This window comes from Salvia hispanica, chromosome 3, assembly GCF_023119035.1.
Source record: "Salvia hispanica cultivar TCC Black 2014 chromosome 3, UniMelb_Shisp_WGS_1.0, whole genome shotgun sequence".
In the NCBI taxonomy this organism is placed as follows: domain Eukaryota; kingdom Viridiplantae; phylum Streptophyta; class Magnoliopsida; order Lamiales; family Lamiaceae; genus Salvia; species Salvia hispanica.
In genome coordinates, this window is record NC_062967.1 from 18228426 (window position 1) to 18297698 (window position 69273).

The 69273-nt window shown below is 34.5% G+C and overlaps 8 protein-coding genes, 1 long non-coding RNA gene and 3 other non-coding genes across 21 annotated transcripts; 4 read left to right on the top strand and 8 right to left on the bottom strand.

Annotated features, from left to right (window-relative positions):
• Positions 1-343: 343 nt before the first annotated feature.
• On the bottom strand, positions 344-429 carry LOC125217178. Its single transcript, XR_007175597.1, has one exon. It is a non-coding gene; the product is annotated as a small nucleolar RNA Z196/R39/R59 family (small nucleolar RNA).
• A 92-nt stretch (positions 430-521) lies between these two features.
• On the bottom strand, positions 522-606 carry LOC125217177. The gene has a single exon (XR_007175596.1). It is a non-coding gene; the product is annotated as a small nucleolar RNA Z195/SNORD33/SNORD32 family (small nucleolar RNA).
• Positions 607-726: 120 nt separating this feature from the next.
• Positions 727-815, bottom strand: LOC125217253. The gene has a single exon (XR_007175670.1). It is a non-coding gene; the product is annotated as a small nucleolar RNA U31b (small nucleolar RNA).
• Positions 816-1958: 1143 nt separating this feature from the next.
• Positions 1959-2699, top strand: LOC125209436. Its single transcript, XR_007174327.1, has 2 exons — positions 1959-2141; positions 2214-2699. It is a non-coding gene; the product is annotated as an uncharacterized LOC125209436 (long non-coding RNA).
• A 5282-nt stretch (positions 2700-7981) lies between these two features.
• Positions 7982-12007, bottom strand: LOC125215344 (phytochrome E-like). Of its 3 annotated transcripts, none has more exons than XM_048116733.1 (5): positions 9914-12007; positions 9288-9769; positions 8965-9218; positions 8560-8853; positions 7982-8376 (listed from the first exon to the last, which is right to left on the bottom strand). In XM_048116733.1, exons 1-5 carry the CDS (start codon positions 11904-11906, stop codon positions 8172-8174), a joined length of 3228 nt encoding a protein of 1075 aa, XP_047972690.1. In that variant the 5' UTR covers positions 11907-12007; the 3' UTR covers positions 7982-8171. The 3 variants fall into 3 exon arrangements, with proteins under 3 accessions (XP_047972690.1, XP_047972691.1, XP_047972689.1); XM_048116734.1 differs by having other exon boundaries at positions 8965-9769; positions 9914-11666; positions 11777-11911; XM_048116732.1 differs by having other exon boundaries at positions 8965-9769; positions 9914-12005.
• A 1710-nt stretch (positions 12008-13717) lies between these two features.
• LOC125214492 (pre-mRNA-processing factor 39-2-like) lies at positions 13718-20636 on the bottom strand. Of its 2 annotated transcripts, XM_048115540.1 has the most exons (12): positions 20475-20636; positions 19988-20088; positions 19251-19480; positions 18393-18560; positions 17897-18254; positions 17683-17826; positions 17155-17307; positions 16962-17078; positions 16526-16606; positions 16092-16241; positions 13975-15738; positions 13718-13901 (listed from the first exon to the last, which is right to left on the bottom strand). In XM_048115540.1, exons 1-12 carry the CDS (start codon positions 20506-20508, stop codon positions 13824-13826), a joined length of 3378 nt encoding a protein of 1125 aa, XP_047971497.1. In that variant the 5' UTR covers positions 20509-20636; the 3' UTR covers positions 13718-13823. The 2 variants fall into 2 exon arrangements, with proteins under 2 accessions (XP_047971497.1, XP_047971498.1); XM_048115541.1 differs by lacking the exon at positions 19988-20088 and having other exon boundaries at positions 20475-20623.
• A 5536-nt stretch (positions 20637-26172) lies between these two features.
• On the top strand, positions 26173-29068 carry LOC125209502 (GDSL esterase/lipase At1g29670-like). Its single transcript, XM_048109102.1, has 5 exons — positions 26173-26326; positions 26392-26516; positions 27858-28103; positions 28516-28766; positions 28858-29068. The coding sequence occupies exons 1-5, from the start codon at positions 26173-26175 to the stop codon at positions 29066-29068; spliced, it is 987 nt and encodes a 328-aa protein (XP_047965059.1).
• Positions 29069-29208: 140 nt separating this feature from the next.
• Positions 29209-33678, bottom strand: LOC125215491 (floral homeotic protein AGAMOUS-like). 3 transcript variants are annotated; one of them, XM_048116917.1, is made up of 9 exons: positions 33536-33678; positions 33092-33327; positions 30593-30674; positions 30340-30401; positions 30154-30253; positions 30027-30068; positions 29759-29800; positions 29534-29682; positions 29209-29433 (listed from the first exon to the last, which is right to left on the bottom strand). In XM_048116917.1, the coding sequence occupies exons 2-9, from the start codon at positions 33319-33321 to the stop codon at positions 29430-29432; spliced, it is 711 nt and encodes a 236-aa protein (XP_047972874.1). In that variant the 5' UTR covers positions 33322-33327; positions 33536-33678; the 3' UTR covers positions 29209-29429. The 3 variants fall into 3 exon arrangements, with proteins under 3 accessions (XP_047972874.1, XP_047972873.1, XP_047972875.1); XM_048116916.1 differs by having other exon boundaries at positions 29759-29803; XM_048116918.1 differs by lacking the exon at positions 29209-29433 and having other exon boundaries at positions 29530-29682.
• A 15220-nt stretch (positions 33679-48898) lies between these two features.
• LOC125215315 (integrin-linked protein kinase 1-like) lies at positions 48899-52240 on the bottom strand. Of its 4 annotated transcripts, none has more exons than XM_048116699.1 (14): positions 52183-52240; positions 52049-52083; positions 51532-51880; positions 50961-51035; positions 50757-50852; positions 50592-50674; positions 50397-50517; positions 50234-50313; positions 50077-50139; positions 49864-49982; positions 49694-49779; positions 49486-49607; positions 49286-49397; positions 48899-49200 (listed from the first exon to the last, which is right to left on the bottom strand). In XM_048116699.1, exons 3-14 carry the CDS (start codon positions 51859-51861, stop codon positions 49117-49119), a joined length of 1371 nt encoding a protein of 456 aa, XP_047972656.1. In that variant the 5' UTR covers positions 51862-51880; positions 52049-52083; positions 52183-52240; the 3' UTR covers positions 48899-49116. The 4 variants fall into 4 exon arrangements, with proteins under 4 accessions (XP_047972656.1, XP_047972657.1, XP_047972655.1 ...); XM_048116700.1 differs by having other exon boundaries at positions 52172-52206; XM_048116698.1 differs by having other exon boundaries at positions 52049-52230.
• A 1904-nt stretch (positions 52241-54144) lies between these two features.
• Positions 54145-55785, bottom strand: LOC125210659 (oil body-associated protein 2C). The gene is made up of 4 exons (XM_048110213.1): positions 55508-55785; positions 55180-55262; positions 54660-54774; positions 54145-54583 (listed from the first exon to the last, which is right to left on the bottom strand). The coding sequence occupies exons 1-4, from the start codon at positions 55758-55760 to the stop codon at positions 54327-54329; spliced, it is 708 nt and encodes a 235-aa protein (XP_047966170.1). The 5' UTR covers positions 55761-55785; the 3' UTR covers positions 54145-54326.
• A 7535-nt stretch (positions 55786-63320) lies between these two features.
• LOC125210846 (seipin-2-like) lies at positions 63321-66158 on the top strand. Of its 2 annotated transcripts, XM_048110452.1 has the most exons (3): positions 63321-63948; positions 64123-64514; positions 65438-66158. In XM_048110452.1, the coding sequence occupies exons 1-3, from the start codon at positions 63459-63461 to the stop codon at positions 65924-65926; spliced, it is 1371 nt and encodes a 456-aa protein (XP_047966409.1). In that variant the 5' UTR covers positions 63321-63458; the 3' UTR covers positions 65927-66158. The 2 variants fall into 2 exon arrangements, with proteins under 2 accessions (XP_047966409.1, XP_047966408.1); XM_048110451.1 differs by having other exon boundaries at positions 63321-64514.
• Positions 66159-67455: 1297 nt separating this feature from the next.
• LOC125216381 (CTD small phosphatase-like protein) lies at positions 67456-68486 on the top strand. Its single transcript, XM_048118073.1, has one exon. The coding sequence runs from the start codon at positions 67540-67542 to the stop codon at positions 68398-68400; it is 861 nt and encodes a 286-aa protein (XP_047974030.1). The 5' UTR covers positions 67456-67539; the 3' UTR covers positions 68401-68486.
• Positions 68487-69273: the final 787 nt, after the last annotated feature.

The following is a 69273-nucleotide window of genomic DNA, read 5'->3' on the forward strand; positions in this document are numbered from 1 at the left end:
TTGAAATATGGAATTGAATTTATGAAATTGAAATTGGTGAAATTATAATTCAATTCCGATTCTAGTATTTGGAACAAGAAATTTCATAATTTCAGTTAAGAAAAGTAAGACTAAACATAGAAACACATAAAATTAAAAGTAAAATCATTTTAAAATAAATATGTAGACAGGAAATTAGTAACAGAAAGCTTACTGAAGCAACGCAAACTGTGTCGCAAGGCCTGTTCTAGTTAATTTATGCCCACAAAAACGAAATATCAAGAAATTGAATAAACTCCTTAACATTAGATACCATGGGCATAAATAAATCAAATAATTCTTGATAAAATGTGTTTGAATCAACAGCAATCTCAGTCGAAAGATGGTGATTTTGTATTTGATAATCACTGGATATCAGTCAATTGACAACAAATTGCATCACAGATTGCCATTTTTTCATCATTGAAAAATATCAAGGTTAAAAAAATGGCATTTAAATCAGAAATTGGTAAAAAAAAAGAAGGAATTTTTGAGATACTGATGAGAGATCAGATGGTAGTGCATGAAAGTATTCATCATTCAAATGCAGAAATATATCTATATGGGTAGATTATCATCATATCTCTTATTCAGATCTCGTGAATTCAAAGACACAGAATCAGAATTTTAAGAATTAATATAATTTGCAGAATTAGAACGAAATAAATCATCACACGGATCGAAAAAATACTCGAAAAATTGGGGGTGGAATCAGAATTTGAAGTGTCAATCACCACGTTGCATCTAATTTTAGATGCAAATTAAGCCTGGGGCGACAATTATGATTCATCATATTCAAAGGGCAAACAACTCAAATAAAATTGAAAATTTCAGAATCGAAATCAATAAAATAGAAAGAAAAACCAGTTATGTGAAAAGCAAAATGCTTTACTCGGCCGCAAAGATACTGAAGAAGTGAGAGGGGGAGTGGTTTATATAGAAAATGGATTTTGAGTTAGGGTTTTGAGGGTTTAGGTTATGAGAATTGGATCGCCGCTGATATATCAACGGCGGAAAACATTTTAGAAATTTTTGTAGGGCGTCGCAGCTCAAATTTTCTCCTTTTTAATAATGTTAAATTTTTATTATAACTTGTTTTGTTTCAAGAACAGAAAATGGATTTAATTTTTAGTTTACTAAACAATTTTGGCTCTTAAAACAAAACAATTTATAATAAAAGTTTTATACTAGTAAATTAGTATTGTAGTATAAAATTTTGAGTAATGTGGGTAGGGATGTCAATCCAACTCCAAATATGTGGGTCGGCCCCAATAGCCTAAACAGGTTGGCGGGTTAAACAAGTTGGCCTGAACGGATTGCGGGTCGGTCCGATGGGGTGTGACTTTTAAATGAAAAATATTACTCCCTCCGTCCCGTTTAAGATGACACGTTTTCCTTTTTAGTTTGTCCCAACTAAGATGACACATTTCCTTTTTTGGTAACTTTCTCTCTCCAATTAATACACTCAACCACTTTTTTTCACTCATATTAAAATATTCATCTTTCTTTATCTCTCTACTTTAATACTTACATCCACCTTCTCTCTCTCCAATTAAACACTTTAACCAATATCTCCTAAAACCCCGTGCCGGCTAAGCAACGTGTCATCTTAGCCGGGACGGAGGGAGTAAGTTTTAGAGTAAAGACCAAAATGGTCCTGAACATATGGTCATTTTACGTTTTTTGTCCTAAACATTATCTTTTGGATTTTTTGGTCCATGAACACATGGAAATTTGATCATTTTGGTCCTGAACATATAGAAATTTGATCATTTTGATCCTCCGTCAACATTTCCGTTAAAAACTAACGGTCAACGGGTTTAATCCCGATTTTGACCAAATTAAACATTTAATTCTGATTTTTAACTCCCTAATTAATTCCCTAATTATTTTTATAAATATTCTTTTAAAATTATATTCATCACAAAAAGCAAACAAAATCTAAAATTCCACCAAATAGATCTCAATTTCTCGAATCAGCGGCTACTTCACTCACACTTCTAATCATGAAACGCCTCATTTTCCTGCTAATTCTCGCTCTCGTCTTCTGTTCTGCACAATCAAGATCCATTATCCCGCGCCCTCAACCTCTTCCATCTCTCCAAATCAGCAACAAAACCCAGGTTTCCACATCCGACAGATTTTGTTCTTAATTTCATAATTTTTAAAACCTAATTTTTAATGGATGATTGCAGAATCAAGCGAGCTGTTCGTTTACTTAGTCATTAGGACCAGTTGCTCATCTACTCGATACACGTGTGATCATATCAGTCTTGCCTTCGGCGATGCTTCTCGAATCGGAATTTGGACGGATCCATGGCGGCGAAGGACAAGGTCTTCTTGTTGCTGGCCTCAAAGTAGAAGTCCAGCGCGAAGAGATCGGCCGGCTGGAGGTTCAGATTGTCGCTGCACTCTCTACGGCTGTAGATCGTTGCAATTGGATCAGATTTTTTGCTTTTTTGGTCGATTTTTTGGTTGAATTTGGAGGATGGGGTTTTCTTATTTGAGGAAGAGACTAATTTTAAAAGAATATTTATAAAATTAATTAGGAAATTAATTATGGAGTAAAAAATCAGAATTAAAAGTTTAATTTGGTCAAAATCGGGATTAAACCCGTTGACCGTTAGTTTTTAACAGAAAAGTTAGTCCAGGACCAAAATGATTAAATTTCCATATGTTCAGGACCAAAAAATCCAAAATATAATGTTTAGGACCAAAAACGTAAAATGATCATATGTTCAGGACAAATTTTGACCTTTACTCTAAGTTTTAAATTTTTTTATATTTTTGAATTTCATGTAACACAATCAATAGTCTCCTTCAATCTTCATTCTACATTTTCCCATTCGATCCCATAATTTCAAGTTCTATCTCGACTCATTATTCCATCATCCCATCATCTGCCACTACTGTCTTACCTAGGGGTGGGTCGATACGATATATCGTATCGAAAACGTTGTATCGTGTTTCGTATCGAAAATATCGTTATGAAAGACTTTCATATCGTTATCGTATCGATAGTTTCGATATATCGAACTTTCGATATGGATAATATCAATATCGTTATCGTATCGATATTTCGATATATCGTAAGATCGATACGATATATCGAAATATCGTTATCGTATCGAATACCTGTATATCGAAAAATATAATTTCAAAACTGAAAAATAACACAAAAATTAATAAAACTTCAACACAATAAAATAAATAGTGTTCTTATTGGGATTTCATATATATTTTTTCTAAATATATGAATGAATTAAATGGATTTATATATTTATAATTTTAAACTTCAATATGTATTGAATTTCAATATGTTTCGATATATACGATATATATCGTATATTCGATATAAAATGATATATCGAAAATATCGATATGTATCTTATATTCGATATAAAACGATATATCGCGATATAAGGAAATTCATATCGTTATCGTATCGAAAACTTACGATACGATACCGTATCGTATCGAAAATTACGATATACCGAAAATTCGATAATTTTTTGATATTTTTCAATACGATACGAGCGATATATCATTTTTTTGGTATTTTTCCCCGGCCCTAGTCTTACCACCACCAAAGCCAATCAAGACCAAATTAAGAACTAACACATCAAATCTCAATATATTTATCATTTTAATCATGATTCATATAAGATATTATTTTAAATTTTCATAAAGAATTAATTATGAACAGTACCAAGACAGAACATAAGCTTTAATTCAAATTGATTGATTTAATTTGATTTATCTTTGTTTATGCTATAATTGATCGAGATGAAAAGCATCTCTCCAATTATTATTTAAGAAAATTATAAAAGTTTGAATATTTTACATGATTCTAAAACTAAGAACAAAAAAATTATCTAAAATTGGAAAATCATTTTATAGGGTAATCATTTTATAGAGTAAAATTTTGATACAAGAGATTATTTTCAAATGTTTTTAGGCCTGAATAGCCTGATGGGTTAGCCCGAAACGCAGATTAGGGTTAGGGTTGAAAATTTATGACCCGAAAAATTCATAACCCGAACAGCCCGGCAACCCAAACGGATTAGCCCGATTGACATCCTCAAATGTGTGCCTCTTTATAATTAGAGGAAAAAGTACCAATATATCATTATACTGGATTTATCGTCTAAAAGAATTAGTAAATTTTTAATATATCGTGATTCTCAATATGGTAGGATATATTATCGATATTTTGCTATGATAATTATATGAATTTTCATATATCACATTACATACACATGGAAATTTTTTTATACACCCTTAATACCAATTATTTTAATTTTATTAAACATATTTATAATATAAACGATACAACGGTATTGCGGTGTAACGTATTGAAAGATGGTATATGCCGAAAAATTTCATGATGCCAAATTTTTGTCTGGCATTCCTAAACGCGGTATCAAATTGTCCATTGTTTATCCCTTGGTTTCATGTAGTTTTATATATATATATTCTGGACTCACAAAGTGATTTTGGTCATATTTGTTTGACGGAAAAGTAAATTTGACACCTAAAATGGATACTAAGAAAATGAATTATGAGAATATGATTCTTATCAACCTAAACTTTACTTTCCTATATTTTTGAACAATATCAAAATTTTAAAATTTACTCCCTTCGTCCCATAAAAATATGTGCACTTTCCATTTCGGTTCGTCCTACAAAAATATGTGCATTCCATTTTTGAAAAGTTATATTAATTTAATAATATAAGTCTCACTATCCACTTATATTACTTTAACTACTATTCTCCTCGTTTCTCTTACTTTATTAATTTTGTCTTAATTACCTTGTCATACTCATTGTCTATATTTTTATGGGACGAAGGGAGTATATAATTTAAACACTAAACTATAAGCCAAGATTTTGGTGATCTAAATTGAAGGAGTAAGTCTTATATTAATTACAATAGTGACATTTGTTAACACAACAACCCTCAGATTCACTCACACACTCACAGTATGAATAATCTCACTCACACAGAAAAAACACACACTAATCTTGAAGAAGAACGAGAGAGTTTCTTGGAGAAAAGAGATTCTCTTTTTTGCTTGATTTCTAGCTCTACAAGATACAATAACCGAGCTATTTAAAGCTGGCATGAGAGTGGTAACTGCCACTAACTAACTGAAACAAGAAAACAAGAAACTAAGCCTCCAACGGCTATTTCCTAACAAACTAACTAACTCCAGCGGTTAGTTTCTGGAAGCTATTTCTTCTCTCTTTCGCATTTCCTTTTCTAAGTCTGAGACTAAGTGTGCACTCATTCTTACAATATTAATTAATATTTTAATAGCTTTTGATTAAATTGAGCCTAATTTAACAAAGTTAGAGCATCCGCAATGGTGCTTAGGCCAGCAATAGGTCAGCAATAGGCCAACAATTCTCCCCCCTGCCACGTCAGCAACACTAAAAAATCTACTCTGCCACATCAGATTTAGGCCAGCCATAGGCTAGCCGCAAACAAAATAATTCAAAATATACTACATTTACGGAATTAAAATTACGATTAAAATACGGAATTAAATTTACGAGACATATACGGGAAAATTCATTAATTTTATTTAAATAAAAAAAAGTACATTAACTAAAAATCATAAAAATAACATAATAAAAAAAAATCCGGGCTTCCACACACGAGCCACCTTGAATCTGTTATAGTTTGCCGCTAGCCGAACGGGGGTCTCGTTGCCCGGTCAGCGAGTCAGGGGGTCAAGGGGGCGACGCCCCCTTGCCATGGGGGTCCGGGGGCCTCTCCGCGCCCCCCGGCCCGACGGTATGACATGTTTCTGTTTTAGGTCTTAATTTTGTATTGGGTTAGTTGTTGTTGTCCATCGCTAGATGTTGCTCTTGTACAGAAATTTAGAGATAGAGAAAATCGCGTTTATATAGTTTTTCAAAAATTAAAAAAAAAGAATTAATTTTTTTTTTTAAAAAGAATTAAAAAAAATTAAAAAAAAAACAAAATTCGGCTCTGGCCGATCGGGCCGCCACAATGGCGGCCAGCGCATCGGCCAGCCCACGCCGATCGGCTTGCCGATTTCGCGCTGGCCGACTCCAATGGTTCAGCTAACCGATCGGCCAGCGCGACGAATCAGCTAGCCGGTCGCTAGCCGCCCATTGCGGATGCTCTTAAAGAACTCTACTATTGGCCCCTCCAAAAGGCTTAGTCATGCTCCTAGGCCATAGGGTTCATGGTACACCGTTTTGCCGATCTTCTTTTCGCATACTCATTTGGATAGAATTCAACGAATAAAAATGTTTTCTATCAAACACACACTAATCTATACAATATATAAAAAGAGAGTTTTGGAGGTATTTAAGGAAATGCGCTTTTAAAATAAATATTAAATAGTATTTAAATAAAACTGTTTTTTTTACCGAATTAATTAATAACATCAAATAAATCGTATTAATTTAATTGGTGGGATCTATGCACTCTTCCTATACCATTAACTGCCTTCCACTACGTTTCATCAATAAACCACCACAGTATTAATTAATAACATCAAATACCATCCCAGTTGAATTTTGACTTCTGCGAAGAGAGAAGCCAAAATGACATTTTTTTGAGATGTTTTCTTATCATCATTTTCGTTCTATCTACATTCAGGTGATAAAGCATATATCGACGGATGGAATGTTGGTATTGATGGTATGTACTTCTGAAACTTATTATTATTATTATTATTATTGCATTTGCTTTTGTTGTCAATCAAATATAATGCCCTTAGCCTTCATTTATAACCTTAATCTCAAAATATGATATCTTCAGGTATGCGTGTTGGTGATAAGAGGAGGTTAATCATTCCACCTTCAATGGGTATGTATTGAATCTAACAGATACTTTGAAACTACCACCACCATCTTACATCTCATTAGTCCATTGAAGTTAGTTTATTTATTTTTAAAATCTGCACTTTGTGTTATTATGATTGTGCTGCAGTTATGGAGATGTTCAAGTAGGAGCCGAAATTCCGCCAAACTCATGGCTAATCTATGACATTGAGTTAGTGAAAGTGTATCACTACCTTTTGTTTTGTCTAGCTTCATTTCCCTTCCATTCTGGCTCAACACTCTTGAAGTTGTGGAAGAAACTAGAGGATATAATAATAGAAATTTCTGCTCGCCAGTGATTAGTCTCTACACATATGCTCGCCAATTTCACCTAGCAGAATTTGGTTTCGAAATAGGTGAGTATTTTGTGAAATTTATAGTCATGAACTCTTACGGATTGTGACTTTTAATAGTGCAAACGCAAAGTTATGTTTGCAGAGTTTTATGAGCATAGCGGATTTTGGTCTTATTTTGAAATTTTTATAAGCTATGAGATAAATTTGTGTTATGTTTTAGTTGTATAATTTGTATTTTGTTTACAATTTTGATATAATAACATTGTTTCTAAATTTATTAATTAATTTATAATCTAAAATCAATGTTTTAAAATAATCTTAATCTGTGCATCGCACAGGAGTGATACTAGTAATATATTGAAACCTCTTTTCTCAAAAGTTTAATTATTAAATAATCAAATTGTAAAATCAGTAGACTCTTAGTTTGTTAGGAGAGGACTTTGTGTCGCAATTTTTCTCAACACCTAAGATAATAGTTCAAACTTTAAGTTAAACTTTGTATTAAGACTTAAGTTGATGTTGGCTGCTACTAGATTAGTAATGCAGAAACTTCGTAATCTATTTAACACACATCATCAATCATTTTCATCATTTGAAAAAAACTTCAAAACCAAGAAACCTCATAACCGAAACTAGAAATTGGAATTGGCCAAATATTGGCAGTTTCAAACCAAAACCCGAATCTACCATGATCGCTTGTCCTGGAACCGTAACCACCTACGGTTCCAAGACAAGCGATCACAGTGCTACAGTTTTTAAAATACACAAATTAAGCAAGGTAATCTACTTAAAATAACCAACTCTCATTAGTCATAAGAATCTCTCTTTATATTTATATTGTCCTTACAAAATTTACATAATATTTACAACTTAGGATATAACATAAGTGTCAATTTCATACATCAAAAAATATAACAACATACTCGAACAAAAATACCTACAACTTTTACAGTTAGTTGTACGTACTAGTTAGTTAAGAGTGTAGCAAACATCGAGCTATGTAATTTTGGATCGAAGCTCGATTTCAGTTTGGAAGTAACACTGGTTTTGCTCTCTAACGTAACGAACATTACCTTTCATCATGCCGACAAGCTTCTGGGAAATGTTCAACGCCATTCCTTCTTGTGTCGTACAATTGCTTTCCTCGCCAAACATATCTTCGATCAGAGAGTGAGGCAAGCCTTGGCCAGGATGAGCCATTCTGTACATACAAGTAAACAAAATCTTGTACTCCATATCAATTTTTCTTATATATAGTGAGATATTCACATCATAAACATGTAAGATTTCAGAAAACCTTGCAACTAGTGTTCTAAATTTATAATGATCTTCTTATATATGAGCTAAATTAAGAAAACCAGCATGAGTGTGTTGTTTATAATACCTGAATTTCAGAAGAACAAATCTATTTCCATCTTGTATTACTTTCAATTCAGATGATACATCCATTTCCACCCAACCATTTGGAGAAGGCGCATAGTCCACAATGCATAGCAAGAAATCGGACAAGGCCAATTGGAGCTTCATTTGGTCGCCGTATACACATAGACTTTTCACTTGCTCGGGGATGTCATGGATAAGATGCAAATCCTTTTCTCTTAACAAAATCATAGCTTGGCTCAATATAGCATTCACAATATCTCCCAAAAGAAACTCTTTGACTTTTAGCTCAGTCATGCTGCACGATCGAAGGAAACATCAGGTAAATAATGTATTCGTTACGAGCAACTAACATCGTGCTAGTATTAGAAAATAACTTGTTCTAGAAGATGAATTTAAAAAGACTTGCCTTTCTTCAAAACTTCCAACATGAGTGTCGTCGATGATGGATAAAATCTGTCTTTCACAGGCATTGCTAGTCTCGAGAAATTTCTTTTGATCATCTGAAGCGACCGAGCCTTGCAGGAGTTTATGGGTGAAACGGATGCCATTAAGCGGATTTTTAATCTCTTGCGTAACGTAAGCCAACTCTTTCCCTAGCATAAGCTCTTTCTTTTCCTCATGTTTATCGATTGTGGGCTCCTTTCGACTTATCATTGTCGTCTGCAAAAAGCACAAACATCCAAGTATCTGTCCGCTCTCGTTTGCTCTCTTATACGCAGTCAAGTATACCTCGACAAACTCTCCTCCTCGATTGAAGAATCCAAAGGAAAGCTTTTCGGTTTCATGGCCACTGATAGCACGGTACAAAAGGATCATAAACTTGGTTAGTGCATCTTGGCCTTTCAATCGACATAAACTTCCAAAAATCTCCCCAGGCAGCGTTTTCCCAATGATCTCGTGCCTCATCCAACCGGTCAGCTTTTCCATGACCGCATTCCATTCAGAACAACGTGCATTCTCATCAGAAGCAAATATGGGTGGAATCACATTATTTACACTTTGTATTATAGCCTTGTAGTCACCTTGCATACGGATGATATTAGTCGTCGCTGTTTTCTCAGCGGTGATATCTTGACCTATAAAGCATGCCCCCACGACGTTGTCTTTGTAGTCCCTGCTAGTGCACGCATTTACCAGAAGGTATACGCATGAGTTTGGTGCATTCACTCCATACTTCTTTAGCTGTATTTCCACATTTTTGTCCTCAATACCTAGATGAAGTCGAGATAGGTGAGTCGTGCAATAATGAAAAATAATCGAGCAACATGTGCATAAACTGATAAAAGTGGAAAAGTCGAAAAATATGAACATGATCAAACGAATAACAATAACAACAAAGAACAAGAAAAAGTTACCTTCAAGAGCTCGGGCCAGAAGGTTATGGACAACTTCACGTGAATTCTCATGGACAACATCAAGAACTAGTGACTTCCCAAGAGCTTCAAGCAACTCCAATCCAGTTAACTCACATATTTTGGCATTCCATCCATTTATCAAACCAGATGAGTCGACCCCAAGAACTGGAGCAACAGATGTTTCGATTAATCGGGACATTTCAGCTGCCATTATAGCAATTTCATCCACTTGTGCACCCTCCGAATCAGAGTTCACACCTGGTTTACAACCACTATCTTCACTCTCTTGAAAACTATCTCTCATTATAATTTGCAAAGAATGAATTGCATTGATCTCAGCAGCCTCCCACGGGATACTCTTGCTTTTCGCTATTTCAAGAAAGGCGTTAAACGAAGATCTGGGATGCATCTTTCCACCATCATCTTTGTCTTCCTGATTTTGTTTAGCACCTCCCCACTTGATTTCTTTTGCAGTGTGAGACCTAAACCAAAAGACAAAGTCTCGAGTGAAAATTCTTGCAGCAGCCATGCCACAAACGGCATCACCTAATAAAGCTGCTCGTGGATAGCCAGCATCAACAAGACTGTCTGTACTCAACCCCATAGCATCTCCAAGTGTACTCAACAACCATCCAACGATATCATCCATCTGCGCCTCTGTCGGAGTGACACCAAGCAACCAACATTTCCCACCGTAATAGAGTGCAGCCCCGTCACACTTCACAAGATCCATGATGTTAGGAGACTGAGTCACAATGCAAGCCGGAGCTTCTCTAAAGAGCATATCAGTCAACAACGTTTGCATATGGATGCTCCTCTTCTCCGCCATCTGTGAGGCCGCTTGAATCTCCATGTAAAGCTGCAAACCAAACGCCTGCATCAAGAACTCACAAGCATACCGGAGAGGAAAAGGGACGTAGCGTGGAGACGTGTGGTGGCACACTACCAACCCCCACAACTTTCTCGAGCCATCATTCTTTACCATGACCGCCATCACCAACGAGGCAATAGACCCCATATTCACCATGTACTGAGTATGACAACCATAAGGCGCACGAAGGGTGGAATTCACCAAACAAAGAGGCTGTTTCAGCTTCTCACTCTGAACTATCCCAACCGGTTTAGCCTTGCAATCATGGATCATCCTAACACGATTCTGCTTAAACAAGAACCTCACCGCCTGTGGGACATCCGTGGCAGGGTAATGCACCCCTAGATACGGATCCAAATCAGACCTCCTAATCTCCGCCACAACCTCACCATGATTATCCTCGTGGAACTTATACGCCATAACTCTATCATACCCGGTAAGCCTCTGAACATCCTCCACCACAGCATCACACAAAGCTCCCACATCACCCCCGGGCAATGACTGAAGCCTCGAAATCGCCCTCACAGCCAATTTCTGAGACCTGACAGCCCCAGCATGCACAGCAGCAGGATCGCCACCATGACCAGGCTCCAAATCAATCACAATGCCTACATCAATCCTATGCAATATAGCATAAAACGGCTTGCGATTACTCCTCGAATACACCAAAATCGGATTCAACATCGACATCTCCCTTAAACCAACAGCCGTGGCCAATGAGGCAGTGGAAGAAGCAGTAAAAAAAGTTCTTGCATCAACCCCAATCAAGCTCAATTTTCCCCCAATTACAACACCTTCAACCCCCAAGATATCAAAGCAATTCTCACTATAACCAATCACAGTAAAATTAGGCTCCTCAACAGCAATCAAACAACCAAAAGACTGCACAAAACCACCCCTTTGAATCTTAGTCAAGTAAGAAGTCATCTCTTCCTGAGTACTCACAGTAGAAGGGGCAAAAGGGACTGATTTGCAGTAGTTAAAGAAGTTACCGGACATCCCAGCTTGCTCGAACTCAGCCATCAATTTGGCGTCGGCATTGTATAAAGCTTTAGTCTTGTCGTCGGTTTTGAGGTTGCTGGCGGCGGAGGATGACGTGGCGGCTGCCGGGATCGTCTCCATTTAGCTTTCTTGGTCAAGAATTGTGGTGAGGAAGTGGAATCGAATATATAGATGGAAGAATTTTATCATCATCGTATTGTACTATGTATTTTGCTGTGTGTGTGGCCACGCACTTTATATGTACTGCATTATGTACAGAAAGAAAGAATCAATTTTGTTTCGTTTTTATTATGTTGCTGTAAATTCTGATGGCGATTACAGTCGCTGTTGTGAGAGAAGACGACAGCTGACTTCCTCGGAAGGTGAGACGATGTTTTCAATATCAACAAGTCTTGACCAAATTTTGTACAACCAAAATCTAGTTTATTTGACCAAAAATAGGTTTATTTATGCATTTAATTAAAATATTTAGATGCATATATAATACATGGAAAGTGCATAATATTGTGGTCATATATTTATAATTTTTGTATAAATTTTTTTATTTTTTTAGAACTATAAATATAATTAGTGCATACTTTAATTCAAATATTAAAAACAATAGAAAGAAAATTTAAATATAAATATAAAAAATGAGGTTAAAGGCTAATAGATCTTTTTAACTTATCCAATTACGTACTATATTTATAATTTTAATATATAACTAATCCATCAAATTATTAATATAATCTTATTTTGGTTGTACAAAATTTGGTTGTTTATCATTACTCTTTCAATATTTCTACTCGATTAATTAAGTACATTTATACTGGATGGAAAATTTACCGTAATTACTAAATATTACTCTCTCCAGCCCTCGTACTCGCCGTTAGCACGAGATTTAAGAATTTAGAATTTCTTTTTAAAAAGAAAAATGTGACAATTTTTTGTGGGATTTTATGGAACAGGATACATGTATATGACAACCTCGGAAAGTGAGAAAAGATAGAATTTCATGTGGCGGAGTAAGAGTTGATTGGGCCCATCATTTTGCCCAATTTCCAACTCATCTTCTTCATCCCACATTGCTTTTTACCGCAAAGTAGTTTAGTTTGCCAAATTTGGTGCATTCGGTCTACATCGGTTGAAGATCAAAAGAAAAAGCGTCTCAGTTTAATTAATTTGCCCGAAACAAACAAAAGTTTCATTCAATGCCATGTATGTCATCGTGCAATTGGTAAATTAGTGAAAAAGAAATTTACAACTAAAATAAGATTACTAATTTTTGTGAATGAGATAAATTAGAATAAAGTGATTATTGATAATGGATGGAAATAATATTATTATAAAGTAACAATTTTATAATACTCTCTCTGTCCTGAATGTTAAACATTCTTTTTAAGCACAAGATTTTAAGCACAAGATTTTAAGCAGTGGTAAAATAAAGTAAAAATAAAGCATAAGTGCAAAAAAAGTAGTGAGAAAAAGTAGGGAAGATGATAAAACAAGAGAGACGGTCCAAAAAGAAATACACTTCACTTGTAATGGGATGGAGGAAGTATTATATAAAGCATAATTCTTTGTTCGTAGAATAGAAAATGTTCATACAATTTATTAAAGGTAATGATGTTCATACAAAAATTCATCCCTACCTATTAGGTTGAGTTCAAATAAAATCCCCTTGTTTGTGAGAATATGAAAACACAAACATTGCACACCTATAAGCTCTTCACATGAACCTATCGCTGACTTGCACTGAATTTATATTGCATGTATTATTTATAAAGGCAGTGCAAGTACTATCACATTCTCACAAATAAGAGAATTTATTGGAATCCAATCATGTATTGCATACACGATTTTTCAAAGAAGATTGTGTGAAATAGGTTTACGTTAAGATTCATAAGACAGTACTACTAATACTTAAAAACTTAGCCCTACCAAAACAAAACTTAGATCAAAATATGATAACGTTTTATTTCGATCATCAAGAATCAGACGGTCACTAGTATATGCAATATTACAATACCCATGTTTATCACTGAGGCAGGTTGCTAACTATTGTGAAACTTGTGGTGATCGAGCACCAACACGTGGAGACGAAGAAGCTCTGACTGCTGCATAATCTGGTGTACCCTGCAGTAAATGCAAAGACAGATGTGACTCAGGTCGGGGTGGATTTGCCAACGGAAAATGTGACAGAATATACCTGTCGATTTTGGTTCATATGTTGAGTGAATTTATGTTGTGGATTGGGTTGGTGATATTGGTGCAGTTGTTCGTCCGGTTGCCTTGGTGGATCGTGATGCACATTGTGTCCTTGCGTATTCATAGACCCTTGCTGCTGCTGCTGGTGTTGCAGAAGCTGATACTGCTGGTACTGCTGCTGCCAAAGAAGCTGCTGTTGCTCCTGCGACGAGTGCTGTTGATACGCCAGTTGCTGTGCTTGGTAAGTGGCGCCCTGAGGTTGTTGGTATTGGGTATTATGTGCCTGCTGAGGATTCAGGTGAGGCTCGCAACCTTGCTGTATCTGTGGATGTTGCTGCTGTTGAGACGGCTGCACTTGATATGGCTGCTGGGTTAGATACTGTTGCTGCATCTGATAGTAGGGATGCTGCATTTGCAGCTGCTGCTGATACTGCTGTTGCAGTAATTGCTGCTGCTGGTAATGATACTGCAACATCATCTGGTTCATGGCCAAGCTCTGTTGTTCTTGCCATTGTTGCTGAGTCGTTGGAGCAGCCGGATTCATGTTTTGCTGAGCATAAGAAAATGGTTGTGAGGAAACCGGTTGCTGTCCTCCCGACATGCTTATCGAAGTAGGAGATGTCAAGGTATCCATTTGCTGGTCCAGATCAGTTGCTCTATCCTCCGACTGACTACGTTGTTGTCTAGCAGGAAACTTCTGAGCGTTGTGTTGATTTGTGATGGGCTCGTCTTGTTCAGTTGCTTTATCATCCACAACCGCCCCTACTTCTGACTGGCTGCGTCTTCCACTACCTTGATTTTTTACTAATTTATGGCGATCAATGTGGGGAGATTGCTGTAACTTAAGCTCCCGATCTTGAGCTTGGTTTTGGTCTTGGAACCATAACGATGCATGTCCAGGAGCTTGGACCACGTGATCTATTTCAGCTGAGTCACCACAGGTGCTAGAAGGCTCCCCTGGATGATGCACTTCCCTTGGTGCATTATGCTGAAGACTCACTGATCCATCTCGTTCAGATTCACCACGGACTTTGAGAGAGTCGACTGAATGAATGCTCTTCGGACTAGTCCCATACTCATCACAAGTCATGGGGATCAACTCCCGAGATTCCTTTTCCTTTTCCTTTTCCTGACACTTCGACTGGTTGAGCTCATGATCCAACTCCGGTTGAACATTGGGTAAGCTGGATTGGCATGCTTCAATTGATTCAGTTCTCTCTATTGACTTCCCAACCTCATCTTCTTTAGACTTTATACCAAATTCAGCACTAACATCCATTGGCTCTGGTACGTCTCCTCTAGATTGGGACGAGAAATCCTTGACTGAATCATGGACAATTAAAGCATTCCCCGTAGCATGGTCAGAAAATTCAACAGCAACAACCATAGGCCCCAGTCCGTCTTCTCTAGACTGACAGGAAACTGTAGCTGGTTCAGTGTCTCGAGATTCATCAACATTGGACAAAACTTCTTTGGTCGACAGCAGTTGCACTTTTTCCTTGGCGTTGCTGCTCTGGTCCATAAGAGGTGCGGGAGATTCAGGTACACGTTCTTCCCCGTGAAGTTGGTTGGAATGGTTTGTCGATGGCCGGCTAAGCACATGGTGGTCATACTTCCCTTTCTTATCCCTGGTCAAACATATTGGGAAACTGCCCGGTGCAGGGTGCTTAGACGGTGTCTTTAACCTTAGCAACTGGGGGAATAATTTGATGTGACGATTCCATGCTTCTTTTATATCATGCAAAGTCCCGCAAAGATTGACAAACTGAAACCAGTATACGAATATCAGGCATCAATGCAGCATCAGAAGAACAAGAATCAGGTCTCGCAGAAACATAGAAAATTATGCTCGAGTACGCTAAAGTTTATTCTTGACACAGTCATGGATTCAGTAAGCATGCTTCTCGGTATTAGTCAAACAATATCACCGAACCATTTAAGTTCAAATACGAGTTGCGTGCTTAACACAGATCATCGATAAAACTTGAGGAAAATACAAGAAAACATATCCATTTACAAACATTTATACCCCGTAAAATGGCTATGAAATAATGCAAGAATGATCACATAATGACAAAGTGTCAGCATAATGATACCGAGTGATGATGGAAAAATGACCTCCAAAAACAAGCATGATAGGTTTTCTCGATCTTTGGCATCCAAACCTTCATTTTCATCTAATCCGGGTGAAATGGCATCTGCTATGACTGAATTTATGATGTTGAGATGGCTTGCTCCTTCATGAGTTATTGCAAATTTTACTAATTCCTGCAAATGAGAAATAACAATTGATTGTTGACCTTTAAGCCTTGTTGGTTTTGTATATAAAACACACAAATTATGCTAGACAAGTAAATCTAGAGTAGAAAAGGGGATAACTCCATACTTTGTAATGTTAAATCTGGAAACATCAGTGATCTATTTTAGATTTGTGTAGAACGGAGATCACTTTCTCTATTTAATGACCAAAGGAAGGAAAGAACACCCAACGATCGCATGCTAGTCTTCATTTACCTTATCGATTAAAAAATTAATAGAAACAATAATAGTACCTCTAAAAGGAATCTGCAATGAGGCACCTGTTGTATACCTTCAATTAATACATCTCTACAAGCAGCAGTGCTACCTGTTGTCTATCAGCCAGTTAGGTTTAGTTAGAAAAACTTATGGAATCAGGAACGAGCAACATAATATATCTTGACAAGAGAAATTATACAAAGACTATAGAAGAATATTCCAGAATAGTGTGCAGAACATCTTTGGCACCCAAGAAGCCGAGACATAATCCATAATTTTTTCACTGCACTATACGGTATGCACACCTATGGTAGATATGTTTTCCAAGTCGAAAAAGTGGGGGCTAAGTGTAAACACTCTCAACTGATTGCTTTCTCACCATTCATTTCTTTTGCAACTTGCCAAAGCACGAAAACTACATTATAGAACTAAGTTTTCTGATACTAGAATTACTCAAGTCAAGTTTCATACCAAGAATGTAAGGCGAGCAAAGTGCATATACAGAGTGGGAAGAAGGCGTAGCTTCTGCTTCTCCCTTGCTTTTTTAAGTGCTTTCTCATATGTGGCAGAAGCTGCTGCAAAGTTCCCCTAAAAGTTCAAACCATGCCTTTAGCACCAAGTTCCTCAACCAAATGCTGGAAATATGCAACAATGTTACCCATACCAAACGTCTTTCCAGGTTAGCTTGTGCAGCAATGCTTTCAATGAAGTTGGAATCAGTTTTTGGATCACAAAGAGCTAATGCAGCACGAGCACCATGGGCATCTCCTATGTGCTCCTTAAACCTTGCATCAAATAAATGGATTTCTGGTACAGTCTGCACCATATTAACAAATCAGAAATCAAATTCTCTAAAACAAAAACATAAAAAGTTCTTTCTTTACAGATAAGACAAATTAAATGTTAAACTCAGATATTTCACATGTAGTAGAAAAAAGGTAAAGGAAATACTAATAATTTAGGAAAAGCCAAATTTGAATAAGGTTAAATGCAGAAAAGCCAGTTATACATAGCACTAAACATTGTACGCATATTTCCAAATCATATCAATTTCGGCTTATACTATCAAGAAGATTTTCGGATCTCCGAGACCCCTTCCCGCACCAAGCCAGCAGAGGAACCATGCATAATAAGACAGTTTGACTGTATCCAGAAATTGACTAACTTAACCACAAATGAGGGAGAATTGAACCTTTAAAAATATTTGAGTGGCCCGGGCTAGGGAAGAAATAGCCAGCTCACGTCCTCCTTTTGATTCCAGGAACTCCACATATCGTATCCAGAATTCAGGGTAACGGGCACAAGGAATCAAGCATCTTTCATAGAGTTTCATGGTCTGAACATATATAGACATTTAAATAGTATGGTAAATCTATACAGAAGCACGATAACTGTTAAAAACTTGCCTGGTCCAAATTGTCTTCCTTCTCAATGAAATCCAGGTAGAGATGCCAATTAATTAATTGGTCATCATCGAGAGGAGTAACATCAAAAAAACGCCTTTGGATCCTTGACTCAAAACGTTTTACTTTACCATCCATGCGGCATGCTTCCAGATAGAATTCTTCACCAATATATCTATATCTATCCAGCGCTTTGGATTTGACGGTTCTATTGGAAGAATCTAGCATATCCTTGATGACAAGAGCAATTTCACCCTTAGATAATTCCATTGCAGCACAAGGAACAGATATTTGCTCTCCTATGCTGTCACTTTTTTCATATCCGATCTCCTCTTCCAAATTCGCAACAAACTGCTTGAAGCTGGAGTACAGGGTGAAAAAAATGTGAATGACAGAAATAAATAGGGTAAGTCATAGTTGTGATATTCGAGAAATTATTGAGGGCAGTGGGCACTGAAAAGCATACCCCTCTTTTTGGATAAGTTGGAGAATGACTTACTTGTCATAATACAACTGCAGCTTCTTTGTCGGACACCTCAATGCCCAAATGTAACTTTGTGCAAGAAAGCTCCACCCCTCCTGACTGAATTCATATTTCATGTACTTGTCCCATAGGACATGGCAAAAGTAATCCTTTCCAACAAATGAGATGGCTCTTTCAAACAATCTGCCAAAAACGAACGACATATTTAGTACTATTAGTACATAATAACTCCTATAATAGGATCCCAGTTTTTCAATCATTCTGCAGCACAAACCAGTATCAGAAAAAAAGCTTCACTGACACAGGAAAGTTACTCATTTATGGGAAAACTTGAATATTTGGCTACATCACTAGCTTGATTGACTTGGTATCTATGAGAGACAACATTAGACAGTCCAATATCACATGCTTAGTTTTTCCATCATTCGATTTTTTTGTTTTTTCGAGTTCAGAAAATTATACGGCGGCTATACGTCCAATCCAATAATAAAAAGGAGACCCATGGATTCATGATAAGAAGAGGAATCATTTGATTCCTCTCCTATATATAAGTTACAAAGGTTGGTGTCATTAATCCAAATTTTGGTAAAGGTCCACTGATAGAAGTAGCACTAATTCATTGAAGTTTTTCCCTAATGCCAATACACACAAAATATTTACTTAAGGAATCAAATCTGGGTTCTAACAATAACCTACTCATGTATATCAGTTTTCTCATAAAAAACTGCAGCCTGCAGCTCATCAAAGTTCATTGGCCAATAAATCTCCTAAATAAAAACATTAGACAATTTAGCTCCAAAGAAAAAAAAAACATTCAAGCATAGATTATTATCTAAGGAAGTGCCTATAAATGGACAGATTCATTGATAGTACCGCCGAATATCCCCAGGGGATTCAAAACAAGCTGCAGCAAATGTGAAATAATCTGACCAGAAACCGACTGAATACATTGCCACTTCCACTGCTCGCTCATAAATATCAACAGCTTCTTGAGAGTTGCAAAACTTTGCCTTCTGATAAGCATATTTCTCCAAATGCCAATGACACAACGGGAATCTTGACAAAAAGGATTCATATGCAAGGGAAATGGTATTTATATCCTCCTGCAGTTCAAAGTCATTTGTTAACTGGGGCATGACATAGTATTGATAATATGTTCCCTGCAATTTAGAAATAGGTAAATTCTAGTGCATTCACCAACCAGTGGTAGCATGTTTATGCATATCCTAACCGAATCATCAATACAAACACGTCATTTTGTATATTATGATATCAAACTTTCGGAAAAAACTTAGTTGCTGATTCTCAATAACATATTACATAAATTTCAGTGGGTGCTATCTAACATCTCACAAGAACTGCTTTTTAAGGACCTAAACAGAATGGCCATCAGTAAGAAAGGAGAACAAACAAGGATGATAAAAGTACATATATTTGAAGCATATCCAAGATTAATTGTTTAAGCACCAAGCGCTTGAGAATTCTACTAATTGGATACAAGAGTTTAGTGATAAAGTTCAACATTTGAAAATAAATGCAGAGGCAAGCACGTTTAACGAACATCATCACAACAGAAATCTTATTAACAGCTGGAACATATATATACGTACTGGAGATGCAGTTTCAAGCTCTGAAATCAACGATCTCCACGAATTGTAGTCTTGCGGGCAGCCAGAAATTACATTGCTAACTTTCTCAGAAAGACTGATGGCTATAAAAGCACATGATGATTGATTAACCACTAAATATACAGCTGATAATATATGCATCTATTATGTAAAATGGATACAAGTTTATGTAAAATGCAATCACTAACAAATATATCCAATAAGTTTACTTTATTAAACCTATTTTGCATTAACCAAATCAATAAGCATAAGAACATCTAAATGTCAATCTGTTTTGCTAAACCCTTAGCCAATCAAACAAGCAGAAAATTAATAAATTAGTAATAAATAAATAAACAAATACTACATCATGTTGAATTAGAGCAATGAATCAGCTTAAATTTTTACCCTCCAAACCAATTTTTTCACACGCATGAATTGAATAATTAAAGTAGAAAGCAGTTGAAAGTAATTGAAGTGGAATAATTACTCAAATTTGCGGTGGCGGAGGTCGGCGCAGCCATTGAAAGAGCTCGCTCCTGCTGCTAGGGTTTTGATAGTAGTAGAAGTAGTAGCATTCCTTGTGTTTATGCATTCGCCATGACTTGTTCACCTTCTTTTCTCAGTGAACAAGTAATCGAAGCTTGCTCAACATAGGAAATTTTAGGATTTGATTCATCTTTAAATATTCCTCTTTTTTTCTTCGTTATTCTCTCATTTCATACACGTCCTTATTAAATTGATTTACAAAATAATTTATAAAATATGAAATTCCATTACAATTTTGAAAAAATTATAGTAGTACTCACAGTAGTCATTAAAATTTGAAAAACTGCATAATTAAAATCTCATTATTCCAGTAAAAAAAAGCGATTCCGTCGCCTTGGCGTCCACCACACTCCGGCCTGACATCATGTGAGGCGTTCAATCAAGTTATCAGGATACGTAGTAGCCCGTTGAGGGGAGACCTTAACCCACTCGCTCCCATAAACCCATCTCATTTATTAATCGAGGGGACCAACGCGCACCAAAATGTGTTCAGTTAAATAAAGTTGGAGTGGGTTGTGTCGTTATATATCGTGTATGAACTCATAACTTTTTGAGTATGCCCGAAAGTGTTAGGATTGTCAACTGTAGATTAGTTTGGTATTGTCCGCTTTGGGCCGAGCTCACCTACGCGGATTTATTTTTAGATCACTTTCAAAAGCCCTCAAACTTGTCAAACCGAGATCACTTCGTGAACGCGCACCAAACATTACGGGTTCGACTTGAACTTGAGTCATCTAGGGCCCGACTCCTTGGACACATAGGGCCCGAACCAAACCATCTCAGCTCTAATACCACTTTCTAGGATCGTCGACTACTACATTAGTCTAAGATATGTGGAACTGTTGTTCGTGGCAGAGCTAGGCAGGAGAAGATCGGGTGTCGACCAAGAATGCTGCGAATGAAGCTGTTCAAGTATTTTTTTTTTCTTAAATTAGTCATCAATATTAGTATTCCCTCCGTCCCGATTAAGATGAAATATTTCTTGTCGGTGCAGGATTTTAGGAGTTATTGGTAAACGTGTGTAATTGAAGAGAGAAAAAGGTGAGTGGAAGTATTAAAATGAAGAGAGAAAAAGAGGTGAATATTCTAATTGGAGTGAGAAAAAGTGGTTGAGTGTATTAATTGAAGAGAGAAAGTTTCTAAAAGTAGAAACGTGTCATTTTATTTGGGATAGATTAGAAAGGAAAACGTGTCATTTTAGCTGGAAACAAGAGAGTATTGTTTTAAGAAAATATATATAGAAAAATAATAGATCCGTCATTGATTATTTCAATCTTCTAATATGAGTAAGATCGATAACCTCTTATTACTCAGAATTTGCGACGAATAATGTTTAATCCAATGATTTCGATTTACTCATTTCATATTGTGAGTCTATGACTACATGATTTGTAATATTAATTTAAGAGTAAAGTCCAGAATTGGTCCTGAACATATGGTCATTTTACAATTTTGGTATTAAACTTTATCTTTTGGATTTTTTGGTCCCGTACATTTCAAATCGGATCATAATTGGTCCTAGACTAACTGTTCCGTTAAAAACAAACGGTCAACGCGTTTAATCCCAATTTTGACCAAATTAGAATTTTAATTCTGATTTTTTACTCTCTAATTAATTCTCTAATTATTTTAGTAAATATTCATTTAAAATCAGAAATAAATAATATGAAAAAATAAAATGAAATAGAATTGCTCACACTAAAACACGTCTGCTCTCAACACTTAGGAAATTATCTCAACACTTACGAAATTTACTCAAAACGTCTCTCTCTCTCTCTCAAGGATTCACTTCGACGTAACCCTCCTCCGATCGGCGATGGCGAATCAAAGGCAGACGACAGAATCCTTCTTGACTAACCCTATTTTCTTGGCGGAACGAAGAAACCCTTTGCTGAAAGTCGATCGCTCCATAACTAGTGTTTGAGAGGAAGAGGAAGGAAGAAGATAAAAGATGAGAGGAAGGAAGAAGATAAAAGATGAGAGGAAGGAAAAAGATGAAAGAAAAGGAGTAAACGCGATGTGAAGAAGATGAAATAAGAACCCTAATCTATTATATATTTATGATTTTAAATGAATATTTACTATAATAATTAGAGAATTAACTAGATAGTAAAAAATCAGAATTAAAAGTCTAATTTGGTCAAAGTCGGGATTAAATCCGTTGACCGTTAGTTTTTAATGGAACAGTTACTCTAGGACCAATTGTAATCCGATTTGAAATGTACAGGACTAAAAAATTCAAAAAATAAAGTGACCATATATTCATGACCAATTTTAGCCTTTACTTTAATTTAATTACCGAAACATTTTACTAGATTTTATAGTACAGTAGTATTTATTTTTAAGCAAGTCATGACCGGGTCCATTGTTTGTTTGGCCATAGATGGATAACTGTATTTTTAATTCATTGCGGCAAAATGTTTAAATTTATTTATTTAAATACCTAAATCTTGGTAGCTTTCATCATGTTAGAGAACTATACGAGGTATAGATGTAGTGGTTTATTTAATTGAAGCAAATGATTTGTTCATTATTTTGTTTCCTGAATTATGACTTACACTTTTGGAGGGTGCTTTTCGTTGCGATTTAAAATTCTTCGAAAGAGTTTGATAATACAAAACTTAAGCATAAGTACATCAATATAATTAAAATGTAATAAACAAATCTTAATGTAACACATATGTCTTAACAATAATATTCAAAATTGCTCGAGTTCGAGTACGAATATTACTACATGAAATTGTATTTTGAGAAGTCTTCTCAAACATTATTCTCTATCATATTTTATTATTTTTTTACTTTAACTATTTATTATTATTTTTATAAAATGAGTGCGCAAAAGTGACCGAGACTCTTATTGACGGATGAGTGCGCAAAAGTGCGCAAAAGTGCGCAAAAGTAATATACATACATAGCGTGGATCTAGGATTTTGATGTGTAGACCAACTCATTGACTCATTGTTAATAGGTGTGAGTTACTTTTTTTTCTGCGTTGCCAAAAGCAATTGTAACATGGTTAATAAAAGACAAAAAGAATGATAAATAATGAGAGAAAAATAGTTAGAGTAGATAATATTATGATTGTCATTAAACACAACTTTAACGTCAAAAGAGGAGATAATATTCGGAAAACAACTATAGAGTCGGTATAATTATGATCAGTGGCGGACGCAGAAATATTTTGTGGTAGGGGCTGGTTGTACATTAAATTTTTTGTAGTTAACATACAACTCCCTTCGTCTTTTAAAATAGAGATTTCTGCAGCGTCACGAGTTCTAAAGTGAAATTGGTACAGTGTGACGTATAAAATTTAAGTATAAATAACATAAAAAAAATATTGTAGAACTCCCTCCGTGCACGACTAATTGGCATGTTTTACTCTACTCAGATTTTAAGTAATATAGTGAAAAATAGGTGGATAAAGTTATTGAAATGTGAGTCCTATTATAATAAAGTTTTAATGGAATGGACTAGTGGAACATGAAAATCATTATCAACAGTAATAAAAAGTACTTCGTTCGTCCCACAAAAAATATGCATTTTTAGTTGGGTAGGAGTTTTAATATATAATTGGTAAAAAATTAAGAGAGAGATATAAAGAAAAATTAAGTAAAGTATTGTTATAGGAGAATGAGTCACACCTCATTAGAGAGAAAAAAGTTTTCAAAATTAGAAAGTGAATATTCTTGTACGACTGACTAAAAAATGTATATTTTTATGAGACGGAGGGAGTAAATTAAACAATTAATCATGGAAGTGTGAAAAAGAAAATTTATGCCAATTAATTGTGGACGAAAGGAGTACTACTTTATTGAAAAATTTCCACCCAATAATAATATTACTATAATTTTGTGATCAACTCTTTTCAAATATACCAAGAAAGAATATTACTAATAAATCTGAATGAATAAGGCATCGTGAAGCTGAATAACCTTTCCAGTATAAACATTTGAACCTACTTTATACAATAAGTCTTAAATTGAATTAAAATAATTAAACTATGTTTAATAAACTAAAATTACTTTATACGAACACGTGATATAGGCATAGCCTATCGGTACGTGACTTGACATTTGCCAATTTGAGTATTATATTAATTTAATTAGTCTTTTTTATCTCATCTTCTTCCTTAAAGTTACAACGACGGCCATTTTTTTCTAAACTTTCTTCTGCAGTTTCAAATTTTCAGCCCCTCCTTCTTATTCAGTTTTTTGCATTTTAGACTTCACGTATAGTAGTTTGGTGAGGGCTGAAGGCATATTTTTCAGAAATTTCAAAAAAAATTAAAGTACAAAATATTAAAAAAAAAAGAATTGGGGGAGGGCTTAAACCCTTCCTCCCTTGGCTGTGTGTCCGCCACTGATTATGATCAATGACACTATTTCTTGACGACTAAACATCGTGACATCAAATCAACTATACAATATCAGCTATACAATATCAACTACACAATATCTTTCTTTTTCCAACCTATTTATAGTTTAAAATCTACAATATTTCTTTTTTCAAGAAATGAAAAATGATGATATGACAATATTATATTTCATAGGACGTGATTGTTGGCATTTGGAGTAAAAGATAAAAAGACTGCCAAAATAGATTTGAAGGAAATTATTGTTATTATTAGTTTTTTTATATTTTTTAAAGTATATTTGAATTTCATAAATATTCTCGATGTTTGTGAATGATGTCTCATTTTATTATTTAGGTACATTATAATCTAAAAAATTCTATATTTTTTCAATTTTGGATGAGTTAATATAAAAAAATAAGACACTAATTCCACTAAATATTTCTATCTGCATTCACTAAATATGTTGACAAACTTACTTTAAAAAGTCAACAACTTATTTAAATTCAGACATTAAATCGCTGATGGAAAAATTAGTAGTACTACTTTTAAAACAAAGAAGTTGTAATGATCATCAAGATATCAACTAAGTTAAAGCTTATTTAAGAATGATACTCCTACTAACAACCTTTGCTTTATGCACCCAATCAAAATAATCCCAGCGAAATTTGTGATAGAGATACGTTTTAACGGCAATCTTAATCTTTTGAGGTTTAAAATTTGAATAATGTATACTTCACTCTTTTTTTTCCATGTTAACAGAGACGTTTTATTTTATGTATGCACTTGTTTGGAAAAATAAGATTACTACTTAATAAATACTACTAGTTTGGAAAAATAAGACTACTACTTAATAAATACTACTAGTTAAAGTGGCTAATAAAATAAAGTGAGACCAAAGAGATAAAGTAAGACAGAGAATCTTTTCTATATTATTATCTCCCTTACTTTACTTTTTATTTATTTTAATTATTTATTAGTATTATTTTTTCAAGCTCAAAAATAAAAAGGTCTCTATTGATATGGAGTAGATAGTGTACATTTTAACTGCAATGCCACTCGGGTAATAGGAGTAAAATTTAATATAGTTGCCTAATTTTAAACTTGATAATTTAATGTGATCCAATCTGTACAGACTGGTTTAAGCTGTTAGAAGGTTCTCTATTCCACTCAATGCATATAATTATAAATAAACATCTTTACATTTAGCTTGAAAGTGGACTGTCTAATTCTTCAAAAAATGGTTACAAAATCATTTCTTTGTTCTATGTTAGTTATATTTTGTATCATGAAACCCAATGTGGGGCAACAAGTTCCTTGTATGTTTAATAACAATGATCTTTTGACATTGGCCAAATGCAACTATTTACCTTACGGAGTTGATTATCCACAAGGGCCGACCGGCCGGTTCTGTAATGGCAAAAATATCCCCGATTTTCTAGGTATGTGTTCGTCACTCACCAACTATATTGTAGTTCTATAAATTACTAGTGTACGTTTTTTCAATTGGAGTTTTTGGGTTTCGAGAAGGCTATTCCGCCATTTGCAACCGCAAATGGAAGCGAGATTCTCAAAGGCGTCAACTATGCATCGGGCGGAGGCGGAATTCTTGACTACACCGGAATATTGCAGGTATGTTGCTTACTCTAACATTGGAGGTCGTGTATGATTTTTAATTCCATGGTTAACAACAAAAAATTACCAACTTTTGGTCAATTCACATTTTTATCATCAACTTTAAATATGACAAACAAATACACCAACTTTGTACTTGTACTACATTTACCAAGATTTATTTTTTTTGAATAAATGATCCTATGTGGCGATTGGGATGTCTACCATCTCACCACACGATTTATAGGATGAACTTATAATGTTGTAAAAATACAAACTTTAAATGTGGTAAAAAAATTCACCTAACTTATGGGTGATTATGTTTGTATCACCTTAAATTACATGAAGTTTGAATGCGGTCAAAAAATACCCCTACTAGCAATATGGTTAAAAAACAGACTCTTTTTAATTGGTGTCACCTTAAAAATACTAAATAATTTAAAATGTCTTCTTGTTTTTTGGAGATCAATATGTACTATAATCACATATTCATGGCAATACCAATAATATCATCCAACTTTAGCCATGAATTTCAATATCTACAAATATTAAAGTGTGTGATTATAGTACATGAACCATCAAATTTTAGCGATGAATTTTAAAATTATTGGATTTCCATGAATACGTGATTATAGTACAGATTGTAGATGTCCAAAAAACAAGAATGATTTTTTTTTAATTGTTTAGTAGTATTTTTTTTTTACCAATTTCAAACTTCATATATGTATATTTTAGGTGCTACAAACAAAATCATCCAAAAGTGAGCTATATTTTTAGACCACATCAAAGTTTGTGTATTTTTTAAAACATTATAAATTCATCCTATAAACTACGTGGAATCGACGGTAAGATGACTTAGATATCTCGGTTACCATATAGGATTAATTTTGCCGGAAAATTTAATCGTGGTAAATTTACAAGAAGTTTTAAGGTGTGTGTACTTTTTTGAACATATTTAAACCTTGATAAAAACCTGAATTGACCAAAAGATGGTGGAGTACTTTTTTGGCTTCTAACCCATTATATATCGATGCAATTGTTTAATTCATATGCATGGCTTCTAACCCATTATATACTTTTGATAAATAAAAATTTCCCTACAAATTTATAAGCTTGCCTCATGGATTGTGTTAATTAATACTCCTACTCATAATTAATTCTTAATCTAAATCAATGTTGTTTTCCCTAAGAATAAATTAGTCGAGAAACTATATATATTCTGAAAATAGAAATATATAAATTAGGATATTTTATGTTTATGTATATTTATCTTTTCATAAAATGGTATATTTAGCATTAATGTTAATGTGATAATTTTTATTCTCATTGCCACAATTTGTTTTTTTTTTTTTGTAATAGGGTGATCGGATAGGTATGAAGAGACAATTACATAATCATGGAGTGACAATTTCGAAAACCAACCGTTTGTTGGGAAATGAAACAAAAGGTAGAGAGCATTTGAAGAAATGCTTGTATGTGGTGAACATGGGCTCCAACGAGTATGTCAACAACTACTTGTTATCACCACTTTACCTAACTAGCCTTTTCCAAACTCCACAACAATTTGCAGAAACAGTCATCAATCACTACTCTCAACAACTTAAGGTTAGTGTGAGGAATGTATTTGATTATGTAATGCAGCCAGAATGACTCGAAATTCACACGGTGCTTGCGAATCGAATTGGGGAATCAAAGTCATAGCCACGCCATGATGCACGATCGATGGATTTCAGCATCAATTGATGCATAATCGTACAAAAATGACTAAACTGGTGTGTAATCACAGAATTAAACCTTCTTGGAAACATAAATAATTTTATTGATAAAAAAATGTATTCCAAAATGATGTCAGATGACTTAAATCCATCACACATCATGGCATTGAGAATTGAGATGGCTTTGATTCCTCAACTTGATTCACAAGCACCGTGAGAATTTTAAGTCAATCAGACACAAAAAAATGTTTAATTCAGCGCCATCGGCATGTAATTATTTTACTAGTGGTTTGTTTTGGCAGAGCTTGTACAACTATGGAGCAAGGAAAATAGCTGTTTATGGGTTGGCTCCACTTGGTTGTATACCAAAAAATTTGTATAAAATTGTAAGCAACGGATCAATTTGCAACAACACCATTAATGAAATCGTGCAGCCCTTCAACAACCGGTTGAAGCCACTCATCGACTCCTTGAATGCCGATCTCCACGGCTCGCATTTTACCATGATCAATTTTACTAGTCTTATTACACAAGGCCACAATTCAGCACTACTTAACTTATTTATAGTATTTTTTTAATTAACTATTATAACAACTAGTACCTAAATTTTTTTACGTGTGACTTATCTTATGCTGTATTTTTGCAGGCATTAAATTTACAAATGCTTCTTGCTGCACGGTATCAAAAATAAGTAACGCTAGAGAAGAAATATGCAGCAATAGAAATGACTATTTTTTTTGGGATAATTATCATCTCACCGAAATCGGAAATCGAGCTGCAGCTGCGAGATCCTACCGTGCGGAGCTGCCCTCCGATGCTTACCCTTTCGACATTCGTAGCCTCGTTCATCAATAATTTCTTTTACTATTTTGTGTTTCCGTAATTTGAAATGATTTTTGTATTGAATGGTCATTGCTTTATTTTATAAAATAAACGATTCGGATATAATTTATTGGTGAGATATGCTGGATGGTAGTAGTAATAAAAACAATACAAACATCAAATATACATTATTAATTAAGTAGTAGTAGTAGTAATTAGTTAAGCATTGTCAAATATTTATAGGTCACAAATACATATATGAACTAAATTTTAAGCCTCAACAAACAAGAATACAACATTAACATAAAGTTAATCAACCAACAATATAAGTATAACAACGAGTTTTTGAATCGATGAAGCTCACTTGCCACGACAGAACAGCCTCCACATAAGGTTAGCTGTTAATTCCACAACAAAAAATAAATATGATAATTTTAGTAATTAATGTTACAATAATTTTAGTAACTAATATTGGTAATGGTAGGAGAGGCTGCTTACACTAATTGCAGAGAAGTCTGGTCTTGCCTATGGTAATCATCGGAGGGTTGGAGATAGTCGAACGGCTGAGATTGAACGAGGCTGTGATACTGATCGGAACTCCCGGGCATCAAGTTCATGTGCTGCTGCCCTCTCTCAGTTTCAGCTATCTATTTTAACAACACACACTCATTAATAATTCATTCAAATTGTGAAAAATTAATGCAGAGAAATAGACAGACATACCTTTGCTCGAAGGTATTGATTGTTTTGATGTAAGTCAATCTCCTGCTGCCAATATAATTTAGTAAATATAATCAGACACAAAAATTGTTCTAATAAATAAGATCAAAACATAGAAAAAATACAATTCACTTCATAATTAAAATGTTACTGATTTATCTACATACTTACCCTTATAGTATGTTTTATATTGTATATAAAATACAATCAAAACATATATATAAAATACTATATGGTGACTTCATAATTAAAATGATACTGACATACTTACCCTCTTTTGCATGTACTCAATTTCAGCAAAGAGAAGCTCATTCTGCAGTAAGCCACAAATAGAATTAAAAATACTACTAAATGAAAGAACTTTAATTGGTTGAAATTATTATTATTAATTCTTGTACCTTCTTGGATCTGATTTTGCCAATTGCTCTCTCCACTTTAGTCTCCAAATTCTTGAGCTCCCTCAAATTCAAAGCACCTAAACACTCACCAACCATGTTCCTGTTCCAAATTAACAGAAACAATATCAATTGAGGCAGTTTTACGAGAAGAAATATATATAAAACACATAAATTGAGAAATGTTACCTATTATTGTTCTGCAAATTACTGATTTGTGCACGGAGCTTTGAAGACTCTTGCTGGTAATACTGAAACAAGCATAGGTGAAAATGGGGGGATAAATAAATCTTACTATCATAATTTTGAAAAAAAATAATAGGAACAAAATGAATCATATCTTATGTAAATTACATTATTACAATATTATCTTAAAATTAGAACAAAAACGTGCTTAAAATCACAGATAATGAACAAATTGACAAAAATAATCAAGTTGTACCTGAGTGTTAGCTTCAGAAATAGAGCCACTACTGGAGGAATCTGAGGATGCTTTCTTGTACCTCTCAATTGTTGCTTTAACGCTGCATTCATTTATTATTCTAATTTTAGTCCTCTTATTATCATAAAAAATTGTTCATGTATTGTAACTACTTTGATGTGTATAAGGCCAATTGTGACTAGGATGGAGAAAAATACCGCAATGTCGGACTTATCGAACTGAAAAATATAAAAAATATTGAATTTTAAGTATAGCGTGCTTTTCGATACGGTACAATATCTTACTAGAAAAACTATTCATGAACGCTTTCCTACTAATGACCTGATAACGTGACATTGAAATTAAATCAAATAACTGTAAAAATTAATTAAAAAAGGAGGAGAATACAGATAACATGTAGTTAAAGCATTGTTAATATATAATGAGATTCATCATATTAAAGAGAAACTTGTGCAAAATAAAAGGCCTAATTTTTGTGGTCGATTCGAAATGAAAAGCATGCTATTCCATCTGTCTCAAGGAAAATGACCCTTTTCTTGGACAATATAGGTTTTTATGCAATTTAATTTTATGTGTTGAGTGGAAATAATAAAATAAGAAATGTGTAATAAAGTAGAGATAAATGTGTTATCATTTTAATAATAAGTTATGTTGATTGAGATAAATAAAAAAAGGAAAGTGGATTATCAATGAGATTGAACTGAGTATTTGAAATCAGGCATATACCCATTCTTATCTGAAAATACGATAGTGTAACTTTTTTTTTTTATCAAATTTAATGTTGTCCATTCAAGACGTCTAATTGACATGATCTAATATAATCAAATTAAATTCAGGTGTTAAAAAAACACCAAAAGCTCCTGAATTTCTTAGTCTCTGCTACCTTAACATCCTCGAGGCAGTGATTGGCTGTCCATGCCAAGCTGGAAAAATGTCGCAGCATGATTGGCCCAAATTTCTAGGTCTCAAACTAGGCAGTAATTCACCCATCTTTTACCACGGTCAATACTATTAACCCATAATCCCTTTCCATTCCCCAACGGTTAATACTATTAACCCTCACCTTTTTCAACCGTCAATTTTGTAAAATCCAAAAAACCTCAGAATCTCAGAACACTCCCATTGGTTGGGCAATGCCCGTACTTCCCTCTGCTCTGAACCCTGACTCTCTCTTTTAAAGAAACTTAAATTTTGAAGAAAGATTAAATTTTTAAGAGAAAATGAAAATTGGTTTCCGGAAATGGAAACTTGTGAGATGCTGCGGAATTAAAGATGCTATAATGAGATGACAAAAAAATGAAGCGAGTTTTCATTGGTTTTGAATTTGCTTTCTCCACTGAATACCTTCTTGTTTTAGCTTTCAAGAACTTTAATGCTTTGTGAAAGCATCAAAATGACTTGACACACACACGCAAATTGGATTTTGAAATCTTCCCAAGAAACACACAACCTTCTGATTCCTGTGTGTATGAGAGATTTAATTTGATAAGATGTGTAATGATGGATTGTTTTGTTGTCAAAAACTCAAGAATTTTGGTGTGTCATTAACATTAAAGAATCGGGATTAATAGACTTGAAACTAAGTGGAAAAGAAAAATGAAAAAAAATTGAATCTTGATTGATGGGCTCTGAGGATTTGGAAGAAACGTAGATCTAAATAAGTTGAAAAAGATCGAATTTTTATTTGGGTTTTGGGATCTGAGATAGGCCAGCCCTAACCCTAATTAGGGCAGCTTTTGGTGTAGTAGTTGATTTCAGAGGTGATATTTGAGAAAATAGTTTGAAATAGAATAGAGATCAGTTCACTTCAATAAACATCAAATAAAACAAAGTAATTAAGGTCTTCAATTTAGGGAAATTTACACCTTTCTTGCATAGCTCTTGATGCTATGCAGACTAATCAGAGCTTAACTTGACTCTACGTGTGTGTTCAAGAGAGAGAGAGAGAGAAAATTTCATTCAAAGAACTTTACTAACACATGAGAGGGAGAGAGGGAGAGAAAGATGAGGAAGATGAGAATGTGGCCATTTTCTTGGTTAGAAAAGCAGGAAGCTGGTGTTTTCTCCCACCATGGACACAAAAAAGAGAGATCTTTGCACTAACCAAAACATGGGCTAATTGGGATCATCACAAAAAGAGGAAACCCACATAAAGCCACAGTGAAAGTTGAAACAAAAACACAAAATTGGGAAAATCAGAAAGCCATCCAAAATCCATAATCTATCTCAAGCAAAAATCTTCACTGTAAAAGGCCTCATGTCCTTCATCTCACAATCCTTTCCTAATTTTCTCACACACTGTCTCAAAACAGACCAATCAACCCACAATTTCATTTCAAACCACAACTATTTAGTACCCTTTTTAGATGTACAAAACTAAAACATCTCAAACAAAACCTTCTTGCCCTAGATCCTCCTATACTAAGATTTTCAAACAAGTTTAGTTTTCTCTCAAGATCCCTTTTTTTATGTTCAATAGATATAAGGATCAATCCATACCTGTTATTGGCATACTCATAGAGTCTCCCTCTGGTTGAGAAAACAATTAGTGCAACCTCAGCATCACAAAGCACAGACAATTCATAGGCCTTCTTGAGCAATCCATTTCTCCTCTTGCAGAAGGTAACCTGCCGATTTGTCGTGTTTTCGATCCGCTTGATCTCGATCTTTCCCCTCCCAATCTTCCTCTCAGCTGACATCTCCCTTGATTGATCACTCTGGAGCTCCATTTCCAGCTGCAAGATTAAAAAAATCAGCATATGAATATATATACATGAACCTTCCTTCTTTATTTTTTTACCCCTTTTTAACATTTTGCTTGAGGCCAAGATCAAGAATAAAGATAAAGATATCAAAGAACTGCATTTCACACAAAAGGGCATATTAAAGATTCAATTTTTCTCAAGCCCATGATATTTATTTTGCAAGAATGGAAATTTGTACCTTAGTGGGGAGGAGTATTGAGAAAAAAAAGGTTGAATTTTTCTGTGTTTTGAGCTTTTGATTCTCTCAAATGTGCAAGAGAGATGCAGAAAATGGTTGTTTCCACTAGCTGTTGTGTGTATTTATAAAACAAGAAAATGACCTTTGTTTTGATGATTAGTCCAGTTTGATGATATTTTGTGGTCAGCTTATACACTCTAGTAGATGGGATAAATAAATGGTTTATTATGATTTATTAATACTTCATCCGTCTATTAAATTAGTCGAATTTTTCATAACACATTACATTAGTAATAAGAGCATGCTCAATGTGCTCTCCACGACTATTCATAGATCCGGAACCCAACCCCATTTTTATCCACATTTTATTCCATACTCTTAACTAAGGCACAACACTCGCAACCATAAGAGCATGCTCATGGATCCTACTATTCTATTAATAATTTTAAAAATTACAATTCCTAAAAATATTTCATTAATAATAAAACTTAATTTAAAAACCTGAAAATGCCATTATACAATTTTCTAAAATATTAAAAATTACATAAATAAAATTCTAAAAATTAATGAGTACATAATTTAAATCTTAAAAATTAAAAGATACTCCATCTGTCCTACAAAAGATGTCACACTTTCCTTTTTAGTTTGTCCCACAAAAGATGTCACATTTCTCTTTTTAAAAAAAGTTCCCTCTCACATGAATATAAAAATTATATTTTCTCTCTCCATTTAACACACAAAACAAAACCTCCTAAAATCCCGTGCCGTCCCACAAGTGTGACATCCTTTGTGGGACGGAGGGAGTACATAATTGAAAATCATAGTAAAAAAATAAAAAATTACTCTTGTGGCTGCTGCAGTGGCGACATGTTCAAACGAGACATGAGAAGTGCAATTGTTTGTTGATGTGTCGCTCGTTCTGACGGCGACATACATGAAGTGTCGGCCGTTGTAGCGACGGACAACATTCCCAATAAAACAACTATGGAAGTTTGGGGGGTCGCTTGGTTTGGCCCGTCTCGTCCCATTCCTCTCGCTTGGTTTGGTCCGTTTCATCTCCTTCTCTAGACATACTTGAATTGAGAAAAATGAGTTATAGATAGTTTGGTTCGATGTAAAAAATCAATGATGAATGAGGGTATTTATGGAGTATATGATTTGGATGAATTGCAGATAAAAAATTAAGAAAAAAAACTGAAGTAATGGTCATAAAACGACTATATTTTGGGAAGTGAAAATTATTTTTAACTTTTTCTGATTTTTTTTATGAATTTTTAAACAAAATTAATTAAACTAATAAAAACGACGCCTACTGGGGGGGTCACGCGCAGCCCAAGGTGAGCATACGCCTTGCCATGAGTTCAAAGGCGAGCATGCGCCCTGCCTGCCATTGGGCAATCTCTGACGTAGGTTTTACTATTCACTAGTACTTTTTTTTTCTCATACTTTATAAATTTTGTAAGAAATACATGTCTTCCCTTAAAGTCTCTATTTTTAGGGTACGGAGTATGTAACTCGACCATGTGGGTACATAGTACTCCCTCCGTCCCTTGCGTTTCTATTCACCACAAGATTTTTGAAAAATTGTTCAAGTGAGCAAAGTAGAATGGAAAAAGGTAAAGAGATAAAGAGAGAATAAAGTAGTAAGAGATAGTAAAGTAAGAGAGAAGAAATGTGATGTTCGTTCTTATATGGTGATCTTGTTGTTCGCTTTTGATTGGGTTGAAACTTGTTTTGCTCACCGCCATTTGTGGTTTGAGCATTTTTCTAATAAAAAAAAAAGAGAGAAAAGAAGAGAAGAATCCAAAAATGTAAAAGACTTGGTACAATTTAAAAAGAAATACGACTTGACTCTACGTACGACTTGACTCAACTACGTAGAGACAAAGGGAGTATTATATATGTGTACAAGTTACGTGTATTGATGGATCACGATTTGCGACCACATTAATGGAAGAGATTAAGTGGGAGAAGTTGTAAATGTGTCATCTTATACGAAATTAGAAATTGTAAAGGGACTTGTGTCAGTGGATACTTCAATTTCATGGACCACGTTATAGGAAGAGATTTACATTCTTAATTAGTTACTAATTCAAAGTAAAATTATCTCTAGTTAGTCGAATTGTTTATTACATTTGGTAAGTTTTGCTTTTTTCGCATATGGTCTTAGATTTAATGTTTTATTAATAGGCTAATTTGGGTGATGAATGAATCCCTCTTAAGCTTGCTATTATGCTATTGCTATACGTATATGTGTTTAAATTTATGACCATGTCACTAGTTTATTTTCTTAGGTATCGAAATTGGATTCAAGTTATATTCCCCTTTTGTTGGATATTTTAGTGTAATTGGGTTAACATGATTGATCAGTATTATCATAATGATACATCAAATAAGTATGGAAGTGCGGAGTGCACGCTTATTTGAATTCATTATGATGGGCGGGGTCCGGGGGCAGCGCCCCCGGGTAGCGGGGTCCAAGGGGCAGAGCCCCTGGCTGGGGTCAAGCTTGGAAATTTTTTATTTCCAACGAAGTTGCTGTGTAAGAAATTCATCCGAAAATGTAATTTCTGAAAGTCAAAGGACTAATTTGCAATTTCGGAAACCTTTTGAAAATTAGTTATTTTCGGTTTTTTTCCTCCAACAGATGCACTGGTTCATCTTCTTCAAAATCTGATCGATTCTTTTGGTTCTATATACTTCTCGAACATCAACATATAGAAGCTCTGATTTCTCTGAATTGTATCCGATCAAATATTTTGGTAGAACCACCGAAATTGATTTGATCTGAAAGTGATTTATCACGACTTTCAGATTATCCGTTTTTGTTCAATATTCAAAATCTCCCTAACACCTTTTAGGATATTTGAGCTCGTATTGCGTTTGTACCTTCAAAATTCGAGTCCAATTGTAATCAATTGAATCTAAAGCAAATAGTTGGGTAAGATTTTCTCAACAGATTAGGTATTTAGATGCGATTTGCGACCTATACTAGCACTTTTTAACCCTAACTTTTCGGTTTGGTGTTGACTTATTTAAAAATCTTAAAGTAATTCACATTGTTTTATTCTCCGCCACTTATACATAATTTGATATCATTTGTTGTTTTCTAATGACAATATAGTGTACTTGTTAGATATTCATGTCATGTTAAAACCAATGGACGAGAGAAGACGTGATATATGAGATTTATACGGTGATTTCATCATTCTCTTTATATTGATAGTATATAATATTGTAATAATTATTTTTATTTCATTTATCAATACTCTCTTTCAAATCTTTTAAGATGAACTTTAGAAAAGTTGGACTAGACATCTATCAAATTGACCCAAATTTAAAGCCTAGATATATTGATGGATCAGTTAAATTTAGTCTAAAGTCGAAGACCTACTCTGATACCATGATGGATATTCTTCCTAAAATCAAGATAGAATCGGAAGAGTGACATGAGACTAGCATAGTAGTTGCACTTCTCTCTTCACACTGATGTAAGATAATAACAATAACATTTAAGGTTGTGGTGCACTACATTCGTCCGACCTTACATTTATTTTTGGCACAAAGATTAATAAATGATTGTTTGAAGGTTAAGTGGAGATAGAATAAAGTAGGGAGAGAATAAACTATGAAAAAGAGAGAAAAAGTGAAATAGGAGAGTGAATAAAGTCTTTTTGCCAAATTAATGAAACAACTCAATTACATTAATTGAGACGATAAAAAAAGAATATGACTTAACTACTGTGGAATAGAGGTTATGACCCGTATGTGTTTTATATATTAAATGTCTTGTTTGAATGCATCATAATAAATATTTATCCTATTTACAGCAAAGAGTCGATAAAATTATACAAATATACATAATGATGTCAATATAATTTATCACAAAATCAAAGTTTCTAGCCGAATAATTTGTGAAAATAAGAGGGTTGAATGTACCCACTCACTCCAGATTCATTTTCACTCAGCACGTATTTTAAGAAATTAATTTTTACTTGATTTTGTAAAGATTTACATCGAGAAATTAAGTGGAACGTGAGAGCCAATTCTAATGGATTGTGAATATAAAAATTAGTGGAAGGTGAGATTTTGCATATCAAAAAAAGAAAATAGTAAATGGTTCTTTAAATTGTGGACAATTAAAATGACAAAATAGCTCTTTAAATGGTGGACGGAGTGAATAGCATTTTTAACTTAATTTCCAAACTTCAATACATTCCACTAAAATTTTAATTATAAGGTTTTGATCTTTGTGGGATCGGCTCTTTGGTTTTTTCTTCATACGTTTAATAAGAAATATAAGGCATGAAAATTTTTAAAAAAAATTTGGTTACCACGTACACATAAAAAACTTAATTAATTGCAACTTTAACGAAAAATACATAGTGAAACTCGAAACCATTGACTGAACTAATCAATAAAATATAACTAAATAATTAAAGAATGAAAAAACACAACCTAGAACATAGGCCACCACATTATTAATTGTGCGCTATTGACGTGATATGTGAAGTTATACATATCACATCACTCAGTGTCTAGATTTTCTAATACCCATACTTTCATGTTTTTTATTTATTTATTTGTTTTTTCTCCCTCTTTCACGTCAAGATTTGATTAATCAAGGAGAAGGAGAAAACCTATAATCGTTTCTCTTGAAGTTGTCTTGCTAAAATGAGATCACAAGTGCCTTGGTAGGTATGTCAAATTCTTCTATGAAAACTCATTGCTCGATTAAAACATTGCAATTTTCATAAACCAATTCAACCAAAAATAAAAGTATTATTACTGGAAATTGAAGGTGGTAGTTTGTGAATTTACACATTGCATTTATAGTTAATGGTTCAAGAATTCAAGGATTAATTAATGTGTTACCTACATGGAGGGTTGATGCAAGCACTTAAATTGTGATATTATGGTAATTAAGTAGTACTAACATAACTCACTAAATAAAAACACTTTATGATGTAGGGTTTTTATTTTACATTTTCTTTTTTCTTTAAAAACCTAACTTGATTATATAAAATTATACTCGACTTGAATCGACTATGTGATTGATTGAGATGCCAAACTGTTTGTAAAAAGTGGGCATAGGGTTCATGTGATACGTCTACTTTTGCCGGAGCATCTATTAGAAAGGGTTGGTCATTTTGCCTTCTATTTTCAAAACCAATATTAATGGGCAAGAATCGAACACTTTGCCATAAGCAATTTTGCTTTTCAAGAAATATTATGTGTGATATTAGTCCAGCAATTTACACGTGCATCTATTGTTTAGTTTAGTTTAATTTTGTGTTCTATACTTTGGTTGAGATTAGATTTGTAGCCAACTATAACTTATAAGTTATATATATATATATATATATATATATATATATATATATATATATATATAGGGATGTATGTAATCAAATGCAAATCTATATATTGTACGAACTTCAAATTATGATTTGGACCGTTATATTTCAAGATTTGATGTCAACAAATGACAAATAACATTAACAGAAAATGTCAACATAACGTTAATTGAGATTAAATTAATTTGCATCTTCATTTCTGGATCTAATGGCCCAGATTAGTAGTCGGATTATCTTCTAAATTTAGTTTGCATCCTAATGCGACCCTCTATATGGATGTGTGAAGTTTTAGAATGCTATGCATCGTGTGAAAGGTACAAAGCTAGCCCTTCTTTTTCAGTTAATTTTCTTTTGACATTTCTTTAAATAAATCGGTCGTATGTTTGTTTGTGTGAAATGATTGGTTGTGCTAAATCAATAAACTTGAGGAATCTGAAGATATCAAGGAACTTCACATGGTCATAACAAGAAAATCTTCTAGGTATCTAGAATTAATGTTATGGTTATGGGAACCACTATACTTTAGTGATAAAATGCAAACTTGTACAAACTTAAAACTCCTCAACACAGCTTCAACACAGTTTCAATGCAATATCAACACAGTGTAAAATTTCAAGATTTTAATGTCAACACAGTATCAACACAATATCAACACAACATCCTGTTGATGCTTTTTTGTGATCTATTGACATTTTTCAATGATCTAGATCATAATTTTGAGTTTGTACAATATTTAGAGTTTTCATTTGATCACATCTCATACTTTGACATGTATATGCATGTGATCTAATATGCATGTATTAACTAAATTGACTTCATTTTTTTTTATAGTTCTATCTCATATTGCACAATTTGATTCGTCACTATACGTATAATTTTAAAAGTGTAACTCATGATAGTGATGATACTCTAGTCTAATCACCAAGCTAACTTTGATGTACAAGACAACCCGACTAACTGTTTATTGAGTAACACCTAAACACATGTTAGAAAGAGAAGAGGAACCTTGTCAAAGTGGAAATGAAAACAAAAATTATCACTAATGCTACTGGATCTGTGTGGAGCTGTGAACATTACAAGTTTGCAACTAACAATGATATGAGATGCGAAGTAATTATCTTATGACGTACTTAAATGTCAATTTTATATGCTCATATAAATGGGAGATAGGAAACAAATTTCAACGTGCTATCCATTACAAAAAAGTTAGTTCAATCATTTTTTATATATAAATCGGTTGGTCAATAGACTTCATGGATAATACTCTCTCCGTCTCACAGTAATTGAGTCATATCTATTTAGATTGTTCCATTATAGTGAGTCATTTCTTCTTTTTGGCAAAAAACAACTCATCATTCTCTCTTACTTGGTCTCTATCTTATTTTATTCTTGTAGGGGTACTTAAGTTTCTTTCCACTTAACTCATTTAACACACTTAACTCATTTAATACAATTTCTTTAATCACGTGCTCAAAAGAAATGTCTCTGCTACATAGTAGGGAAGAAGATAATATAAGATAAGTCTTATTTCAACGTAATATATAGTCTACAAATAACTACACTAGGGAACCTTATGCGACAACTCAACCTAGAAAATGTTATCAATATACCTGTTAGTAATACAATACAAAGAAAAAAGCTAGGAGGAAGTACACTAAAATCGAAACACAACACTAAATTACAAATGAAACTAAATAATAAACCATAGTATAGCCGAGTGGAGGAAGACTCTATTCGCAAAACGGGATATGCCCCAATAAGGCTTTCGCACCAGATTTGTCGTTACCAAAGATAAAATGGTTTAGCCTCGAATCTAGCAACACCGCTGACAAACGAACTCCAACAAACTAGAAGATGATTGTGCTTTGTGAAGGCATAGAATGCCTCTCTATTTATACATCAATACAGATTTAGCTTTTTTTTTTTTATAATAAAAAGGCTCAATCGAAAAAACAGTGAGCAAACAAACAAAACACAACTCAGTCCAAAGTACCAGAAGTCTAAAGCCAAATACAGAGTTAGCTATGCTATCATCTCTCTATTTATATAAACAAGGCAACTATAGGAGGATCAATACAGAGTTAACTCTGTCATCGTTGCTATAGTGTAATGGTCGGACGTTATGAGCATATAAAAGAATTACGTTGGTCTAAGACTATTAAGAAATACCAATTGCCAAGATCCAAGTTAACGACGCCCTACACATGGCATGTAACAGCCCGGATTTCTAGGGTATAATAAATACGGCGATTGCTACCAAGGCGGACTTAAAAGCAATAAGAACATAGGCTAGGGTTTCATTTAAAGAGATTTGACCAAGGTATTAAACGAACTATGAAAGCAATAAGTCAACGATTTAACCAAAAATCAATGAAGAATAAATAACATAAACAATGATCAAAAGTCAAGGGTTTGACATAAATTCAACAAAAGCACAATATGTCTCGATCTTCTAATTCAAAAGGAATAAGTTCAAAACAACCAGATGATACTAATAAGTTTCAAAAATTCAGCGGAAGCAATCAAGAGAAAGTGAAGCTATGTATGAAGACACAACTACACTCGAAGTTTAAAATATCCATCTTATTTTATTAATGTGCTCAACACCCGCCACCGCTCGTCGCCGTTCAACCTGCACATAAGGAAAACACATGCATGGCTGAGTATTTTGAAATACCCAGTGAACTCGTTGCCAAAACATTTTAATAGTTATGTCACCCTTACCATAGTGAACTCGAGTTTTTACAGTTATCAAAATAAATATCATCGAGTATCACAAAAATATTTTCATAGACTGGTCAGTCAAACAACTCCCCGATTCCTAATAAATTTCCACAATCACAACATTACCATGGTGCGACGAAAGTGTGGCCACACTTTTCGCCCACGAGACCGGCCGACTAGCAAGGACGGCTCCCGATCCCACCGTGTACACTAGCCTGGTAGGGTTTGCGGCCCTACTCAGACCCGAATTCGTTTATACATATCCATAGCCCTATAGCCCAATGGAGCGAACTCACAAACTAGGCATCAGGCGCACAACATCATCAAAACAATCACATGCATGACATAACAGTTTAAACCGCCCTTATCTCTTCACTTTCATAAATTTGCAACATAAAATAGTTTAAGAATAAACCCACCTTGACTGCTTAGATTTCAAGTATGTTTCTCTCTTTTGTTATCCTGCTTCGCAACCGAGGTTTCACCTTTTAATCACATACGCACATATCATGTATCAGTTTCAACATCAACTCCTAAATCATGCATGTCCCAACGCTTCCCCTTTTTCCCACCGATCCGGTTTATATTTATCATTCAAAACCAAGACACGCTCATCATATAAATTTATACACTCAACAATCTTAGATCTATCATCAACTTATGTCACACATGAGTGTTATTCACACGTCACATATACACACGCGCACACACGCACACATACACACACACACGCACACACACGCACATGCACCGACTAATCGGTTAGATGAAGAAGATTAATATATAGGTACCTTTTCTTGCTAAAACGAACGGTAGAAACAAAGTAGGGACTTGATTCTTCAACGATTCGTGAGGCTCAAACTCTAATTCTTCTCAAAAGATGAAGAATTATTGGAGAAAAGTAGAAGAAAATTGAGAGAGAGTGGAGAGAGAGGAGTGGCGTGTGATATGGGGTGGGGGGCGATTTTTGGGGGTCTAGGGTTAGGTTTTACTCCTATTTATAGGGTTCAATAAAATCTCTAGGTAATTAAATAGAATATTTGGGAAGATTTGATTCTCCTCAATTAAATAAATAAAAAAGATTTGGAGAGATATGGTGGGAGAGATTGACGTTAATATTGATGAGGAATAAGGGGATTTAGAAATCTTAGGCTATTTAATTAGCCTATGATTTAATTTAGATATTTCACGGAGTAGAATACAATATCACGGAGCAGAATAATAATAATAATTCTCCCACTAAGAATAGGGAATAGACGTTAATATTGATTCCTCCATAAGGAATCAATTCCAAATATTAATTAAAATAAGATATGGCAAGATCTCCTTGAGATATGGTAAGATTTGCTAGAATATTTATATTTATTCATGGAAGAGAATAAATAAGGGATCAAATAATATAATTAAATATTCTTCTCTCCCATAAATAGGAGATTTTCGAAAATCTCCTTATAATAGGCATGGGGGTCGAAATTTCATGAAGGAAAATAAGGAAAAATCGGACTTTGGATTTAATTTAGGTAATTATCTCAAGCAATAATTAAATCTAAGAAAAATAGAATTCCTTCTCCAATAGTAGTAGGGATCGAAAATTTCAAATAAATAAATAATGATCCTATTAAATCTCACTCATCCCTTAGGTAAATAATTCACCACACTATTATCAACAATATTGACTATTTAATTCAATCTCAACTCCAATTCGCAATTAGGTCACAAGGAATCATGCAATAAATCACTCATCATTTAATTCACGTCTCCCACGTCATTAACAGTATTAAATAAAAATTTTACGGCTCTAAAATTATGGTTCGAAATTTCGGATGTTACATGGCACGAGGCGAGCTAGCTGGCAGCGATGGCGCGCAAGTGTGTGTTTCATAAACCCTTACTTGTGTTCATAATTTTGCACTTAGAAATGAAACCTCTTTAAATACATGATTTAATGAAGTTTCATTTCCAATAAGTACTCCATCCGTTCTATCACAAGTGATCAACTTTCTATTTTGGGTTGTCTCACTACAAGTGATCAATTTATTTTTTTAACAAAAAACAAAACTTTAAACCTTTCTTAGTTTTCTCTTACTTTATTCCTTCTCTCTTTGTTCTCTCTTTATCTCTCTCATACTTTATTCTCTCCACTATCTCAATATATATCATTGCAGCAAGATCTGCCCCTCCGTTGCCAACTGCGCTACCCAGGGGCAGAGCCAGAAATTTGTAGGGACGGGGGAAAATTTATCTATGAAGATAATTTAAAAACTTGCAGAGGGGCATTTATTGAAAATTAAAAGAAATAAATTATATGAAAGACAATATTTATATAGGGATGAAAATATGAGGTGGGGCAAATGCCCCTCCTTAAGCATGCATAGATCCGCCCCTGGCGCTACCCCTGCGGGCTTCCTCTCAATATATATCATTTTATTAAATCTCGTGCCCAAAAAAATTCCATCACTTGTGATGGGACGGAGGGAGTACTATTAAACACATTCACTACAAAAACTTACTTCCTCCGTTCCATACTAGTAGGTCAATTTTTCATTTTGTTCGTTCCATAGTAATAGAATCATTTCATTTTTTGGTAAAAAGTAACACATTTTCTCACTCTTACTTTTCCCCTTCTCTTACTTTATTCTCTCTACTTTTTCCGCTCTCCTACTTTATTATCTTTTTATTTACTCCCTCCGTCCCACTTTAGGAGTCCCGGTTGAGTTCGTCACGAGTTTTAAGAAATATAAAGAAAGTTGGTGAAAAAAGATAGTGGAATGTGGGTCCTACTTTTCTATATTAGTTTTATAATAAAATGTGAGTGGAAAAAGGTGAGTGGAATGTGGGGCCTATTACCGACTATGGAATATTCCAACCGAGACTCCTAAAGTGGGACGGAAGGAGTAATACATTACATAGATTTTTGTTATTCCGTGCCAAAAAGAAATGCCTCCACTGCTTTGGACCAAAGGGAGTATATTTTAAGGACACAAGAACTAAGACACAATTATTGCGTTTGAAATTTTTTAAAAATAACAACAATTAAGGACACAAAAGAAAATGTCCTTAAATTAATGATAAATTAACTTGATCTTCTGTTTTTTAAGGAAGCTTTTGTTTGCGTTCTCTAATTTTTGTTGAGACACCAACAATAATGACATTTTTTTAATCTTTGATGGTATATTTAGAAACACAAATTAGCGTCCTTAGATGAATCATCCTTAACGGTTTTTTTTGGTGTAGTGATATTTAATCTTCATCTTATTATTTCATATTTAAATGACAAATTTTAATTCACTATTTCTCACTCGCCGGAAATCGATTTAGAGAAAATGAATAGGCCACGATCATTTACTCCAAATGCAGGTCGATTCTATAGTATTTAATTTCACAAAATTAAATCATTTGTCACTCGTATGACCTGATTAAACTGCATTGCCAGGTTAGATTCTACTACCTTCACACCTTAAACACTTGTAAGTACATTAATAAACGATTTATGCGTATGCTTGTACACTATATTGGTGCCGAAAACAAGATTCCTCCATTACTAGATCATATTTATCTTATATAAGAGTGTATATTAATGTATTCACGAATGGAGATCGATATATGAATTAATGTAGGGATATATGCCCTTAAGTCCTACTAGAACCAATATTCTTTCCAAGAAGGGACCACCAAGATCAATTCCAGTATATTTTTTAGGGTTCTTGATGTTGAAATTTCAATGGTTTCAATGCACACAACTAATCAAATTAAATACCCCACAACTCCTCCAACCACTATGCATCCTTTGAAACCCTAGTTATTTGATTGAAAAGTTTAGCTAATATGTTACCAAATTATCATTAAAAATATTGTGTTACTTGGGAATTGTTCAGCTAAATATATTTTACATAAATGAGTTTTTATATAGTAAGAGAAGCAAAAAGATATGTGGTGATCGATGGTGTAAAAAGGTGCACTAGTTGAAGATATGTTGCTTCTTATGTTCAAACATATTTATGTAATTTTTTAGTGGTCCTACGCCAAAACCTTGATATATTGGTATCGTGGATGTGGATTTTAATGATGTAATGGGAGTTAGTTTATATATATGAATTTTGTGGGGTTTGACCATTTAATTAACTTGTTTTGTACACATTTGATCATCTGCATATTCACTGTCTTGCTTTAATTTTATGTTTTGATTCACCTGTGCTCATAAGGTGTGTAGTTAAACAAATGCCTAGTGCTTAAATTGCATAAATGTCATCAAATTTTAGGAAAATTCTAGTCAATTATGTACTATCTTTGTACCAGACTAAGTTAGATGTTTTATTTTCGCACGTGTTTTAGAAAAATGATAAATTATAAATAGTTGAAGTGGAGATTACGTAAAGTAAAAGAGAAAATAATATAGAAGAGACTTTATTCTCTCTCCGTCTCAAGAAAGATGTTTTGTGTGTTAAATAGAGAGAGTACAGTAAGAGAGATGGAATAAAGTAGAGATAAAATTTATTTTCATTTTTAGTAATGAGTCATCTTAGTTGAGACAAATTAAAAAGAAAAGTGAAACATCTCGTTTAGACTGGGACGAAGGTAATAGTAGTTTTCATAAAGTTCTAAAACCTTTTTGGTCCTATACACTAAATGTGTAACCTTTTGGTCTGAAAACAATATCTTTTATTCCATAATTAACATTTCAATTAAAACTTGATGGTCAAACGTGTTTTAGTCTAATTAGTGATTTAACTATGAATATACTTAGGGGTGGCAAATCGTGCATGTCGGGTCGTTATCGTGTCGACACGATAACAACACGAACACGAACACGAACACGACCCGCTACCCTCAGACACGAACACGACACAAACCCATTAATGACACGAAAATAAGTATTGAAAAATGAAAATAATAAGAATAATAATATTAAAATATTATGTGTTAATAAGAATAATAATATTAAAATATTATGTGCTAACGGATAACACGAACACGACATGAACACGCATTGTTAACGGATAACACGAACCCGATACGAACACGACACGAAATTTTCGTGTCCTTAATGGGTCGACCCGATAAGGACACGAACACGATAAGCTCTGACCCAAACCATTAATTTCGTGCCGGTTCGTGTCGTGTTAAAATTGATAAAAATATATCACCGATAATAAAAATTAAATTTTTTAATATTTTATAAATTTTAATTCAATCTAATTTTTAGCAATAAGAGAACATTTTAATAATATTTTTTTATTATATGTAAAAATTATTTTATGAATTTTAATAGTATTTTTTTATTATAGATAAAAAAATATTTTATAAATTTAATATTAAATTAATTAGATTAATTTGATCATAATTTGTTCAAAAAAATATTTGGTAGTTAAATTTAATAGAAATATTAATTTTGAACCAAAACATATTGTTTGAAATAAAAGGTAACACACCTTATATATACACTCCCTCCGTCCCCGAAAACTTGATAAACTTGTAAATGACATAGGTTTTAATGTGGAATTGGTAAAATAAGCGAGAGATAAGAAAAAAAAAATAAGAGAGAGGAGAAAAAAATAAGAGAGAGAGTGAGAGAGGAAAAATGTATTGGAATGAGTGTTAGTGGATTGTGGAGTCCATATTTATTAGGATTATTATTTGTTGATTTTTTCATATTTAGACTTTGTCTAATTTTTATGGACGACCTGAAATGATAAATCAAGTCTATATTTTTGTGGATAAAGGAAGTAGAATAATAAAAAAAAAACAGAATAAATTTAAGAGATCAAATTTAGATTTTAGTCTTTTCATAAATAGTACATCTCCATCTCACTTTAGGAGTCTCATTTGAGTTTGACTTTGACACAAGTTTTAAGAAATGTAAAGGAAGTTGGTGAAAAAAAATAGTGAAATGTGAGTCCTACTTTTTTATACTATTAATTTTGTGATAAAATGTGAGTGGAAAAAAGATTAATGAAATGTGAGACTTATCATTATTTGTGGAATATTTCAACTCGGACTTTTAAAGTGGAACACCTAAAAATAGTAAATCAGGACTTCTAAAATGCGACACAGGGAGTATTTAATTTTGATTACATTATAACTTTGATACCAAGTGTTTACACACCTATCTATCAAGTGAACCAAATTTGGAATGTTATGTAATATGTGTAGTTTTAAACAAGTGCTTAGTGCTTACACATATTATGCATTTTTTATAATTATCCGATTAGGGAGGTGATCAAATGAAAACACTAAATATTGTACAAACTCAAAACTATGATCTGGACCATTGAAAAATGTCAACAGATCATAAAAAAACATTAACAGGAAAATGTCAACAGAATTTCAACGGTAGTCAATGATTGATGTTGTGTTGATACTGTGTTGACATTAAAATCTTGAAATTTTACACTGTGTTGATATTGTATTGAAACTGTGTTGAATAGTTTTGAGTTTATACAATATATAAGTTTGCATTTTATCACTACCCTATCCGATTATGTTTATACTTTGATCTTTTTATCAATTTTCCATAATTTTATACTCCATTTGAGGAATGTTATTTAACGTGTGTAATTAAAAAAGTGCTTAGTGCTTACACACCTATTATTTAATTGGGTGCAAACGACCATCAAGTTGAGTCAAATTTAGGTCAATTATGTAATTTTTCATGAATATCTATTATATCATAATTTTAATATTTTTTAATTTTCTATAAATTTAGATTTGGGGAATGTGTGTAGTTAAACAAGTGCTTACACACCTATTATTTAATTGGGTAGATTACAAAAAAAGTGTCCAAAGTTTTAGTTAGTCAAGTTCTGGTCAATTATGTGATTTTCATAAATATTTGATTAGATCATAATTTTGACATTTTTCTTAATTTTATGTTTAGGAAATGTTATGTATAATATGGAAAATTAAAAATACTATTTGGAAAAAACATTCGATTATTTAAGCAAATCTTATGTACTGTTACTTCAATAAATCACATGCTGGAATTTATCCCCACATAGAAATTAAGAAAAATGTGAAATAATTGATCTTATTTTTAAACTGTGGTATTGACCAAAATTTATCCACATGTACTTAGATAATTTCTTTTAGCAATTTGCATAGAAACACCACTACAATATAATCTACCAAACAAATAAAGTTAAATGTAATGCATAGGATCTGCAATTTTTTCTTCCACCATTTTCTTTTATTTTATTAATTGGAAATTTTCAGGGGTGAGCATTTCATAAACATTAATTATTTAGCGACTCTTCTCCACTTTTATGATATTGCTAACACAAAATACTAGCCAAAATTAATTTACATCTTTTATTAACAAAATTATTCCTTGTTGTGAATGTATATTTCAAAAGAATCACATTACATGACAGATTAAGGCTTCCTATCTTCTTTCTCTATTACATTTTCAGATTATAAATTCACTATCACTAATCAACAATAACATGAGCTTTTCTTCAAGCAGCAAATTCAACAGCATAGCAATGGCCCTCTTCACCTGCAGTTTCATGAGGAGCGAGACGAATGTGTATGGCTCGACCCGTCTCTCATCCAATCCGAGCTGTGGAAGCACTTCAATGGCCTCATCACCTGCACAGCATCCACTTATTTACTCAACAAAATCGAAAAACAGAGGAAGTCGTTTCACGAGGGAAAGGAACGAGACGGGAAGTACCTTCCAACGCCTTCTGTGCCCAAATCGGTTGTAGATGGCATCCAGTCGAGGAATGATTTGCTTAAACGTCGGCCTTTTAGCTGGATTTCCGCTCCAACATTCCTCAATCAAACTGCAAAAAACTCATCATTAATAACTCCACACGATACCGTTCTATCACGTTCGTATCTATAAAATTTTGGTTCTTGGGAGCAACTTACTGTTTTAGTCCGTGGCCATAGAACTTCGACGAGGCTTTGAAAGGAGGGCGCTCCTTTTCGCAATAATATCTGGGAACTTCGTGGTCTTCCTTTGAATAGAATGGCGCGTATCCTTCAATCATCTACACAGCAAAAAGATCGATTATCAAAGTCTACTACGGGAAAAAACGAAGCCAGTCCAAAGAAGCATATCTAAATGGGACATTACCTCCTGTAGAATTAATGCAAATGAGAATACGTCTACTTTCGTGTCATACTCTTCGTTTCTGAAGACCTCTGGTGCGACATAACGATCTATTTATGACGAACAGATGAATATTCTAAGCATCCAATAATTTGTTTGACACACGATTATAGTAATTTGAGACGGGAACTCACAAGAACTGTCGTGACAAGCAAGAGGCGTGTCTTCTTTGATTCTGTTGGCGACTTTAAGAAGCTTGCTAACTCCAAAGTCTGCAACCTTAAGGTGACCGGAGTCGTCCAGCAAGATGTTCCTGTTATCTCACTTGAGCATATGAGCAAATGCCACGAGAAACTCATACATATACGAACACAAATTCATAAAGAAGATGGAAACTACAAACTTACGAAGGCTCAAGGTCACGATGAACAATTGCTTCGGATTTAATTTCGTGTAGATAGTTCATTCCCCTGCACACCAATAAAAACGCAAGATGACTTTACTCGTCTTCACATAGAAAAGGTGTATTTAATTATGTTTGGACGAAATAAAATTATGACGAACCTGGCAATATCCATTGCGAATCTGAGAGCTGTTGCAGGTTTTAGCGGACCTTTCCTCTTTAAATATTCGTGGAGGTCGCCCTGCAAGATCGAGCATGTATTAGATTAACAAGAGAGTTGATTTCAAAGCTATAATGAAAAAATTCGGCTGCTTCGATAAACACCTTAGGTAAGTATTCGGTCACAATCATCATTGGACTGCTCTGTGTGACAGCGCCAAGAAACTGTACAACGTTCGGGTGTCTGATTTTCTGAAGCAATGCAAGCTCGTCCCTAAAAGCTTTGCTGCAAAAGAAGGGACAGTAATGAGACGACGGTACGTTTCAAAAGGCATTACCTTATATATTTGAGGAACTCACACTTTGTCCTCAATAGCAATTCCTTCCCCAAAAGTTTTCACAGCAACCTTGGTTCCACGCCACAAAGCTATCCGATACGTTCCCTGCCATGAAGTTCTTGATCATCATCTATTGCATAATTCAGTATACAGTCTAATGATATGAAAAGAATAGTTATGAAAATACCTTTGTTATTTCAACACTACCGGTGAAATCAAGTTCATTGGAATTGATCTCATACTCTGGGACCTCACGGGCGTTTTCAACGTGCATAGGAGCCATCTAAGGGGGCAAAACCACGACATGTTAAGCCCTAAGCAGAGTGAGAGAAATATGACATACAATTTTCGGACGAGCAGGAAAACAGTGTGGTGTGCATAAACGACTTACAAGATCCTTCACACCGTACTTCTCCAATAGTTTGATTATGCTGTTGTTTTTATAATGTATGGCGTCTGCAAGTGGCTAAGAAATCAAAGCAAGATTAGCAAATTGCATCTGTCGTCGGAACTATAAATCAGCACCGAGAGTCTACTACAAAATAGTCGAACAACTAGAAAGACATAAATTAGAAGTTGTATGCTATTGTAACTCGTTCACTCCATGGTGATTATCCCAAACTACTGTAACGATCGGTATAAGAAACCTACGCTTCATTGCGTATATTTGGTAGAACACCCTTGAAGATCAGTTTCATCACAAATTTGACACAATCAAGAACGAGTAAATCGAGGCACAAAGTAGAGCAGCGTTCCTTGTGGACATACAAAAATTGCACAGCAAGGGCATGAAAGCAATCATCACCACACCATCCATCCAATTCACACATACACATACACATACATTGCACAAACACACGAACACAAACACAACATAGCCAACTTGACACAATGTGCACATATCAAGAACTACCACACAAGCTTAAAAAAACATGCTTTGAGGCTCAAGATGAAGCTTATACCGTGCTCCCCCACCGATCACAAGAATCCACCTTCGCCCCGTTCTCAAGCAGCAGCCGAGCAACATCATCATACCCCTGGCAAGCAGCAACGTGAAGCGCAGTCCGGTGATCAATATCCCGGAAATTAACATCCACGCCAGAGTCCAACAGCTCCCTGATGCCATCCAAATCACCCCCATTCACCAAATACATCAGCTTAAACCCAGGATCAATGTCAATCACATCATTCTCCTCGTGCTCCTCCACATCATCAAGCTCCTCATAGTCCCTCACCGGCGCCATCGACGATTGCTTCCACAGACTAAACTTCGCCGCCGTTTCAGACTCCATTGAAAAAACTTATCCAACTCTATCAACAAATTCAAGAATTTATGAATTTATTAATTAACCTCTGCAAAATCAAGATTTCAGAACTCAAAGCTGCAAAGATCACATTTTTATCGAGATTTCTTCAGGAAAATAAAGGTCTGCAAAACAAGCTACTGAATTTTTGGAATTGGGAAAACGAAGTCTATACCTAAGAAGACTGAAAATGAAATCAATGTCCAAACCCTGCAAGTAACGCCAAGAATCAAGAATTTAAACCTTGAATTTTAAGGTGAAATGAGTTTAAACAAATAGTTCAAAGATGGAAAATCACGAGAAACCCACGAGCTCTCAGCAAACCAAACTTAGCCAAGAAAAAGGGGGGAAAAGCTTTTGTACGAACTCAACACGGATAAGAAATGTGCATTTTTCTCCATCCATATTTATATGTACAAAAAAGGTTGACGAATTTGTTGGAGACAGAGGCGACTGGCTTCACGCGCTGAGAAAAGCGTGTGAAATGGATAAAACAATACTATTTGAAACAGCATGAAAATTGAAAACGTTAACTACCAAACTCTAGTTGGCAACTTGATCTAGTTGGCAAATTATGACAGTTGATTTTTGAATTGACTATTTCACAAATTTCATTTTATTACAAAAATGTACAAAACTGAAAGGTCAAATTATTCCGATCCCATTACATTTATCTTCTTGTCAATAAAACCAATTCAATAGTTTTAGTAGTAGTGGTACTAGATTTTACATTAGAATTTCAATGTTTAAAAACTTGTATACATCGCAACGACCACATAGAAGTTTTGAAATTACTTATTCTGTTGTACACACTCCGTCAACCATTAAAAATCAACATTTATTTCGGTACGTATTCAAAAAATTAATACTAAAATAGATTGAATTAGTTAGTAGAATATGGGTTTCACTTTTATATATATTAATTTTAAAATATGATATGAGTGCAATAAATTAATAGAATGTGAAGTATATTCATCATTCACTCCCCAAAACCTATAAAAATATGTGTACTTTTCAATTTCGTCGTCCCACAAAAATACGTATATTTCATTTTTGAAAAACTGTCCCAATTTATTACTCCTAACATCAACTTATTTACAACTTATATCCCCATTAGACACTACTAATATTGTTAGTCGCACTATGCACTAACACTACTTTAAACTACTCCCTCCGTCCCAAGTAAGATGACCCATTTCTTGGGCGGCACAGGATTTTATGCAACTTTATTTTGTGTGTTAAATGGAGAGAGTAAAGTAAGAAAGAAGGGATAAAGTAGAGATAAATGGGTTTCCATTTTAAGTAATGAGTCATCTTGGTTGGGACAAATCAAAAAGAAAAGTGGGTCATCTTTAATGGGACGGAGGGAGTACTATTCTTTTTTACTTCTATCAGCTTGACAATTATGATACATACTCTCTCCGTCTGTGAATATCATCATTAGACACTACTAATAATGTGAGTCACACTATCCACTAACCCCGTAAACTACTATTCTTTTCGACTTCTATTAGCTTGACAATTATGATACATACACTAATGGCGTCTCTTTTACTAACTTTTATCTTATTTTAATATTTAAACAAATTTATTTTTCACTTGAAGACTCTAATTTATTTTTAGATCTGGCCCACGTCTTATGCTGGAGTGTGTGCACATTTGTCTTACATAAGAAGGCTTTTTAATTTGTGAAGTCGTCGTTTTTCTAGCTAAATTATCTCATCAAGTAGATGGATAGGAAAGGAGCTTTATTTTCAATTTGGATTGAGCTTTTCTTGAATAGAGTAACATTTCGTTTTGGACGTTACGATTGTGTCATCTTTGATGATAAAGATAGACAAGAACACAGTCATCCTAAAACAAAGACATTGTCATGGGGCATTTTCACAGAGAATATTCAACACTGGAGTTCCAATTATAGTTGTATTAAACTAATTATTACAATAATTAAAAGAATTCGTATACCAACTATACTACGAGTATGACACATGTTTTAGATCAACTATTTTAATAAAAAATAAACAACTAGGTTCGGATTTTTTTTGTCCCCTTTGAGGATATGTTCGTTTATTTCTAAATAATTTATAGTATTATACACTCATACCGTCACAACAAAAGCAAGTGCTCAACGATTTTTATTTTTTTGTCACAGAATGTTCAATGGTGGAGTTCTAGTACATTAGTGAGTACTCCTAACATTTATTGAGCTTTTCTTCTTGGAATAGAAGACTTTTTCCATCCTAAATGAGGCGACAAAGATAAAACATTTCATTTTGCTAGCAAAAGTATATACTATTATTACAAAGAGTTGCGAGTTGTGACCAAACATGCCAAGGACATTATTAAAATAAATACATACATATGAATATAGGGCCACATATTACATATATACATACAGGCTTCACCATTACAATTCATGGTCCCCATTTGCATATGCAAGATTGTCATGTCTCTTATGGAAATGGGGCGATTTTCTTCATCTCCACCGACTCAACGTCGACAACGAACCCCTTACCGTGCTGCTTCCAATAGTCGGCCTGCGGATTGATCCACTCGGGCTCCGCAAGTTCAGCCCGACCCGATTTCATAGCAGCGGTCGATATATTATACCGGGTGTCCCTCGCTGCAACCAAATCCGGGTTCACCAACCCCATACTCACCCCTTGGGGCGACATCATTAGGGTTGGAGGCCCCATTGGAAGCTTATCACCTAATGGTGCCAAAATTGAGTAACTAATATCCAAAATTGAGTAACTAATTGTAAACTCAAAGATAGAAATTAATACCCCTATCTGTTTGCCAGGTGCACCAAAACTTGCCATATGTCTTGGCAAGATTCTTGAGCTCAGGCTTCACGACCATCTCTGGTATCCGGGGATTCACCCACAGCCCGGACTTGATCTACACATCAAAATTGGTAAACCATATATGTAAAAATAATAGATATTGATTTCCAAAACCTATTTCTAGTATTTCTAGAATAATCTAATATATCATAAGCTTTACAGTAGTATTTCGTAAGTTGTTTAGCTCAACTAATACAACATGACTTTCAACATAGTTTTTATCTGATAGTATTAAAGTTGTCTACAAAAATTAGAGATAATTTATGATTGCTCATATCGAATTAATTTTTGCCAAAAATATACTTTCTAAATTGGATCGGGAAGTAACACGTAGAATGTAACGTATATAGTAATGTTGTAGACCACTTCTAAATTTAAGAAAAATATCAATTCACAAAGTCCATGATTTTAAAACCCAACATCCCAAAGTTTGCATTTATGAAGAAACCAGTAAGCGAACCTCATAAGCATGAGAATGCCACAGCTTCTGCTCGTCTGGAGGCAAGCTCTCGAAGATGGTGTCCGAGACGATATACTCCACACCTAGAATAAAAATCAAAATCAAAGAAGAAAAGAAAGAAAAGAAAAGGCAAAGAAAAGGAAAGAATGCGTAATTTCACTATAACAGAAAAAACCGTTAATACGCTAATTTATGTTTCAGAATATACCAAAAAATTAAGTTAATTTATTCTTAATATAGGAAGACTTTCTTTTTCGTCCTAAATTATTTTCCAACGCAAATAATTGTCAATAAAAAGAAGAGTTTTTGTAGCGTTTATGAAGCGTACCAATGAGGCGGCCGTGGGAATTATCGGAGTCGTAGACAGCGCACTGAAGCACGTCCTGGTTGAGGCGGGAGACGTAGTGGTGCGTCTCGATCTGGCGGGACATGTCGTGGCTGTAGAGGGCGAAGGTGCAGACGTGCTGGCTCATCTGCTTGATGGGAGAGAGCGACTGCAGCATCTGCGCCCCTCTGTCGAGCACGTGCTGCTCCATGCTCATCGCCTTCCCCGGCGGCACCTGCTCTTCCCCTTTATCCATCACTCTCTATCTTTTGGAATCAATAAGTGGGATTTTATGGCATGTATATTTATGTATATTTAGGGAGCGCTAGGAGAAGGGGTTGGATGCCACGTAACACACCATTGGATGCTACGTGGCAGCTGTCGGGATCTTTTGCTGACACGTTTTCATACATGTGTCAATGTCATCACATTTTTCACAACCTAGATGTGTGTCTTATGCATGTCATGCTCATGTAAAAACTGTCACATTTCATCATATACTTAGAATGGCAGTGATTTAAAATTTTATTTACTATTATTTTTTAATTAATAAATCTTATTGTTTAAATTTAATCATTACACTCATGTTCGATTGCAAAGCTAATATTCAATCTATTTCCTAGAAATACACTAATTAGAAAACATACAGATTTTAATACGCAGTAAAAGAAAGTTGAAATAATATAGTGGATGGTGAAATTTATGAATGATAAAATAAATGGAAAAGAGAAAAGGTTACTATAAATAGATACATACTATTTCTATAGGACTGACGAAAAAGAAAATTCAGCTTATTAATTTGTACGGTATAAAAGTAGGACACGTGTTATTACTAAAGTATTTTTTATTTTTCTTTACAAAGTTATACAATTTCTTGAAGGTCATATCGAGTTAAAATGAAACTATAAATGATAAATGAAATAACGGACAATTAATAAATGTTTATAATACAACAATTAATGAACGGAGTAATATAATCATACTCCCTTTTTTCCATATTTACAGTAAAGATGATTAAGTGATCTACATAATACATATTGCCAAGATTATACAAATGTATAATGTATAAATTGGTATATAATAAATTTGTTAAATACATTTTCTTATTATCTCGTCTTATGAGTCGTGTGTGTCATTTCCATTCAAATTAAAATCCAAAGTAAAAATTCGTCATATTTTGACTAGGCATGGATATTAGAAAATGTAATAAAAAGTTAGTTGAAAAAGTCAGTAGACATCCTAATTTTATAGAGTATGTTAGTTTGACTAAAATCTAATATTACTCCTAAACATACGACTGTTTAATAATTTTGATCCACAATGTTATGTTTGGCATCTTAGTGTTCGCTAACTTATGAAATTGGTCCTTTTTTTTTGCCTTTTTAACAAAATCATAAAAATTAATTGTCAACATGTTTTTTACCGACTCAGTATACCAGTAATACCTAATTAGGCACTCAAACATCTTAACTAATTATTTTATTTTTATATTTCATAAAAGAGGGATTTACATTCCTCGAGAATCTTGTTATGGAATTCCATTATTCCACCATTGATGCCCATCCTCACCGTTTGATATTTTGTACTAAAATCATAAGGATATATTAGGACCGAATTTGAACATTGTTGTTTAATGAAAGACTAAAGTTCAATTTTGGTCTTTACATTTGTTCTAAAAAAATTTTAGTCTCATATATTAAGTTTGTGACCTTTTGCTTTCTAACATATTGTTTTAGTACCTTTTGATCTAAACAAGGTCACAAACTTAATGTATGGGACCCGAAAAGAATTTTATGGATAATGAAGGGGATCAAAATTGAACTTTAGTCCTAAATTATAATTAAGTTGTTGATTTGCTCAAACATTTTGACTGTTAATTTTAACAGAAAATGATTATTTTGGACTAAAACAATATGTTTGTGACCAAAAGATACCAAAACAATATGTTAGGGACCAAAAGGTCACAAACTTAATGTAAGAGACCAAAATTATATTTTAGTCTTAATTAAATGCTAGAATGAAATAAAAACAAGTGAAGAAAAATAAAAATGTAAATAAAATAGACGGAAGGAATTGAAAATAGAAAAGTAAGAAATTATCTACACCTCTCTACTTAATATGCCTAGAAAACTCACATCTCTCTCCTTACATACACCATCATGCTAACACATATAGAACACACACTAAAAACATACACTCTTAGTACAATTTCCATTCTCTCAATATCTCTCACTCCATCATTTTCACTATTGAAGTCACTGTATCCATCATACGAAAATACATAACTATTTCGACCACCGACATCATTGTAACCGTAACATGGATTCAAAGAATTATATACATGGATTCAAAGAATGAAAAATGAATGAGAATATAATATTTAAATAATTACTATTTTAAAAATATTTTAATACTCTTTTTTTATAGAGTGAACCGCATGAAATACTCCTAACATTTGGGGTTGTTGCACCATTGACCCCTAACAAAAAAAAATAGCACTATACGGGTCTATCATTTCATACAATCACAAACGAGGTTTTTCGGACGATAACACCCTCATGCCCTTAAAGGGCATTCTCGTCAAATTAACACTCCATGCTGACGTCGCCCTGCTATGCAACTTGTTGCATGTACTGTCACTCAGACATATCAAGAGGATATGACTTAAATGGTCATTTAATTTTTCATGTTTTAAAAATAAAAATAAAAGCTTGCTGAAGCTTAATTTTGTCCAACTTTACGTCCATTTGTTTGAGTAAACTATTCATGATCAAAACATTTTCTCCAATATTATAGGAAGCAAAAAATCTCATGTTGCATTTTTTTATTCGATGGAATATTAGTTTTATATATTTATCTCGAGTCTCTATTTAATGCATGGCTTACTTATTCCTTTTTTTTTTTTATAAAAACACATCACTCTGAAATATCCCAAAATCACATAAAACGTAACACAAAATTCATAGTTCTCAATGTAAGCAATTACTAGTGCATCGACTGGCAATATCATAAGTATAACCGATTGCATAAAACATAAATACAAAGCGGCAACATTAAATTGGGGGAAAAAACCCTAATCAAGCTGTGAGCACAACAGCATCTCCAGCTTCCTTGATCTTCTTCTCCGCGTTCTTCGACACGAGCTTGGCCTTCCACACGACCGGCTTTCCCTCCGGTAGCAATCTCTTCCCCAACATCTTGAAGTAGCCGAATTGAGTGACGTCGATGAGCGGCGCGTTGTCCTTCATCTCCCGCAGCACCAATGATCTGGTTGTCATTTTCTGAGGAGAGAGTGCGGCTGCGATCATGAGAAAAAGAAGAGTGAAAAAATATAATTAACCTTCATAAAAATAGCATATAAAAATAGCTTTATGGCAATATAAGTAAACCTTCATGATTTGACAAGTCACTTCCAATGTAGTGTAGTAGTGACAGAGTAGGGGAAGGTTGCTGCAGGTTTGGCGGGTCATGAGACAAATTTGCCCTTCAAGCCATTTGGGCATTTTCGTCCGAAAAATGGCTAAAATGACTTGTTTTGTGATTGTATGAAATGTTAGACCCGTATGGTGCTATTCTTTTTTGTTATGGGTCAATGGTGTAACAACCTCAAATATTAGGGGTATTTCATGCTGTTCACTCTTTTTTATAATATTTAAAAGTTACATTATCTTTTATTATATTTGAGTTGTTCAAATAAAATAATGCAATTCAGTCCAAATATCAAACTCTCATATAATTTTTAGCTTTGCATGCATTTTGATAAGGCTCGTTTCATGCATAGTTTTAATGATGGGTAATGTACTGATTTGGGGAGACAACACAAGGAAAAGTGGAGTTTTTGTGTAGGATTGAAAATCGACTAAGGGCAGATGCACCTTGATTAAGAGGAAACGGAAGGAAAAATTGGCCCAGAAGTTTAGCAAATTGATCAAGAGGGTCTATTCATGATGGAGCTGCAAAAGGATGAGTCAGAGGAGAGGGAATGCAGAGTTGTCTTCTTCTGCAAGGGTATTAATGCCAAATCATGAAGGGGATGCCCTAGGGACTTGAGCTGCAGCCGTCCTATAAAAGGAGGGAGAAACTGAAGGACAATCATCATCGATCATCGAGAGCCCCAAAATCTCGACACACACACACTCAGTTCCAGATTCCGTACCAAAGAGATACAACCATGGAGAAAGGAAGCTAGATAGAAGAAGGAGTTCCACCGGAAGCATACTCTCTACCTTCTAACTTGGAGGGAGAGAGCCTAGTTTAGCGAAGCATCAGCTATTCGTTTGATGTTCTTAAGCTTCGAGGAGTTGCTACAATTGTTCATTCTGTTTTTGTTTTATTTTCGAGATACACGTTTTAAATCTACTGTTATTTCCAAGTTTTCTTAGTTAATACCTTTTGCAAGTTTGATTGTCGTTGAATCTTTGAATTTGAGTTCGATTAGCTGTTTTGATTCTGAATTTCTGTGAAATGTTCAGTGCTATGAAATTTTCTGTTGGATGTTTGTTTAGATCTAGAGTTTCGGAGTTTGATTCTATTTTGTTCGTTGGTTCTCAGATTTAGTTGTTTGGTGTTCGATTTATGTTGGATCCGAGTTTACATATGTCCGTTTTGCATGAAAATAGAGTAGTTACTGTTTGATCTGTTGTTTTCTTGGTCGAATTGCATGGATCAAGTTTAGGTTGCTTTCCTGTTTTTCGCTACATGCCCTGTTTTCAGATCTGCCATGGTTGATTATTAGTTTAGCTTGTTTGTTTTGGGAATAAGACGTCTGTAGTTAGTTAGTAGAGCATGTCTTTGTCACCTATAGCGTTTGTGGTTTTTCTCTTTTCAGCTTTATTTGCCGGTGCATGTAATAGGTTAGTGGTCCCGTTACTTTTTTTGTTTCTGCAATGTAGCTTCTACTTTGTCAAGTTCAATTGATCAACCAGGAGTAGTAATAGTGCCTTCATGTTTTCACGTAGTTAGATTTAGTTGATCAGTTAGAATCTTTTCTTTTGTCAACCCGTCAAGTAGGATAAATCTTAACCCACTTAGTTTGCGTGGCGGCAATCATCCCAAAATGTCTGCGACACATGCTGAAGCACCTTCATCTATGTGGGATTCGACCCTTACTTCCCTTTACTAGCTAATAGTATTGTGGGTTAAAGCTTTGAAAGTTCCCTGTTCTGAATAGTACATCCGACGACACGTAGATATAGCTTAGGAGTCGTCTTGATCAGTTAGATTTCCACTGCTTGATCCGTCTACGAGTCATCGTATGTTAGGTTGAAGCGTGTCTGCAGTCGACCGATGTCCTCTTGATCAGTCTACGTTAATTTTTATTACTTTGCATGCAATTCGAGAATTACAAAAGAACCCAACTTTAACATGTGTACCAAAATTTATCTATTACAAAATGTGTGAACCTTCTTAATGCAATTGATTTGGTACTGCATTTGCAATCATATTCTCATTGACAAAACATTATAACAAAACTAATATACATTATAAAGGAATGCAAATTTAAAATAATATTTGAGCTAAGATTATCATATTTTAGTGTGAACCTAATTTGTGCACAGTCGATAAATAGTCGATAAATGGCAGTGATGCTCTTGGCCAAATTGGTGGAATCATTTTCTCACACTAATAATACTGATGGACTCATTTTTAAAAAAATGGCAATAATGTGTAGTCCCATTCTTTTAAATTAGATGTGCATAAATAAAACCACTTATGTCACACTATGTCCACACAGAGTTTTAGATAAAAATATTTACTGTAATATAGTAGACAGAGGAAATGTAGTTGGGTGTTTTAATAAGAAGAGTGGAGAGATGAATTTATTTTCAATATGCAATATGGATGTCTTAAGTGAGACAAACTTAAAAAGAAAGGTGGACATCTTGAATGAGACAGAGGAAATATTAAATTATTGATTTGATGTAGTAACTTTTTTTATTAACGTCAAAATAAACTGCAATTATACAATGTTATACTCTCTCCATTGCAATTTAGTAGTCTCATTTGAGTTCGGCACGAGTTTTAAGAAAATGTAAAGGAAAATTGGTGAAAAAAGATAGTTGTATGTGTGTCCTATTTTTATATATAAGTTCTATAATAGAATGTGAGTGGAAAAAGTTAGTGGAATGTGAGGCCTATTACCGTTTATGTAATTTTCAACCGGGACTTCTAAAGTGGGACACCCGAAAATGATAAGCCAGGACTCCTAAAGTGGAACAGAGAGAGTAATAATATAGCTAAAAGTAAACACGAGATATCGAATCACGGAGACTAATATTCAATATGAGTAATGTAACAAATTTTTTGGATGATCAACTTTTGAAGTTTAAGTAACTAAAATAATTATAATAAAATAATGTAATTAAATAACAAAGATAAATTAGATAATAGATTTATGGGAATTGTTTTCACGGGCTCTTCTACGTTTATTGATATACAGTTCAAATGTCTTAATCGATAAACGTAAACTATGCCGGATTTGTAAGCTCACTAAGTAGGGTTGTTGATATTTACTTCAAATGTTTTCATCGACAAAGCGTAAACTAGGCCCAACTCTAAGCTCACTAAGTCGCACTTATTGAAACTCTGCCAAATCTCAAACCTCACTAATCTCATTCTAGACCAAGTAGATAGTTTATTACACGGCAAGTGCTATTTAAATGTCAAATGTGGGTACTTCTAAACGCTCCTAAGATCTTTACAATGCCCCCTCTAATATAAATGCAATTCAAATTATAAAATATCATTCTCATACAATTTATATCAAGAGTAAAGTCCAAAAGTGACCATAAATTTATAAGCATTTTATGATTTTAGTCCAGATCATTATGTTTTGAACTTTTATAACACGGAGAAATGAAATTCGTCTGTTTTTATCCTTCTTTATGGAGCCCTATAAAATAAACGGTCACCCCTTAAACTATCTTTGATCGTTTATTTCTTACAATTTCATCAAAAAATTATTTAAAAAATGGACTGATTTTATTTTTCCTAGATATGATAGTTGAAAATATAATATTCGTGACCAAAATGATCATTTGTTTAAAACCACTTTTGAACTTTAACCTATTAGTTTTATTATAAAATAAAATGTGAGTGATAATAAGTTAGTAGAGAAAGTCATAAAAGGATCATATGTTTAAACCACTTTTGAAGTTTACTCTATTAGTTTTACTCCTTCTGTTCTATAGAAATAGGTCATTCTTAATTGGTAAAGTAAGAGAGAAGGAGAAAAAGTAGTTGAAATTGTGCAGTGGATGGTGGGTCCCATATCTAATAAAGTACTCCCTCTGTCTGGCATTAAGAGTCCCCGGTTGACCATTTTCATCCGTTCGGCATTAGGAGTCCTGGTTAGACATTTCCATTTAAAATGAAATAAAAATATTATAAAATAAAACACTAAGAAGCACAAGTAAAAACACATCCAAAGAATAAAGCAAATAATAATGCAAATGGGTCTCACATTCCATTATCATACACTCCAATTATTACACACTCAAACATTTCTTAAAATCCGCACCCAACTCAATCGGGACTCTTAATGCCGGACGGAGGAAGTAAAAAAGAAGGAGAAAAAGGTTGTCATAAATGAATATGGACTATTTGTATGAGATGGACAGAAAAAGAAATACGAGAGTATGATAAAGTGTGAGTTATAATAAGTTATAATAAGTGGACTAAAAATGATAAAAATAAAATGTAGAGTAACAAATTTGTTTCAACAGACATAAATGAAAATACGGGACAAATTTTTTGAGACAAGGAGATTATAATTCATACTTCCAACATAATTTTACACATTTTTAACAACCATTAGAAGTGAGAAGTTGTCCGTAAAATACCAGTTTTCTCCCTCCAGCCATGAATTTCGAAGTACAACTCGTTATGCACATGGTATGACTTCAATCCAAAGAAGAAAAAGGTTGGTTTTCACAATTCAGGCGATAGCTTGCAAATGGAGGAGACGAAATCGAGCACGCAATTCGACGAATGCGATGATGAATTTCATGATGCGGTCGACGAATTCGAATTTTACGACTGCCGCGAGAATTTTTCTGATCAAACTGAATCCAGTCGTGACGAATTAATTTCAAATCCCAGCTCTAATCCTCCTCAGGAAGACAAATCCCCGGCGCTGTCGGTTCTCCGGCGCCGCAGGTCTCGTTCGAGTAAGAAATCCTTCGGAGATGGCCCGGCAGAGCTGGCGAAGTTCGGCGCGGCGGAAAGTGTGGACAGATACTTGAGAGAGAGAAGAAATGTCTCGCTTTCTCCGAAATTCGAGGAGCACGAGATGAGATTGGAGGATACGAAGCCTGCTTTGCAGAGTAATGAGACGAGCGAGGAGAAATCGACGGTAACGGATGCAATCGCCGCAGCTCTTGGCGAAGAATCGAGCTGGAGAGGAAATGAGGATTCGAATCCGGGATTCCTGCTCAAGCTTCCCGGTATAGTAATCAAGCGAATCGCTTTGCTAGTCAAAATTGTTACGTTTACTATTCGATTGGTGTATTATTCGTACATGATTGTGTTTAACCCTTTGGGGCTTTTATTGCCATTGCGATGGTTTATCATTCAGCAGTTGAAAAAAATTTGGAATCTCATGTTTGGAATTGTTTCAGAATATGTGTATGAATGGTTGAAAGAGCAGCGAGCGATTTGGAAATTAGGTTTAAAATGTGGTTGGGGATTGTTGTGGTCAGCTTATGTGTGCTCTGTGTTGCTTGGATTGCTGGTCTCGGCATTTGTGGTGGGCGGTGTGTTGATAAGAATGGTGGTGGATGAGCCGATTAGGATGACTAGGAGCTTGAATTTCGACTATTCGGAGAAGAGCCCGGTGGCGTTGGTGCCAATTATGTCTGGTGTGAAGATGAATGTGAGGCATTTTGTGGAGAAGCCTAAGATCTTGAAGGCCGGTGAATCAAGGGTCGTGCCACGTGATCATGGGGTGCATGTTACTGTGTCTTTAACATTGCCTGAGTCTGAATACAACCAACGTCTTGGGATGTTTCAGGTATATGTTTGTTTTGATATTGTTACATTTTCGTTGTCTCTGCCTCTGAAGCTCGTATTCTGCTGCATTTTTTTCATTAGCCATGGATTGAAGTGGGATTAGTTTAAGTGTGTGTTGTTTATCTGCTTCCTAAATGAATCCGAGGGTTCACATATACTATAGTTGAGATTGTGTAAAGTGAGCCTTTTGCTTTATATATTTGAGAAGTTGTTAGTTTTTTGGGGAGTTTAGTTTAGCTCTATTGCCTATAACTTTATTTGCAACTGAGTAGTGGTTGAAAGTTCTTAGATGTTGTCAGGTCTTCAGATATGTTGAACTTTTTACGGGTTGGGATTTATGTAAAGCGAGCTACTTGGTGTTGTTGTATGTTTGAGAAGTTGTCAGTTACTGAGAGTTCAGTTCTATTGTCGATTTAGGTCATAGATATTGTCTGCCTCTTAATAGTGGTCGAAAGTACTTAAAAGTTCTCTCGTTTTAAGATTTGTTGAGCTTTTTATGGGTTGGGAACTTGGGATAGTGTAACGTAAACTTGTTGGTGTTGTGCGTTCGAGAAGATGTTAGTTGCGGACAGTTTATCTCTATTATCGATCTAATTTTATGGATATTTTTACTGTTTAGTTGTGGTTGGAGTTCTTGGTTTTTATGTGGTTTCAAGATTAGCTTGCTACCTCATAGGGTTGCATTTGCATCTTTTCTTCATTTCGATATGGACGCAGCAGCGCTGCCTGGAATCTCGCATAGATTGTTATCTGCAAAATTTTATCGGGTTTATGCTAGGCTTAGGAATCTCCCTTTCCATTGTGTTTATTGCCAAACCAAGAAACAAATGATGAATGTCACGCCTATTTAATCTCTACTCTCTAGACATTGGACATGCTTGTCGTATTACTTGTCTGATTAGAACTCCGTGTTACTCCTTGAAGGTCAGAGTAGACTTCGTTGCTGCTGATGGCCAAATACTCGCAACATTAAGACGTCCATGTATGCTTAAGTACAGGAGCCAGTCGATCCGCCTCCTCCTTACTTTGCTCAAGGTTGCGCCCATTCTGACAGGCTACACATCAGAAACCCAGAAACTGAAAGCAAACTTCAAAGATTTCACAGAAGGCGATCCCCCAACAGCATCCATAAGAGTTATTCTCGAGCAAAGAGCCGAATATTCACCCACCGGTGCAGGCATCCCAGAAATATACAGCGCGTCCCTGACCCTCGAGTCCGAACTCCCTCTGCTAAAAAGGATCTTGTGGTTCTGGAAGAAAACGGTGTTTGTATGGGTTAGCATGAGTGTGTTTATGATTGAGTTGGTTTTCGCTCTCCTCTGCTGCAGACCTCTCATAATCCCCAAAATAAGGCTCTGGGAACCCACGCCTCAAGAGGGCGCCTCTCACTACAATCGTCCCCGTCAAAGCTGAAACGACAAGGATGAGGAACAGCAATAACAATGCGCTCTCGTGCACGAGGGGGTGCTTTGTGTTATACTACCTTGTGTGTACTCGACAGCAGATGCATTTTTTGGCGTAGAAGAATGTGTAAGTAAGGTTTTTTCACACTTTGAAGTTGTAGCCAAGTTGTATATAGTTAGGATTTACATTATTTGAGAACTCTGCTGCTAATGCAAGAGCATATATATGGTTGTTTTCTTTATCAGATTGTTTAAACTTGAGCCAAATTATTGTTTGTGTATTGTACTCCACCCGTTCTTCTAAAGAAGTAGGCCGTTTGAGTACGATACGAGTTTTAAAGGGAGTAGTTGAAATAATGCTAGTGGATAGTGAAATCCATAAATGATGAAATAAGAGAGAAGAAAAAAATGTATTTAAAATAGTGTTAGTGTATGGTAAGAGCCATAAATGATAAATAAGAGAAGAGAAAATGTTTTCATAAATGCATATGAGTTATTTCTATTGGATGAACGAAAAATGAAATATGACCTATTTCTATGAGGTCGTGGATTGGATACCAATTAATTAAGGTTTGAATCAAGCCAACCCATCGGGTTTCGGGTCAATTCTAATCGAATATGGGATAATCGGGTTGGAATTTTTTGAATTAAAAAATTTTCAATCATAACCTAAAATGTTTGATTTGGAGCTAGCCCATTAGAATAATCAGGATAAAAACTAATAAGAGTTAACTACACTAATAGTCCCTGATTTTGTCGAAAAATGCACCAATGGTTCATAAAAAAATTTTATAGCCTATTTGGTCCCTAAAAATTACATTTTTGGTACCTGTCGGTCTTTTATACCCTCTGCATTTGAAAAATCTCCTAAATGCCATGGAGGGCATTTTCGGTACCTAGAAATTACAATTTTGGTACCTCTTCAATCATGTAATTATTTTTAGACAAGATGAGAGACTATTAGTGTAGTTCACTAAACTAATAATGAAATTTAAATTTTTTGTTTGTTATTCTTAATAATCCTTTAATTAGACTATACATATAAAAAATTTAACTTCTTAAATATGGAAAATAAAATTAATGATCTCTCCAATAATATAGCTCATTTTTATTTGTTTATAAAATACTTTCACAATTTTAGAAAATATATCTACACCTAAACATGATTAAATAATAGGACTCGTAAATTTTGAAAAAGTGGCACACTACTGGATAATGATTTAACATATGTTTTAGAATTCAAATTTTTTTATTGGAATTTGATTTTTCAATTCTTTTACCTATTACCTTTTTGGGAAAATATTAATAATCAAAAGTACATGTATATACATTAAATATAAATTGAAGGCTTATTTAATTTTAATCTTTTGCACTTATTAATTTGTATTAAAAAAACGCTGTCATAAATTTCATCCCCGCGATTTATTTTTGAATATGAGGAGTTAACGTCTCTCTTCACACTTTCTATCAATGCTTTCCCTTTTTTCTGTTCCCGTTTAGATTATTATTTCGAGCCCAAACAAATTCGACCGTTGCAACCCAGCTTCATTTTTGAAAAACCACGACTTCTTCTACTCTGTTTCTTCCTCCAAATCCCCTCTCTCTCTCTCTGTCTCTCTAGAAATGGTGTCCAAGGTAGTGAAGAGAACCCCAACAAAATCCCTCAAAAACCGGAAAAACTTCCCCTTCACCCATCATCGCCGCTCCCGCAACAAATCCCCCATCAAAACCACCGCCGCCGCCACCGTCGCCTCCATCAACAAATCCATCTACACCTGCCACCGCCGCCTCCTCAAAATCTTCACCAAGCTCACCCGCATCTCCACACCCGAAAAACCCCCCCGCAAAAAAGGATACAAAATCCTCCAAAAGACCCCCTCAAAAAATCCCCCCAAGCGCTCTCTCTTCGCAAACAAACTCCCCCTCCCTCCGCCAACGGATCCTCAAAAACGCACCATCTTCCTCGACCTCGACGAAACCCTAATCCACTCCACCGCCACCGTGCCGCCAGAGAGGTACGATTTCGTCGTCCGCCCCGTAATCGACGGCCAGAAAACCGAATTCTACGTCCTCAAAAGGCCTTTCGTGGATGAATTTCTGGCGTATTTGAGCGATCGATTCGAGATTGTGATATTCACGGCGGGAATTGAGGAGTATGCGTCTCTGGTTGTCGATAAGCTCGATTGGAGGAATGCGATTTCGCACCGATTGTATCGCGATTCGTGCAGAGCTGTGGATGGGATGTTCGTGAAGGATTTGGGGGAAACGGGGAGGGATCTGAGCAGGGTGGTGATTGTGGATGATAATCCCAATTCGTATCAGTTTCAGCCGGAAAATGCGATCCCGATTAGGCAGTTTGTGGATGATGTCGGCGATGAGGAGCTGAAGAAGATGATGGAGTTGTTTGAAGGGTGTGATTTGGGGGAGGATTTGAGGGATTTTGTTAGGGTTTTTGTTGGGGATGATGAGAACAAGCTTTGCTAGGGTTTGGATTCATTTCTTTGTGTAGTTGAACAAATCTTGTTCAATTTCATGTTTTAATTTGGATTTTACATATATTATTTATTGAATTAAAAGGTTATTTCTCAATAGTTTATTTTGTTATTGTTATAGTACTACTCTTTATGTTCCATTAAAAATGAAACATTTCATAAAATAGAAATAACATCCTCTCTATTTTTTCTTTTCTATTACTGTATTCTATTTTCATTAACACACAAAATAACACTGCATAAAATCACGTGACAAAAACCAAATGTTTTCATATTTATTGGGACGGAGGAAGTATATGCGTTGAAAATTGTTAAAATGATAAGGTAAATGATTTTTAAGTCTTGGAAGATAATAAAATGATATGTTTCAAAAATTTCTTTAAAATGTCAAGAGTTGAGTTTAACTATAGTGGATTGTCTCATAACTCAAAAACGAAATCAGTATAATTTCTGGAGAAATAGTGAACTTTGGGGTTTATATTTTTGGGACAGTTGTGTGATAGCTCTATTTTCCTGAAATATTTGCTTTGAAATATCAAATGGTAACTACTAGTACTAATATTTTGACTATAAATTGAATCTTATTTGTTGGTTGGTTTGTTTATTGAATGATTGAGATGTGTTTTCTCCTTCCCTCTCTGGTACAATTCAGATATGGAAACTTAGGAAGGCTCAAGGCTTGTTTTGTTTATTTAGTTTTGATGGATAGAATTGAAAGATTGCATTAGCATTCAAAGGGGCCAATTGCAATTATCTCAGAGCAAATAGACACAAAACCACCCCGGGAGAATGCAATGGAGATGCCTGATTATTGGTTTGATGTATTTGCCATTGTCTGCTTTGAATGCTAGCTTCCTTCTCGGGT

What these genes read in the sequence shown, in the direction of transcription:
- LOC125216381 (XM_048118073.1), top strand. Translation starts at nt 67,540, where the DNA reads ATGGTGTCCAAGGTAGTGAAGAGAACCCCAACAAAATCCCTCAAAAAC.
- LOC125215344 (XM_048116732.1), bottom strand. Translation starts at nt 11,906, where the DNA reads ATGGAGACGATCCCGGCAGCCGCCACGTCATCCTCCGCCGCCAGCAAC. An exon ending in GTTGGAAGTTTTGAAGAAAG is followed by an intron (nt 8,854 to 8,964) that starts GCAAGTCTTTTT and finishes TCGATCGTGCAG; the next exon opens with CATGACTGAGCTAAAAGTCA. An exon ending in TTTGTTCTTCTGAAATTCAG is followed by an intron (nt 8,377 to 8,559) that starts GTATTATAAACA and finishes TTGTATGTACAG; the next exon opens with AATGGCTCATCCTGGCCAAG.
- LOC125215491 (XM_048116916.1), bottom strand. Translation starts at nt 33,321, where the DNA reads ATGGAGCTCCAGAGTGATCAATCAAGGGAGATGTCAGCTGAGAGGAAG. An exon ending in AATTTGCAGAACAATAATAG is followed by an intron (nt 30,254 to 30,339) that starts GTAACATTTCTC and finishes AATTTGGAACAG; the next exon opens with GAACATGGTTGGTGAGTGTT. An exon ending in ATCAATACCTTCGAGCAAAG is followed by an intron (nt 29,683 to 29,758) that starts GTATGTCTGTCT and finishes TTGTTAAAATAG; the next exon opens with ATAGCTGAAACTGAGAGAGG.
- LOC125215315 (XM_048116699.1), bottom strand. Translation starts at nt 51,861, where the DNA reads ATGGAGTCTGAAACGGCGGCGAAGTTTAGTCTGTGGAAGCAATCGTCG. An exon ending in AGTACGGTGTGAAGGATCTT is followed by an intron (nt 50,853 to 50,960) that starts GTAAGTCGTTTA and finishes TTGCCCCCTTAG; the next exon opens with ATGGCTCCTATGCACGTTGA. An exon ending in TTGCATTAATTCTACAGGAG is followed by an intron (nt 49,608 to 49,693) that starts GTAATGTCCCAT and finishes TTTGCTGTGTAG; the next exon opens with ATGATTGAAGGATACGCGCC.
- LOC125210659 (XM_048110213.1), bottom strand. Translation starts at nt 55,760, where the DNA reads ATGGATAAAGGGGAAGAGCAGGTGCCGCCGGGGAAGGCGATGAGCATG. An exon ending in TTCCCACGGCCGCCTCATTG is followed by an intron (nt 55,263 to 55,507) that starts GTACGCTTCATA and finishes TTTTTATTCTAG; the next exon opens with GTGTGGAGTATATCGTCTCG. An exon ending in GGCATTCTCATGCTTATGAG is followed by an intron (nt 54,775 to 55,179) that starts GTTCGCTTACTG and finishes TTTGATGTGTAG; the next exon opens with ATCAAGTCCGGGCTGTGGGT.
- LOC125214492 (XM_048115540.1), bottom strand. Translation starts at nt 20,508, where the DNA reads ATGGCTGCGCCGACCTCCGCCACCGCAAATTTGA. An exon ending in TCCCCTGGGGATATTCGGCG is followed by an intron (nt 18,561 to 19,250) that starts GTACTATCAATG and finishes CGTTTTTGGCAG; the next exon opens with ATTGTTTGAAAGAGCCATCT. An exon ending in AGGAAGACAATTTGGACCAG is followed by an intron (nt 17,827 to 17,896) that starts GCAAGTTTTTAA and finishes ATATATGTTCAG; the next exon opens with ACCATGAAACTCTATGAAAG.
- LOC125210846 (XM_048110451.1), top strand. Translation starts at nt 63,459, where the DNA reads ATGGAGGAGACGAAATCGAGCACGCAATTCGACGAATGCGATGATGAA. An exon ending in AACGTCTTGGGATGTTTCAG is followed by an intron (nt 64,515 to 65,437) that starts GTATATGTTTGT and finishes TACTCCTTGAAG; the next exon opens with GTCAGAGTAGACTTCGTTGC.
- LOC125209502 (XM_048109102.1), top strand. Translation starts at nt 26,173, where the DNA reads ATGAAACCCAATGTGGGGCAACAAGTTCCTTGTATGTTTAATAACAAT. An exon ending in AAATATCCCCGATTTTCTAG is followed by an intron (nt 26,327 to 26,391) that starts GTATGTGTTCGT and finishes CGTTTTTTCAAT; the next exon opens with TGGAGTTTTTGGGTTTCGAG. An exon ending in ACTACTCTCAACAACTTAAG is followed by an intron (nt 28,104 to 28,515) that starts GTTAGTGTGAGG and finishes TTGTTTTGGCAG; the next exon opens with AGCTTGTACAACTATGGAGC.